Raw genomic sequence first — 72,089 nt, 5'->3', positions numbered from 1 at the left:
AACGGGCTTGGGGGGGCGGGGTGGGCGCGGTGGTGGCTACATAACCTATAACTGTTCCTGCATTGCAAATTAATTCCATAAGATATAGGAGCAGAATTGGGCCATTCAGCCCATCAAGTCTGCTCTACCATTCAATCATGGCTGATTTATTTTTCCCTCTCAACCCCATCCTCCTCCCTTCTCCCTATAACCTTGGACACCCTTCATCCTCTCCACGTTCTCTCTATCCAGGCCTTTCAATGTTCGATAGGTTTCAATGAGATTTCCCCCCCACATCATCTTTCTAAACTCCAGTGAGTACAGGTCCAGAGCTATCAAATGCTCCTCGTATGTTAACACACTCATTCTCAGGATCATTCTTGTAAACCTCCTTTGGACCATCTCCAATGCCACCAATCCTTATAGGGCCCAAAACCGCTCGCAATACTCCAAATGTGGTCTGACCAAAGCCTTATAAATCCTCAACATTGCATTCTTAATTCCAGTGTGAGAATGTCTCTCCACTGTCAAGATATGTGCACTGGTTGACATGTGCATTCTTGTGACCATTCATTTTGTATGAAAAATTGAAATCACACCTTGGGTACCTTGATTTTTCTGAAATGGGCCTGGATGTCTTGGTTGGTGAGGTGGTGAGGATCAATGTCTGTATGCGGAGGTGCAGAGAAGCTATCCATTCAATAATGGAGTGATGTTGGAAGGAGATCAACAGCAAGGATGAAGCATCAAGTAAATGGACACAAGTGCCTCAAAAAATTGAATCCCATGTGTGGTAAAGGCAGGTAAGGACACCGCTGTACCATATCGATAACCGAATCACTAGGTTCCCACACTTCTTCATGAAAGGCACCTACTGTCATGCATCTAACAATAATTTCTGTCACAAACAAGTTGCAACACAGCTACCAACACAATAGCAAAATGAAAGTGGTTTTCTTCCTTCATTGTTCCTCCTTTTATCTCCAGATCTTCTTGCTATGTAGCTGTAGAGAAGTGCTGTGACCATGTGAAATTTATGTTGTACAAAACACACATACCACATATAAGAACACCTTATCTAGAATATGCTGGATTGAAGCTCCAAATTAGTTTGGACATTGAAAGCATTGCTTCATTAACTTGATGGTGGTATCCCCAAATTTCAGGGTTGTTACAAGTCTGTCATCATAACAGCCCTGACAGCTTTGGGAAGGCAGGTGTAAAGGGGATAAACTTGTCCTCTGACATCCATCTGTTGGTTTGCATAGTGTCCAATCTACACTGGATTTTTCATTGGGAGAGATCAGACAAATTTCAAACGTATTCATCAACCAATCCTCGGTCCATATTAGTATGTTGTCCCCAATCCCATGTGCTTTAACCTCTTGTAGCAATCTGTTGTGTGGTACTTTATCAAGTGCCTCCATATAGGGGATAGTGCTCAGCTGGTTGAATGCAGCCAAAATGTGCTCAGAAATATCTTGGTTAGGTTGCAGTTTCAGCCTCTGCTAAATGTAATTTGCATAACCCCAAACATAAAAGCTTCAATAAACCAATGCAATCAAACAAAACAATGCAATATAAAAGTTTTTTTGTTCTCTTTCCATGAAACGGTAGTGGCTGCTGTATTTAACAGTGGTTACCTGATGCACTGAAATGCCCTTAAAAAGACTACGTTGAACAATTCAGTTTCTCAGTAAATTAGATTTAATTGGAAAAAGCTTTTAAAATGAGCCCTCTCGTACCTGTGTGCCAAGAAAATGAGCACAATTTGAAGAGTCTTCCTGAAACGATGGAATGGTTGGACTCACAGAGCTTCAACCACAGGGTGTGGCCAGTTTTGAGATGAAGTTCTGCTCCAATCTACTGAGTTTTTAGCCATAATAAAAAAAAACTGCAGGAAACCCAAGTATTCCTTGCATATAACTGAGTAAAATTCCCCAATCTTTTTTCCTATTTTGGTACTCATCACCGTGATGATCTGCTATATTTGGCAAAAACAAGTTGACTCCCCTCAGTTTAAGTCCCATTAGTTTTGATAACAGCTGCCAAAGATTCCCATTGATTCACACAGCTAGCACAACTCTTCTTAAAAATTTGTAGATTGGCACTGCCCGAGCATGGCATAAATGCTCGCCCTCCCACTGAACAGGCACAGTCTTATACCCAGCCTACTTCTGAAGCCTTCAAGTATTTGTCACCACCAGCCTCAACAGGTATTTCTCATCAGTGGTACATTGAATATCGGCCTTAAATGTGTTGGAGGGACCAATGGAAAATAAGCTGTGTGAGGTCACCCACCACATTTAAGTTCTAAATTTTCAGGTCCAATGCTAAATGCCACATTGCCTATTAGAGAAGCTGCTCAATCTAGATTATTGTGTAAACAGATTTAGAAAAATGAGAGGTGTCCACTTTGGAGGGGTAGTATCTCCATTTTCCATTTTGCTTTAATGTGGGGAAGAAAGAGAGTTGGAGAGAGAGAGGGAGGACAGAGTGAGAGAGAATATCAGAGAGCTGGATGGGAAAAAGGGAGGGAGAGGGGAGAAAGAGTGAGGATGGGAGAGAGCATGAGGGAGAGAAAGTGAGGGAGAACAGTTGTGCTCTTCTTCACTCTTCACCACCAAAATATACCACACCCTGAATCATTATAACCTATATCATCCACAACAACACATCATCACGTGTACAGCTTCTGCAATAATGTCCAGTCCCTAGCTGTTACAAATCAGTTCTGGCTGTACACTTGTTACTACCCAACAGAATATCCATATATGTTATTCCTGACACCAACCCCAGTCATTACAAGAATTTCTATTTCACTCAAAAATATTTTAACACACAGCTACTGTAAGATGTACAATTGCCTGACCCCCATAATTTATACCATTGTCAACATATGTCTTCTCCAACACCACAAGGCACACCTAGTTATTGTAACAAGCTATTTTCAGCAACTACAGGGCATACCAACTTCAGTCACCATGAAACACATTAGGTAATCATTATAACCCCTACCATCTCAATCCTGTACTCCCGATATCTCATTCGCAAAACCCCATGTAACCTTTACTCATCACCGTGTATACAATACTTTAACACAATCAACCAGAGGGCATAGGTTTAATTTGAGGGGTAGGGGGTTTAGAAGGGATCTGAAGAGGAATATTTTCACCCAGATTGGAATCTGGAATGTACAGACAGGTTGGTGGAAGCAGAGGTTCTCACAACATTTAAGAAGTATCTTGACAAGCACTTGAATCACTGAGGGATGGAAGTCTACAGGTCATGTGCTGGAAAATGGGATTAGTATTGATGGGTACCTGATGGTCAGCAGGGGCATGATAGGCCAAAAAGCCTGTTTCTATCTATGACTCTTTTCATTTACAACCTCCTTTATACATAACAGTAAAATGACGATAACACCTAATATCTCCTGAATAACAAATGTCATGAGATGCCAATGATAATGCACAATCGCTGTAACATGTACCATCACTAATCAGTACCATACATAAAATAAATACATGACTTGCCATCTATAGCAACTGCATTACTTGCCATGTACATGACTATTTGTGCATGCCATTATCATCACCCTAGTATTTGGCATTTCAATCACCATTACACATGACAATATACTCATCATGAGTTATGCCATCTTCAATCACCATCTTACTTTCCACCTCCAATACAGTCAGCTCACAAACATCATCCCAATGATGATAAGGCGTGTCAGCTGCATTCACTGGAACACTTGCCCCTAACGTCCACTATTGTGTATAAAATGACCATGAAATATACCATCTCCATTCATAATTGATAAATCAGCACTACACATGCCACCTTCAGCCAATACAATCTTTACAACACAAGTTATTTCCATTTACCACAGTAGTCGGCATCTCCAATCACTGTAACACTTGTCACATCCAGTTATTACTCAGCATGCAAATAACCATCTCCAATCACTGAACCATCACCTGGCTCCATTATGTATGGTAGTGCAATACACACAGCACTTATATCTCCAATCACCATCAGACATGATATCCATTTTATCAATCACTTTCTGACGTGACAATTAATTTTAAAGTCGTCTTTCAGAAAATAATTTCTAATTTTATTGAATAAATTATTCTGAACCATGCATCTAAAACTTGCATGATTCCAGAGCCGACTCATATGCCTTTCTCAACGATCTCCGACTTCTACCTGGAGTGGAATAAAATTGAAAGATATCTCCATTTAAGAGCAAAATAACCCTTGGAGTTCACGATAATTTTTGCCAAGTTGTGTGTTTGCATTATGGTGCAGTGTGTGTTGTTGTTATGCTGATAATACAAAAAAAACAGAGAAATGAATTAGCTAGCTGATCGTTTATTACTACCACATTTGTTCAAGCTGAATGGTTTCATAGATGCGGTACCAAAAAGTTCTAGCAGTGATTTATTTATAATACTTCTTCATTAAGGTCTTTACAACAACCAAAGAATGAGCAGTGCTGTTGGTAGATTATAGTTTTATTATTGTTGGAAATGTAATTATAATTAAAAACAAAAGAACCTGCCAAATTATTAACCAGCAAACCTTAAGCTGTCCTTCATAAAGTTAAAATATTTACTTTTCAAGCATAGAGTTAACAGAAAATGGATTGAATTACGGGGAGTAGCCTGTGTAGACGGGTCGATACAAAACATTAAAGAAAGAAGATTACAAATAATAATAAAATGATTATATGTAAAGTGGGGCCATTAGATAACATCCTGGGTAGCACAGGTAAAATGGCTTCACTCTGCTGAGATTTGTAACTGAAACTAACTGCAAGAGCTTTAGCAGAGGGTTAACTTAAGCATCTCTAATGTCTATTTTGAGAATAGCTTTCTTCTCGTTAGACATGGTGGCTGAAACAAATATGCCCCATTTTGTGATGTTCAGAGACGGGTTACCCTTGCCAAGCGAAGTCTTAGTGAAGGAAGACGATTCCGTTAGCTCGTTGTACATCAGGTTATACAAGTTGTTGTCAGTTGGAGTGGGTACGTCAGGGACATACAGAGCGTATTCAATGCTGTACTTGCTGTAGTCATAAGGATTGGAAACCAGCAGGGAGATCTGGGTGTTGCCGAACTTGTAGCTCAGCACCCCGACAGTGCCGCAGGCTGTGTATGGAGTCTTGATGAACACACACACTCCTTTCTGCCCCCGGTCGATGGTGGGGGGTGGTGGATTGCACACTCTGCCACTGTAATTGTAGGTTCTGTGACAGACACATCACAAGTGTATTATGGTCTTGTAGGCCACACCATTTCTAACCATTCTTTAGGTACCGTGCTATTACATCACTTACTACTTCATATGTAGAAAACCCCTCATCTTCACAAGAGTATTATCTGACATGAAGGCACACCAGACAAAATTACTTGTATTTAAATGTGGCAGTGCCTTTAATAAAGTGAAAGCATTCCAATGCAATAATCAAATGAAGTCGCACACTAGGTGGCATTAGGACAGATGTCAAAGCAGCAAAATTTAAGGAGTGAATTAGAGAAGGAGAAGAAGTTCGAAGTCTTGGGAGTTTATGGTCTGGGTAGCTGAAGGCAAGCCTGCCTGTGGTGGAACAATTCAGCCAGAATTGGTGAAACAGAGATTGGTGAAGCTGTGGAGCTGAAAGAGGTTAAAGATGCAGGGAGGAACAACGGTCATGGAAGCATCTGAAACCAAGGATTGGAAATGGAATACCAAGGCATTGTTTAACTGTGTCCTAGCCACGGAATTTTCAGTAAAGGAAGAAGACAGGAGATAAGTGGGATGAAAAAGTCTGTTTGGTGAAGAATGTGCTTTTAAAAATGAGTTTGAAAAATGGATCAAGAGCCACTGTAAGTTGGCAAGAACTTGGGGTAATTGGCAAAGCTGACCGTGGTGTGAGTTCAGATAAGCAGAGCAAAGCTGAGCTAAAGTTAACACAGAGTGGAAAATGGGAACCCAGCCAAATTGGAGCCAGAGCTTTGTCAGAATTCAGCCCGACACCTAGACCTCTAAATGTTGATCCTGCCTTTCACTTTAAAATGTAGACTGGTCTGCTGTAGTTTCTGGTCGTAACAGAAATATTCAGTTTGTGAAGTTTTATTTGTGCATTCTTTTATTTTGCTGCAACTGGGATCAAATTGGGTTGGGAGAGGCAACATGAGTCATTTTTTTGTTTTTAGTGATCAAAATTCTCTTTAATCTGCCTCGGACAAAGAACGTTAGCACTGGACTTAATCTCAGTAATGCATTAAAAGTATTTAATTAAACACTGTAAAATATTTTGAACTTTTCTACTCAGTTCCAAAGAAAGACTTGCACAGAAATGTCAGTTTACTTACACAGGTTCAGTTAAAATGTAGGACATGCTTTTGTTGGAGATTTCAATCCCCACACATCTGGAGGAGTCGACGGTTTCCATTATTTCTTCAATTGATTTTGACATCGTGTAAAATCTGGAAAAGCATAAGTAATCATTGTGAAAATTTGATTTTTTTGGAAACATATGAACACATTACTTTGATAAATCATTAAATTAACTTACTCACAGTGTTTTGCACCGACAAACAATTTTCTTTTGGATTTGTTTCTGGTTTCTGTACGTTTCACAGAATCTGCTAGCTGTTTGATTCTTGGATGGAGGCTAGTGGGAATGTGTTGTATCAAGGGAAACGCCCTTGTGGTGGTTCAAGCCTAGAAAAAAACTTCATTTTGCTCTTTTCTGCTTCCAAATGCCAAATTCCAGCTCAGCATTTCCTGAACCATATTGGAAAACACACCCATAGCTAACTGCAGAGGCACATAAAGAAAGGGACCAGAGAGAGTTTGAAGTTGATTGCTAAAAACATGAAATGATTTAATCAATAAGTCCTGATTTTGTTGTATCATTTTGCACAGAAATATCAGTAAATGGCCTCAAATTTCTTGCTTATTGTGCATTTGAGATTCCTTTCCTTAACCTTCTTATCCCTTGGTGTTCAAAAGAGTCCTCAAACCTACCTCTTTGGCCATTCCAATGCTCATAATGCTTTGATAAAGGTTTTAGATACCTTTCCTAATCTCCTATTGTGTGGTTTTTGTACTCTTTGTTTGACCGATGCATGAATTAAGGCAAACAAAGATTTGTCTGAACTTACATGTTGGAAGTTGGTAATGGAATAATAACACATGATTTAAAGATTTCAGGAAAGTGGCTGACAAAGATGATTAAACACAATCAAAGTTTGCTCTCATAAAGTGTATACAACATAACTACATTTTTAAGAACAATTTTTAAGTAAAAATAACTGAGACCTGGAGGAAAATTTCATGTGTTATCAGATAATACTCCTTATGGGGAGCAGTGCGCTACTTTGGTCCTATCAATTCAGCAACAAACCCACGAAAACTCTTCTTCATCTCCCAGGGTAGCAAAGATCCATTTCTCCAGTGGAACCCTGGAAATTGTTGTCAGCTCTCAGAGTTCTTCCCAAGGCACCGAACCAATGACAGCTCACGCTTCTACTTTCCAATATAATGGATAGTGCAGTTCTGATATTGCAGTTTATTTATTTATCAAGTCTTGCTCATGGATGGAGCAAAAGACATTTAATTTCTTGTACTTTGATTTCACTTTTGTTAAAATGCCTAAAGCAGCCATTCACAGAGCCACTACAGAATTCAAGCTCTGTAAGAGATTTATACTGTGGCTAAGTCATTTAAGTCTCATAAATGTACAGATCAAATGGATATAGACACAGTTATTCTTCCAACCCTTAGCTGGAATTCTTTAATTATCCTGAAGAAACAATGAATATTAAATGTGTTTTTGAAGCTCTCAAACAAACTATCCCCAGAAGTACAATCACTGAACACTCTGGTTGAGTACATTGTATTCTTGATTGGTGATGAGTCATAGCTGGGCAAACAAAAGTAAAATTCCTCTCTAGATCATCTAAATGCTTCAAAACCTCCAGTATGAAAGTTACTTAGGATTAAATGTGTATCTTTTAAGGCTTCCAACACAATTTTAACTGGTCAAAAGTTTGCAGAAAATTGATTTACCCTGACTACAACTTGTGCTTGTGTAGTTTTGACTAATTTCAAGCATATTAGGTAAACCCGATGGAAGGTAATGGAAGTTTTATCCCACATAGACCAAAATAATTGATCAGTTCAAAAATGGAAAGATGGAAATTAGTTGCTTCCATGTAAGCTGTTCAATAAATTCAAGTGATTTTTTCCTGAATGGGATCCACATCACTACATGCGTCATAGCTTTTCTCATCAAACACATGAAAGTTTGATGTCTTTCTGCCAATTACTACCAAAAGTGGGGAATAATCAGCAGGACATTTGAGTCAATTATTCAGTAAGAAATTTGGTGAAGTAATGGATGCATATATCTAACTATTTACATTGTAGCCAATAAAGAGATTTATGTAGTTTCTACCTTACTTAATATTTGGTCATGTTTTTAATGAGCAAAGTTCAAAAAATGTTGCATCGTTTGTCAGCAAGCGATATTATTAAGTATGAACTTGTACTAAAATCTGCATAACCAACATTAGGAGATACATGATCAATGGATACCTATTTGTCACTACATTCATTCCCCATAAGGACTGAGCAGTTGAAGCCCCCTGTAATGAGACATCGCAGTTGCTCAGATGTCACAGGAGATGGAGACCTGGTCATTGGCCGATGTTTCTGCTATGGAACATCAATTGGATTTGGGGAATTCTGGATCCTGCACAATTGAGCCATTGCAATTTATGATGGTGGTATACAGAGTGGTCTAATACAGAGTTATCTGCCTCTGGTCTTAGTATCTAGGCAAATTAGCAATGAGGAGTTGCTAGCATCATCAGCTGTGGCAAAAGCACGAGGACAAGATACAACAGAGGAGACAGGCTTTCTTCAACACCAAGAACAACCAGGGTACCCAGGCTCAGGATGGGATCATTTCATTTAATGGTTTTTAGTGGAATTAAATTAAATCAATATGTATAAATCTTGGGCACCTGCAATTCCAGAGCAAATTCAGCACTCTGTGTGCCCACAGCTGACAGATCTTACCTTGAAAGTATGGATCTGACTACGACCAGATTTACTAATCAAAAAGATAGCCTTGCATTATTGTTGGGCTTCATTTACATCCTGACAATGACCAGATGCCAATTTCTTTCCAGCACTCTGGTTGCAAGCACATAGAAGATGGCAAGCCACTTCTCCTGTTACTCCTGCTTCCTTTCAATGGCAAGGGCCTTGTCCTAGGGTTTTGAAAAGCTTTCATCTACTGAGATCCAATGACAAGTTAGCAGCTGCTTCAATTTTGGATGGAGGGCCAGCAGTTTCAATTTGTGTTCCAGGTGCTGCTTAATTTATTCAATGTAGAAATCAGGATAAAGACACAAGCTCCATTATTCAGCACCGCCACATAGGTTGAAGAGTAGCCAACAATATGCAATAAATCAAGAATTAGCACTCATCACAACATTACCCTTGAGTTGTTCCTCAAAAGATCACTGAGCTAAAATGTTAACTTTCTCTCTCCACATATGCTTCTTAACCTGCTGAGTATTTTCAACATGTTCTTGTTTCCAGCTCAGGTTTCCAGCACAGTCTTACTTTTTTTTCTGTTCAAACACTTTAAGCTGGAGGAGGGTTGAGGTGGGTCTGACATTCTACAGTCTGAAGTTTCCAGGAAAGAGCCAAGGTAAGAAATGGCAAGATGAATCTTGGCTTCAGCACAACAAACCTAAAAGTACAAGAGAGGGTGTAGTATGGCATATTTGGAGCTTTAGAAGAACTAGCAAAAAAAGAGCGGAAACAAATTATATACCGTCAGTAATAAAGACAAAAATTGCAAATGAGAGATCTCCTTAGAAGTTTGTTCAAAATCACAAAGCTATCCAGTGAAATTCTTCAAAATCAATTTGTTGATTCAATAATACTAGAGAAACAAAGGACTGCAGATGCTGGAATCTAGATGAAAAACACGATGATGCTGGAGGAACTCAGCAGGCCAGGCAGCATCTGTGGAGAAAAGCAGGCGGTCAACGTTTTGGGTCAGGACCCTTCTTCAGGACTGAAGATAGTATATAGGAGGGAAAAGCAGAGCAGTGATAGGTGGACAAAAGAGGGGAGGCGGGGTGGGCACAAGGTGGTGATGGGTAGATGCAGGTAAGAGATAGTGATAAGCAGGTGCGGGGGAGGAGGGGAGAGCAGATCCACTGGTCAAAGGTAAGGAGAGAGAGGGGAAAAGGTGGAAAAAAGAGGCTAGGAAAGGGAAGAAGAGAAAAAGCATGGTGGGGGGGGGGTGTGTGGAGGGTTGTGGGGAAGAGGGTGGAGATTACTTAAAGTGGGAGAAATCAATATTCATGCCATTAGGCTGCAAGGTTCCAAGATGGAAAATGAGGTGCTGTTCCTCCATTTTGCGCTTGGAATTCTCCTGGCAGTGGAGGAGGCTGAGGACTGACATATCAGTGATAGTGTGGGAGGGGCAGTTGAAGTGACCGGCAATGGGGAGATGCAGATCGCGGTTACGGACAGAGTGCAGGTGTTCTGTGAACTGGTCACCTAGTCTGCGTTTGGTTTCACCAATGTAGAGGAGGTCACACTTGGAGCACCGAATGCAGTAGATGATATTAAGGGTCGTGCAGGTATGCAGCGGAGGTGGAGAAATTGAGAAAAAGGGATAGCATCCTTGCAAGAGACAGGGTGGGAGACTTGGACTATCTCTGACACCTCTCTCTCCTTTCTCGATCTTTCCATCTCCAACTCAGGAGATTCCTTATCGATCAACATCTTCTACAAACCTACTGACACCCACAGCTACCTCGATTACAGCTTCTCCCACCCTGGCACTTGCAAGGATGCTATTCCTTCTTCTCAATTTCTCTACCTCCGCCTCACATCACCTCCATCCAGGGACCCCAACAGTCCTTTCAGGTGAGACAGAGATTCACCTGCATCTCCCTTAATATCATCTACTGCATTCGGTGCTCCAAGTGTGGCCTCCTCTACATTGGTAAGACAGAACGCAGACTAGGTGACCGTTTCGCAGAACACCTGTGCTCCGTCTGCAACCAAGATCTGCATCTCCCTGTTGCCAGTCACAGTATCTCTGATATGTCAGTCCTCGGCATCCTCCACTGCCAGGAGAATTCCAAGTGCAAACTGAAGGAACAGCACCTCATTGTCTGTCTTGGAACCTTGCAGCCTACGGCATGAACATTGATTTCTCCCACTTCAAGTAATCCCCACCCCCTTCCCCACAAACCACCCCCCGCCATACTTTTTCTCTTCTTCCCTTTCCTAGCCTCTTTTTTTTCTACCTTTTTTCCCCTTTCTCTCCTTACCTTTGACCCAATCCCAGTGGATCTGCTCTCCCCTCCCCCCCCACACCTGCCTATCACTATCTCTTACCTGCATCTACCTACCACCACCTTGTGCCCACCTTGCCTCCCCTCTTTTGTCCACCTATCACTGCTCTGCTTTTCCCTCCTATATATATTAGGCTTCCCCTTTTCCTGTCTTCAGTCCTGAAGAAGGGTCCTGACCTGAAACGTTGACCATCTGCTTTTCTCCACAGATGCTGCCTGGCCTGCTGAGTTCCTCCAGCATCATTGTGTTTTTCATCTTGTTGATTCGGTACTGCAGAAAAGAAATCTTTTATTTTATGAGAAGAGTGAAGCCAAAATAGACTTTATATAAATTCTAGGAGTTGTTTTATTTGTGTAACAACAGCTCATATGTTTTGCAACATATCAACAATCATCTTCCTTGAAGATAATTTCATTGTATATGAACAGTGACAAAGTGTTAAATAAATTCGATCTTCCTTTCAGTTGCCTTCACAGCCCTGTGTTTTGCTCCACCTCTTCAATCATAAACAATTCAGTCTTTCTTAACTGTATTGATGTTGGATCTAACATGCTCCAAACAGCCAGGTTTTGCCGTCTGTATTGCATTCCAAAAAAAAAGAAATTCCGGGCAATTTTCCCATTAGCAACTCAACGAAGCCATGTGTGCAAGTAGAAAAGAACGTTAAGCTGGGAAATAGTATTTGTAGTATGAATGCATGCATTCAGAAACCTTGCACAAACATGATGAAAAAATATCAGTGGAACTATCTTGAGACAGGGAGATATTGCCTGAAATCTTACTGATATTACCATGTGATATGATGAATTTTCGGATCATAGAATTGTTGCCAATTAAATGCAACACATGATAAAACACACCAGACAATGAATTTGCCTAACAACTATACTTTTTGATCAATTGTGATTAGTTCAAACAACTCAAAGATTCGCTACGTAGTTTCATACAAGACTCATTAACTCCTTAGTTTCACAATTCATTTGGTTACATAGCTCTTTAGTTTACTTCCACGACTTCCAAAACTCACTACATGTGTTCATATATTACCCACCCTTGATGAACTGGGCCAGGTTTCGATCTTGACAAGTTCTTCTCTGAGTCCCCGACTCGGGTTCTTCATCTTCAGTGGTCAGTCTCCAGAGTCACTGTTGTCAGTTATCTCACAAGGCACCCTTTTATACACTTCTTCGTAAACCTTGGAGACATTGCTTAGTTCTTTATTGACAATTATACAGCTATAAGTCCAATCCTTATCCATACAAGTACGTGCGTCTTTAACCCCTTCAAATTCCTGCAGTGTCATTCTACAATTACCTGAACTATCGGTTCTTTAATTATCAGAGTGTCTTTTTATGCTTTTGTAATTTATCAGCCTGTCCCTTTCACAAGATGTCATTTTCCAAAACATCTCCATTTGCTTGTTTTTTACTCTGGATGGCTCCCATGAGATAGCTCACCATGGGATGAAAAGCTATCCCAGCTATGTCCTCATGTTGATACTGGCCAGGTGTTGATCATGTGACCTTACTTCTCTCTGCTTCTTTGTTCTTGGTTCCCAGCATCTCTCTTTCTAGTCAGCAGAGTGTCCTCCCAGAGCCTGCTGGAATACTTGATATCTCTCTCTGGCAGCTACAGAATCACAACATAATAAATTATGGAACAGTGGATTCAGCCAATTGTGCTGAATGGGCATGAGCTTTATTTGACTGGGCAGCTCTTTGTCAGCAACCTTGCAGGTTACAGAATCTCAACTGTTCATCCAGGTTATTTTTTAAATGCAGTGAGGGTTTTCACCTCCCCTATCTATCAGGACAATGAGTCTAAAGCCTAGGTCATTTTTTGGATGAAAATATTGTAGTTCTCTGCTAAAATATTCATTCTAGACATATCACAATTCTTTACATTCCGATAAAATCTCTCTTCAGCCTCCTTTGCTTCACAGAAAATAACCCCAGCCTCCCTTATCTTCCCTCATGACTAAAATTATCCTGCCCTGGTAAATTTCACAACTGCTAAAGTTGCATTTTTCATATTGTCTAAGGAACCTCCAGTCTGGTTCTGAAGGCAGGGTAAAGCTGAAACTATAGCTGAAGTCAGACAAGGCATCACCAACATTACTTCCTCCCTGTCATTTAACCCATGCAGCACTCGCAGTTTGTGGACTGCATCAAATAATTCATGTGGTAAATCTGCTTTGAATCCTCTCTCGTGCAACAATAGCTTTCCTGCAATGCAGTCAACAGAACCTTACATAGTACACTGAGTATGATCTATTTAATCTTTTATACATTTCTCTTGCTCTTTTCTCTATGCCTCAACAAATGAAGGAAAGTATCCTGATTGATTTTTAACCATAAAATCTACTTCAGAGATTTGCAGACATTCACTCCCAGCTCCCAATGTTCCTCTGTACCTCTCAGTGTTCCACCATGTATTATGTACTCCTTTGCTTTGTTTGCAACCTCGCCCAATCCCTCCTGGACTGACAGTATGCACTCTTAATATCTTACTTGACCAGGAGCTTGGTTTCTTGCCAGTTAATCTTTCTATCACAAAGACCACCTATTTCGAAGAAAATGTTTACATGCTGTTGGAGGGATTTGTGTGTTTGGCCTGCACCCTGAATCTGGCATTCACATGAGGTCCAATCACCCTCTTGATTACAGCTCAGATCGGGACAGCACACAAAAGAATCTCCCGTACAGCAGCAGTGAGTTTCTTGAACAAGTCAGTTTATTCAGGCCCTGTTACAGTGTACACTTTGAGTGAGAGTCCACTGACCCAAAAAACTTCCAGCAATTTATAGTATTTTTGACACCATGGTTACCTGTGGATATTAAAATTTCACAATAATTCATCAGTAATCCACTTCTCTGTAGTAGTTGATCTTTGTTATACCTCTGCAGGAGTTGCTCCTATTGGCCTTACACATGGGACTCGGCCTTCCTTTGCCCCCATTCTCTCTGCAATTGGATGCTCTAATTAATGGTTTTGTCCTTTCATGACTTTGCTTATCTTATGATCATCTCTCCTGTACATAGCTTATATCCCAACCTCCATTTGTCTATCTCTGTTCCAGCTAGCTATGCCTTGCAATCTAAACACTTCCCTAACCTTCTAACTGTTCTGCTCTTTTAACATGACCTTTAAACTAGCTCCACTATTGACCTATTTTCCCATCTATCCTTTCCAGTTTGTAGGACACCTAAGTTGACCATATTACAAACTTTCCCAATTTTCTTATGATTCCAGGAGATCCCTTCATCACATATTCTTTCCTCAGCACATCTATGGCTGATCGTCTCTTCCATGGCAGGCCATCCCAATGCTCTCTTTAATGGCTCCCATTCCCGTCCATCTCTCTGCTTCTTCTAGTCTATTTCATACCATCTCTCACCACTCCATTACCCTTAGTAACCACCAAGCTACATTTCTTCTCAGTAACCTCACACCCAGCCCACACTTGCAAACTTACAATTTCTATCCTCATGTTTAAATCCCTTTATGTCTTCAAGTCTCATTCAGACCTAAAGATCCCCCCAAAACCTTAAATGTAGTATCTACAGGAAGTGCTGCCTCAAGAAGGCAACATTTATCATCAAAGATCCCCACTGTCTGAGCCATACCATCTCTTGCAGCTACCATTGGACAGGAGTACAAAAGCCTGAAGTTCCACACCACCCAGTTCAAGAACTGCCGCTTCCCTTCAACCATTAGCTGCTTGAACCAACCAGTACAGACCTAATCTCCACCTCAGTATAGCAACACTATGACCACTTTGCACTACAATGGACTCTGATTTTTTATTGTTCTAATTGTGTTCTTTCTTGTAAAAATTGTGAACAATTTATGTCTAATTTATGTTTTTCTTGTGAATGCTGCTTATACGTTGCTATGCGCCTGTGATACTGCTGCAAGTAAGTTTTTCATGTGCACACATATACTTGTGCATATGGCAATAAACTCAACTTTGAATTTACTCTGATCTTGCCTCCTGTTCTTCCTTCACCCTACCTTTGGTAGCTCTATCATTATGGAGCTCCCTCTGCCTTCCCACCTGCACCTTAAGCTCTTCTTTAATGTCTAACCCTTTGGCTACCACTCCTCTTTCTCAGCTCTTTTGAAGAACCTTGTTTCATTTCTCTGTGTTAAATGCCACCATTGTAAAACTGATTTACAGTGGGAGGAATGCGTGATTCAATACAAATTTATTGGTGTAACAAGTTTTATGCTCCAGCAAGGCAGGTTAAAGCAATGAGACAACTGACCACTTTTAGATTCTGAAGACTGGAGTTTGATGGGAGGCTTTGCCTGTCATTGTTTAGAATTGTTGTCTATCATCATTATTCAGTGAACTCTTGTTGGAAGGGTAATGATTTCTGCTGACTTTCATTTTCTAAAAAAATTCTTAATCATACTTTGTAAGTGACTGTGGGCAATAGTCATTCCATCAGCAAGGACAAGTTCATCCAAAGGGTCTGTTTTTTTGCTGTACAGCTCATTGACTCTCTAGGTTTGGTGAGAAATATTTCCTATCCATTGTCTCGTTTCTGCAGCCATGATCATATGGAAAGGGGTAGCAGGCTTGAAGGACCAAATGGCCTACTCCTGCTATTTTTCTATGTTACCATATTTCTATACTTTTAAAAAATTGAGGGAGGTACCACCTTGCTTAGTCCATATCTTGGCAGTTCCTGACTCAATACTCAGGACACCAGCATGACTCTCCCAGACATTTTGCATTCATTGGTTCAAATTTATGGACTTTTTAGGTCATCTATGACTTTCAAAGAAGCTTTGACTTTCTTTGAGATGTTGGAGATAAAGTGTGTGTGGGTGTGTGTGTGTAGCAACAGCTGCTTTCTTTAAATTCACAATTGTGGAAAGGAAACTATTTCTTGTTTAGAAATAAATAACTATTAACCTTTCTACAAATACATGTAATTATGCCAAGAGTCTATTTGCTATTGTCTGTGATTTTTCAGTCACCCTAGAATTCTATGACAAAGTGACTTCCTTACATTTGTTTGAATAAACCAGTAAAAAAAGGAACTTTTGAGTTTCACTGATTATTGTAGGGTGTGGAGAATGACTTACTCACAGTTTGTGGTATTTGATTGTTAAGTGACATTTTGGCAAACTATGAGTCATCTTTAACAAGCTGCAGATGGAATATATTAGCCACTTGTTAGTTAAAGTTGGGCAGAATATAAAACGGATTTTCTTCCTTGTAAAAAAAACATACAGTTTTCTTGAGACCTAAACCATATTACTTTTTAAAAACTGTTTCCTGACATGCTTGCTCCTCTCCTGAAGCTTCGAATTCTCACTGGAGAATATTTCATGGCTACGGACAGAACACCAGCTCCTCAATTAAAAAGCATCATTCCCAGTCTGCAAGAACGGGCAGTGTGTGTGTTGGCAAGCTATTTAATGATGGCTGAATCACCACTTTTTCCAGAAGTAATGTTGGCAGACAGTGGGCGTGGTAAATAAGTCATGAAACTTGAGAAACTGAGTGTATTCAGCCATTTGCCCTGTATTGGAAGCAAGTGGAAATGTTCCTGAGGGCAAATGATATTGTTGAAGTTCCAGGGGTGACCAAGAACAGAGAAACACGGCCAGACACAAGAAGAGGAAAGTGAGATTTTTGCTGGTGATGGGGTAAGAGAAACTCATCCCACATGAAAATGTAGTCCCTGTGATTTCATCTGCAAACAGGATGATCTTGTTAAAATGGACCCAGCATAACGTGGTTATGGATGGAGTTGGAGAGATGTGTCTTTCATGTGACAATCGGGTAGGCTGGCAGTATGCTTTTGGCTACTGTTGTCAAGTCATATAGTCATAGAGTCATACCACACAGAAATGGGCCCACTATGTCCATGCTGATATTTTTGCCTACCTGCACTAATCCCATTTGCCCTCATTAGGGCTGTATCCTTCTATGTCTTGCCAAGTTAAGTATCTGTCTAAATGCCTCTTATACACAATAAATATATCCTATTCCACACCTCCTCTGGCAGTGCATTCATCACCCACTCTTGTGTAAAAAATCCTCTTTAAAACTCCCTCTCACCTTAAACCCATGCCGGCTTGTTTGTGATACCCCTATACTAGGAAAAGGATTTTGACTACATACGCTATCTATGCCTCTCATAAACTGATAAACTTCTATCAGGTCACCCCTCAGTCACCCATGCTCCAGGGAAAACAAGTACAGCCTATCCAATCTCTCCTCATGACGACAGTCCTCCAATCCAGGCAACATCCTGGGTGAATCTCCTGATGGACAACGTGAGGAAAACAAATAAGAAAATGTTCAGAGAAATGACTTTAGAGAAATGTTTAGAGAAATGACTTTGGAGCAGGCTCTGAATTACTAGTAGGAGCCTTGCCATTGACTCCCAACAGGAAAAATGGTCAATGTGCCACACACAATTTTCCATTGATTTCTTTATAGAGGTATTGTTGGGATGTGTGTAATGTTTGAAAGATTTGTATTTAATTTGTATCCCTCATTGACCATGAGAAGGTGGTAGTTGGCTAGCTCTTGAACCACTGTTGTCCATGTGATACAGATGTTGCCACACAGAGACACAAGAAATTCTGCAGATGCTGGAATCTGGAGCAACACACACAAAATGCTGGAGGAACTCTGCAGGTCAGGCAGCATCTATGGAGGGAAATAAACAGTCGACGTTTCGGGTCAAGACCCTTCATCAGAATTCTTAACCAAGTTAGTCCCACTGCACTCCAATCTTCTCACAGCATTGCAAAATCCCACACAGCTCCCCTTTGAACACTACGATTGAATCTGCCTCCTCTGGGCAGTGCATTCCAAACTAAAAGCATTGTGTTAAAGGAAAAAATGATGTTCCCACAGAACTTTTAGTTAAGGAGTAACAGAGGTTTGACTCAATGAACCAGTGACATATACTTAGGGTGGAAAAGCATGGTTATGTCTCTCTGGTACATGCCTGCCAATGTACATATAAACTCACAAAATTACCTCCAGTGAGCCAATGATGATTTTTTTCTTTAACACAATGCTTATGGGTTGGAATGCACTGCCAGATATAGTAGAGGAGGCAGATTCAATTGTAGTGTTCAAAAGGGAGCTGAATGGGATTTTACAGTGCTGTGAGAAGATTGGAGTGCAGTGGGACTAACTTGATTGTTCTTACATAGAGCCAGTACTGACAGGATGGCAGGGCGACACAGCAGTTAGGACTGTTGCCTAGCAGCTTCAAGGACTTTGCTTTGATCCTGAAATCAGGTGCTTTCTGTGTAGAGTTTACACATTGTGCAACTATGTAGATTTCCACTGGGTGCTCTGTTTTCCCCCCACATCACAAAGAAGTGTTGATAAGTTGACTGGAAACCTTAAATTTACCATTAGTGTAGGTAAGTGAAAAAAAAACGAAAGGGAGTGGAAGGACACACGAGAGACAATACAACAGCGATTGCTCCACTGGGAACGACTGAGGACATTGCTCTGTTGGGAGCTGGAATGGACCTGGAGGGCTGAATGGCCTTCTTCTGTACTGTAAACATTTTGTGACCCTGAGTTTATATCGTATTACTCCACAAACAAGGGCGTGAGTAGCAGCAGTGACCTATTTAATCGAGGATCAAAATACTTAATGTTTTTATAAACACATTTAAAAGCAGGATCTTTTAACCATGTCAGCAAAAAGGAAACTGCCACATTCTAGATCAGTAATAATTCAGAGTTATATATGGTTTCTGAATCCACGCATGATGTAGATTAGCTAGCACATTTTAACCCACACTGTATTTTGCTTCCATAAATGTCAGTAGTAGTTACTGTCTTTAACTAAGATGTCTTACACACTGGAACTCAGCCCGAATGGGGATGTCTTAACATTCAACTTGACTTCGTTGCTTTGTCCTTGGAGGCAAAGAATTTCCTTCCGTTGGAACATTTGAAGGTGTTTGTCCTAAAAATCATTTCCTTTTGATCACTCCCATTGAATGAAGTTATTAAATACCATGATTTTCTAAATAAAGCAGGAAATGTGGGAAATATTCAACTGATTAAAGGTCATTAACTTGAAATGTTATCTGGTTGTCCATCCATCGAAGTCATCCTGACTTGCTGAGTGCTTCCAGCAATGTTCTGTTATTCTTTTAGTTTCCCACCATGGGCTCTACTTTTTATTTGTGAGGTTCATTCTGGGTCCCTGTGGGTTCCTTCCTGCAGTACCGGCCGCTGCCATGTCCTCCCTCGGAGGGGGCGCCATAGGCAAAACCCTCCTCCATACAAAACACACGTCGCCGCTGTAGTCCCGCCTCCAAGACCTACAACTGGTCGGCTTCTTCATAGCCGGCATTCAATGGCCATTTCAGGTGTCAATCAAAGAGAAGCGGAGCGCCGTCTGAATGGCAATTAATGGAAGTGTTCCCCGTGAGAATTAAGCGGCGGTTAAAAAGAGGCGGGAGAGCGGCAGAGCGGGAGGTCGTTTGTTTATGTGCTAAGGTCCGAGCAGCTGGGCGTGAATCGTGAATCGTGAATCGTGAATCGTGAATCGTGAATCGTGAATCGTGAATCGTGAATCGTGAATCGTGAATCGTGAATCGTGAATCGTGAATCGTGGAGCGTGTCTCCCGTCGTCGGGTTAAACTGAAAGTTGATTAAGAATCAGTTCCACACCTAGCGTGATGGACAGGGGCTTGTCTGACTGCACCCTTCCCAAGGGTGGGGGGGGGGGTTCATGGGTGCCGTGTCCAAGGGTGGGGGGGGGTTCATGGGTGCCAAGGGTGGGGGGGGGTTCATGGGTGCCGTGTCCAAGGGTGGGGGGGGGTTCATGGGTGCCGTGCCCAAGGGTGGGGGGGGGCTCATGGGTGCCGTGCCCAAGGGTGGGGGGGGGCTCATGGGTGCCGTGCCCAAGGGTGCGGGGGGGCTCATGGGTGCCGTGCCCAAGGGTGCGGGGGGGCTCGTGGGTGCCGTGCCCAAGGGTGCGGGGGGGCTCATGGGTGCCGTGCCCAAGGGTGCGGGGGGGCTCATGGGTGCCGTGCCCAAGGGTGCGGGGGGGCTCATGGGTGCCGTGCCCAAGGGTGGGTGGCTCATGGGTGCCGTGCCCAAGGGTTGGGGTTCATGGCTACCGTGCCCAATTGGGGGTGGGGGTTCATGGGTACCGTGCCCAATGGGGGGGGGTGGGGTTCATGGCTGCTGTGCCCAAAGGTGGGAGGTTCATGGATGCTGTGCCCATTGTGGGCAGTTCATGGGTGCTGTGGCTAAGGGTGGTCGGTTCATGGGTGCTATGCCCAATGGGGAGAGTTCATGGGTGTGCCGAGCCTAGTGGGGGGAGGTTCATGGGTGCCGTGTCCAAGAGTGGGGGGAGGGGGTTCTTGGGTGCTGTGCCCAGTGGGGGTGGCCCTGGGTGCTGTGCCCACTGGAGGGGGAGGTTCATGGGTGTATACTGCTGGGATTCAACAATATTGTGCCCACCAAATATGGGCATATTGTGCTGAGCTCGAAGTGAGCTCATGAATGCTCTGCCCACTGATGGGAGCTCATGGTTCATGTTATCATATCCAGTGCTGGGTGGTTCGTGGTGCTATGCATATTGGTGGGATGCTCATGGGTGCTTGTGCTTAAGTCATGGCAACTTGTGGGGAGGTTTGGGGCTCTTGGTGCTGTGTGCGACTGGGAGGAGCATTGGCACTGTGCCCAATGGGTGGCTCACAGGAGCTGTGCTCACTTGTTGGAGGATCTTGGGACGTGCATGCTAAATGGTGGGTGGTTTGAGTACAATGTCCCCACTGGTGGGTGACTCTTGGATACCATGCCCATGTTTGAGGTGGCTCATGGGTACTGTGTGATGACGTGAGGCGGATCATGGGTTTTGTGCCCACAACTGGGTAGCCTGGGAGCAGTGTACCTACTAGTGTGTGCACATGGGTGAGGTGGCTCATAGATATTGTGAACTCCTGGTGGGGTGTCTCTGCTGTGTGCTCACTGATGGGATTGCCTCAAGGTTAATGCCCATTGGCTTAAGGGTGAGCTGCTTGGGTGGCTCGTGGGCATTGTGTGAGAGAGTGAAACTTAATGTTTTATGGTAAAAGGCCTTTAATTAAAGCTTGTGGGTTATTCGTGTTGATTAAACAAAATGTAATGGCTGTATAAAGAGTAATTTGTTAATTCCCTTGCTTTTACAGCATTTTAGCAGTTAAATTGTCCATCCCTGTGCTGGTGGTTTAGTGGAGAGCGAAATGAATGGTACACTAATCCCAAACACACCTTTTGCTGTGGATTTCTGGCAGATTCGAAAATGCAGCCACGTCCGTTTGTTCTTCCTGTCCCACTTGCATAGTGATCATACATCAGGTCTCTCTTCTACCTGGAACAGATCCATATACTGCTCTCCCATTACTGCTAAGTTGTTGCAATGGAAGTTTCAGGTGAGGTTAAGAGATGAGGATTTTACAATATATCATCTAATTATTCTTATTTGCAAGTTCTCTGCTCTCTCACTCAAATACTACATCTGTGGACTGTTGGCTAGCTGTCCAATTACAGAGGATCCCATCCAAGCCATAGTCTAAATTATTTTTCCCTTTATAGAAACTGTGCTACAGTAGTTCTAGACTGAAGTAGACAATTCCTAGTTTCTCAATATTTTTTTAAGGAAGAGACCTCTGTCCAACTTGTGTGTAAAATGACTGAAACTCAGATTTGAGCAAAGCCATTTCTCTGCTTTATTTAAAAAGAAACTGATTTTGGGATGTACAAGTTCACATTTGTTGTCTATCCTTAATTGTCCCAAGGCCATTAAGATCAAACCATGGAATTCAGCACTTCAGCGTGGGTCCAAACTCTTGGCCTTTCTTTTTATCAATGCTTCATTGTGTGTGTGTTTTTTTTTTCCTGATGTTCCCCCTTAATCATAATTTGACCGTGAAAATTAGCACTTCATCCCCAAACCTCTCTGCTCTTGAGCATTGAGCTTTCTCAACACTTTGATCCTTAGTATCATCAACCTTTTGTTTTTATCTTCTGGCATTATCCCCTTATACAAAATATTTGCCATTTCCTCAAAGCACCTTGAATTTTCTTGTTCTACTGTCACTGTCCCAAATGATTCTGCATTACCAATGTTCTGATACGTGGTGTTGGTTTTCTTAACATTTCAAGTTGGAGATCTTAATATATGTAATCCTTTACTGACCATCACTGGTCTGAGCTGTGAAAAAGCTATATTTTTCGACTACCTTTCCTTATCTTGCTTGCTGAGTGTTGACTCTGTCAGCCATACTATTTAACAAAGTCTCTTCTTAGAATTCCACCTTTGTAGTGTTGCTCACTTATGGTTCCATTTATATTTGTCCCAGCACATACCTTGGTCCCTTCTAAGAATAATAGGATTGAGAAGAGCTAACGTGAGATTTATGAAAGAAAAGTCATGTTTGGTAATCTGCCGGAGATCTTTGAGAATGTGACTAGTAGAATAGATAAAGGGGAACTAGTGAATGTGGTGTATTTGGGCTTTTGGAAGGTGTTTGATAAGGCCCTGTGCAGGAGGTTAGTCAACAATTAATTAAGGACAATATTATTGAGAATTAGTTATTGTACAACAAGCAAAGATTGAGAATAAACAGATTATTCTCAGGTGGACAGGCCGTGACTAGTTGGGGATGGTAGGGGTTGATGCTTGGGGCCCCAGCTTTTCACAATTCATAGCAACTGAAAGGAACAAATGTCATGTTTCCAATTTGCTTATGATACTAAACTAGGTGGGATTGTGAATATAGATGATTATGTATAGAGGTTTCAAGGGGATAGGGACGAGTTGAGTGAATGGGTGAGAATGTGGCAGGTGGAATATAAAGTGGAAAAAATTAAGGTTATCTACTTTGGTGCACATAACAAAAAAAATGTGTTTATTAAATGGTGAGAGATTGGATAGTGTTGAATTTCAAAGGGACCCAAGTAATGCATGTACATAGTCACTGAGGCATACGTGCAGGTTCAGCAAGCAAGTAAGAAACCAAAGACAGGAGTAAGGAAGTCTTACTGAAATTGTACAGGGCCTTGGTGAGACTGTACATGGAGTATTTCGTAGAGTTTTGGTTTCCTTCCCTAGAGGGAATGCAGTTGCTATAGAGTGCAGTGGAGATCTACCGGACTGGCTCCAGATATGGTGGGTTTGCCGTGTGGTGCCGGATTGGGTAGACTGTGACTAGCTTAGGAGAATGAGAGGAGATCTCATTGAAACTCAGAAAAGAAGGGCTTCACAAGCTAGATGCAGGGAGGGTGCCTCTTCTGGTTGAGGCATCTAGGTGCAGGGGAACCAGTTTCAGAATAACGAGTAGACTATTTAGGAATGAGAATGAGGAGAAATTTCTTCCTTTGTAGAACAGTGAACCTTTGGCATTCTCTACCCGGCAGGGCTGTGGAGGCTCAGTCATGTTCATTCAAAACAGAGACTGATAGGTTTCTCCACACTAAGGGAAATGGACATAATGCTGGAAAATGGCACTGAGGCAGATCAGCCATGATCTTAATGAATTGTGGACCAGGTTCAAAGGAGCAGATGACCTCCTCCTTCTCCTGTTTGTTGTGTTCTTATGTTCTTCTTTTCTTGAAGCAGGAATTAAAATTCCTGGTGAAAGGCTAGTTTGTCATCATTCTCTTCCTATTGATTTTTCAGTTTGTTGTTGCCTCTTGTGCATCAACATTTTCTCCAGGAAAATTAAAGTCAAGCTTTCTGTTTCCTAATTGTTCTGACAGGACTCTGCACTTAATCAATTTGCATACTCGTACAGAACCTGGGTCTGCTGCTGGATACCAAATAGAGTTTCTTCCCTTTTCCATTTTATCATCAAGACTGCTGTCTTTGAGCTTTATGACATCCTCATCATCTATCACTGTATTCTTCCTTTTCATGCAGTATTTTAATCTGTAACTTTATTAGCTTGAAAGTCAGCATCCTGGCTTCTGCCATCAAGGAAACACTGCATCTTTTTTTCAAAGCTTTCACTTTTGCTACCTTGTCCCTTGTTTGGTTCTAGTGGTGCCCTGATAATTTTTTTTATTATCTTCATCTTACTATTGTTTTCATCCTATTGCAGCTTGCTTCTTTACCTCTTGTTCAAAGCTTTGAACTTTAGTGTTCTGTGGTCTTCTCTGTTTAGCCAGTGATGGTTGCTTTTTAAGCCACAATAATTCTGGTACACTAGAACTTCCTCCAGAACTATCTCCACCGTAGCTGTTGCCTTCAAAAACTTACTAACAACTTTTTTTAATTGAGCTCAACTTGTTTGCTATCCAGATCATTCCTTAATCTGTAAAACATTTTCATGTGAAATATTGTATCTAAAAGGAAAGTTTAGTATGTCACATCATCATTCAATGTTTTAAGATCAATTTAGTATTGTATCTATGATTTTGTAATACGGCTAAAATCAAGTATGATTAGAATTTATTGACAAGTTTCCAACAATCAGCTTATTTTATCGACAGGTGGAAGAAACATTGATCCACCCGCTCGAGGTAGGAGAGAGTCACCTCTTGTATCTTGATGAAGTTGGAAAAGAGACCATGACTGTGACATTGATTGACAGCAATCACTGTCCTGGTTCTGTCATGTTTCTGTTTGATGGCTACTTTGGCACCATTCTGTACACAGGTATGCCAGATAAGCTTACTTTTCTGCCAGTCTTAATGCAGGATTTCAACCCGAAACATCAACTTTGCAGCCACAGATACTGTTTGGCCTGCTGAGTTTTTTCAACGGTTTTCTTCCAGTTTCCAGCATCTGCAGTCTCAATGTGTCACCTGCCAGATAAGCTTACTTTCAAATAGTAATGACTATTTATTGTTTGTAAATTATTTACATATGCGTTGATTGGAATTAGTTTATTATTGTCACGTGTACTGGGATACAGTGAATGCCAGCCAATCAGACAGATCCTTCCATACATACATATATCGAGGAGATAAAAAGGAAAACAGAATGCAGAATATGGTGTTGCAGCAATGGAAAAGTGCAGTGCAGGTAGACAAATAAAGTGCAAAAGTGGTTGAAATACTTGTTGGCCTAAAAATTCATTATCTAGCATCTTTTTCCCCTACCTTTTTGTGAGTGAACATTGACTTTACTTGTTGTAAAGACTGATGACTACCATTTCTGGGTGATTTTGCATCACTTTGGAAATTCGACTGGGCATATCTGGGCATGATTCACCCTTGCATGCAGTATAGCATGTTGTTCATTGTCCACTGTTTAGGGCTTGACATCATTCCTTGGGCAAGGCTCTATTTTGAGTTTAGTGGGGGAAATTAGATCAAATTGTCTCAGGAGAGATTGTTGTTGCGCACTCTTTGGACAACCACCCCAACCCTCTGACCACGTCACCTCAATCCCTGCTCCCCCACATCCCCTAATGACTCTGATCACCTGCTGATCTCAATTTCCTGAACCCCTCCATGATGGTCCAGACCTGCAGCTACTTAACCTGATGTCCACCCATGAGCCCAGTTCTCAGGCATTTATGTGATCTTCCTCCTGACCCCATGCCCTAATCAAACAGCCAGTTATCTCTATCCTTGGTTCTCAGGCCCAGATTCTTCTGTGAAACATCTCTTTGAACCCTGATCTTTCTTTCTGACCCTTATTCCTGACCCTAATACTTCCTTTGGGCACCAGTTCCCATACCACCCCTTACCACTTTGTTGGCTCACCAGATCCAGATGCTTGGCATATAATTGCTGACCTTCTCCTCTCCAATCTCTGATACAATTATTTGCCCCAGGTCCCGTATTTTCCACAGTGAATGCCCTTTCAGTAGCAAGCTTTGGGAGCTATAGAAATTTTCAGCAGTGAAAGCATGATCCATTTGGGTACATTAGTATTTCTCCAACGTTACTCTGTTATGATTCTACAGTGGTGTACATGGTGGACCAGAAGTTGGCTGATGTATGAAAATATTTGTTAAAGTGGTGCTGTGCAGGGCCCTACATGAGGTACCCCTGGCAGTGAAACTCTATCACGTGTGAGCCCAAGGAAACTGATGCTGTATGAAAAAAGGCATTTCCTCTGTTGCCTACTCTTATTGCAGAGCTACCAGAGGAAATCAGTTGGGATGTTGTTTGAGAGTGTGAACAGAGAGAGGGATGACTGGTCCTATGGTGGACATTAATTGGATAGATTGGGTTGAGATCAGAGATCAGTTGAATGGTAGATTGTGTACAGGAGGTGGAGGTCAATTGGAGAGAGGATTATGGGTTGGGGTCAGTCACAGAGCAAATCTGGCTTGGGTCAGGGTACTAGTGGTAGACAAATTTGGGTAGGGGTTGTTCAGAGAGGAATTTGGGAGTGGAACAGCTGATCATTGATCCTGAGGATATTGACAGCAATATGTGTGTATTGGGGGAGGCAAACACCTGAGAAAACTCTGTCAGGGAGAACCTAGCTGGATGATTATGTGTATCTCAGTAACAAACTAGGCAATGTCAAGTCTCCTTTAACCAAGGCTGATGAAGGTCTTGCCCTACAGTTAAGGCCAACTTTGCAGGCTGCGTATCACAGAACAGTTTCAAGCAAGTGGTGAGGTCAAAATGTGTGTGGAATGCCATTTGACATCACCACATGGCTGGTGTATTTGCTGGAGGACCCACAACCAATTTAAGGAAGTTTGCAATTGGTGCACTAGTTATTGAGCTTGATGCACAATAACATTATGCTACACAATCTTATTTCTCCCCTCGGTGTCCTGCAATTAAATATGAAATGCCATTTGGTTTCCTCTCCCTACCATAACTTTATTCTTAAATTATGACCTAGGAGACTTCAGTTTAATCTTTAATCCACATTATTTACTTTAGTTCAGCTAAAGCTTCAAAAGCAGCACAGTTTGCTGCAGCAGGTTTTGATCAACAAAAATGCCTAATGTCACTAGTGGCTTTAATTTGATGTTGTTATCCAATAGTTCTTGCCAGAAATATAGATATTACGTGAGGTTGGAGTCAAGCTCAGCAATGATGCCCTAAATGTCAAACAACCTGCTGTCACTCAATGCCAAGATTCAGTAATGAGAAATGGTTGCTTTTTGTAGCATTTGAGGATTACCAGTACAATACTGTGTTAACCTAGTAGGAATCTGTGTTTTGAGAAGGAAAACAAAATGGATCAACTGTTCCTCTCAGTAAAATGACAATGGAGGTTCAAATCCATAACTTTGCAAAGTTGAGTGGGAGGGGATCAGTCAGAGGCTGTGACTCCTTTTCCTTTAGTCCGTGAACTGACATTTTGCCCATCTCTTGTGTGGGTTTCTGGCCAAGATGGAGAAGAGGAAAATTACCCAAAATTGTAATCATATGTACTTTAAAATGCAATTTAAATCTTTGAAATTCAAGGTTAAGAAAATAGGCTCTACTTAAATGCTGCAAAATTAAATATCCATGCTATTTTTAATTCAGCTTTGTGAAGAACTTTAGAGAAATATATAAGCAAATTATTTGAGTTACCACTTCCCTTTTGTTTGGAATTTGTTCACTTTGTCCAGAAACACAAAATAAAATGAAATTCCAATTCTTTTATACATCCCAGCGGGACTGGAAAATATTACTTTCCATGAAAGAATCTTCTTGAAGCTGTTTACTGCAGCTTCTGAATATGCCAATATCAAAATTTACTCTTTCATCCCACATAATTGCTTATTGGCAAACAAAATATGCTCTCGGCGGAGCTAAAATGATATGGTGCTGGATAGGTTTACAGAGAAGAGGCTGGAAAACACTGGTCTTCAAATAGAGAGCTAAACAGTTACATTCAAGCTACCATTTTCAGTTTACTGCATTTAGAAGATATCAGCGCTGTGTTAAGGTGGTGAATTAATTTCTCCAGGACTTTTGAGATGTTGATTACTACATCTAAGTTTAATGGTATCCAAGTATAAATTTTCTGTTGGAAACTTCATGAACAAGGTGAAAAATGTCCATACTCGATCTAAGAGGATTATAGTACTCATACTCTGGAATTTATCTAAAAGTGTAGTCTTGACACACTTCAGTGCACCCTTCTTGTTTGTTTAAAAACCATTCCAAGAGCTCCACCTAATGAATTAGTGGATTGTTGCAATACTGCTTTGATGTGTATTTAATTCCCAGTATTTGATTTTAAACATCCTGCTTTTTGAGTTTTTTAACTGGCTTTTGTCGTTCTGTTGAGTAGGAAAGAAGCTGACATTTCAATTTCTACCCTTTCCTGCCCTTCTCCCCTCATCCTGTAAGGATATTGGTTGAGAATTTGGCTATGTTGGCCTCCATGGCCCAACTGCCTACTGTTATTTTCTGCCTGAACTGAAGCAAGGAATGAATAATTGTACAAAGAGTACAATAATTGTACAAAAGTATGTATTCTCCTTGTTAAATTATATTTCATTTAAAACAACATATAGGTAGTATAATAAATAAAAAAGTAAGAGGCTGTGAAAATTGGTTTAAATAACAGAATGTTGATGACTTTTTTAGCAGATTTCCGTTACACACCCACCATGTTCTGCAATTCGCCACTGAGCACAGAAAAAAGAATAGATGTTCTCTATCTGGACAATACAAACTGTGATCCTGAGTCTGTGGTGCCTTCCCGTCAAGAAGCTACTGAACAAATCAAAGAAATAATCAACAGTCACCCAGAACACAATGTTGTAATCGGTAAGAATTGGATAAGTCTTCAGCTTGATCCACAGAACTCCATCCCGTTCCTTGAAGTCAGTGTTGTGTTCACATAATATGGTCACGGTGGCATATTGTCAGGTGCTATTTTGTTTGCATTTGTCTGCAAACAGATGCAGATACATACGTGGGACAGACCAACATAGTATTTCTCCAATATAAAACAAATTCACAGTGTCCCATCCCAATGGACCAAGTGTGAAGTTTTTACTTCCTTATTAAGTGTCACACAGTTAATTTGAGCTGCACAGCCAGGCCAGCCCAATCTGTTCATTTTAACTTCGGTCTGAGCATTTTGGCACTGTCAAGGGCCCCATCTACAGCTAAAAAAAAAGTTGCCAGGAGAGTCCAGTACTTTGGCGGCTGAGACCACTTGTAGTTCAGGTATGAACTATGCCCTTTGGTAGAGGAGAGATAATGGGAGAACTTGCATTGGGGAAAAAAAATGAGGTAGAAACTTGATGAAAAATGATTTCTGCAAAAAAGCATTAGTTTCTCTGTTGGCATTACACTGTTATTATGGGTTGCGTGGAGGATATTATTCACACTTAAAGCTTGGATCACAAAAAGTGACATTTGATCGGACTTGGATTGGGAAGTAATAAGTCATCTTAGTTTAGTATCCAGAAAGGAAAGTGGTTGCTTGTTGACTCAAGTCATCCTGTCTGAAAAGGTGCCCAGACTAAATCCCAAGAGGGAGGATGACAAATTGCCACTTTACAAAGCCATCCTCAACAGTGCTATGCTCTAATTGTCCAATAATTGTTACAGTATGCAGGGATGTGGAATTACAGTATGCAGGGATGTGGAAGGTTCTTTCTGACCTTCAGTAATTATCACAGGAAAATGCTTGTGTAGATTGCTGGGTGAGAAATGCACTGGGACTGCCCACTCTGCTGCTGTGGTGAGCAGCAGTGGACACTCAAAGAACCAGTTCACAATGAATATTGACCACTTGTGTTAGATATGGGAAATCACCTTTTCACTGTCATGCTTCCTCTCAATTTCAGTTACTGCCTTAAGAAGGTGGAAGAATATTAAAGAGATTTTGTTTTACTGACAACGTATTATGATAGATTCTAATCACCTCTCTGTGTAGGTTATATAGTTCCAGGAGTTGGGGTACTGTTGCTCACAATCATTAATTTGCTCTATAGGAGAAAACTGACAATAATTTGGGAGGAATTTATTCTAATTTTAATCGTTCCATGCTTTAGGAACAACTGGGAAAAAAAGTCACATGAGTTGTATAGGAGTCTCTTTCCCCAGATAAGACTTTGTGGAAACATTTTTTTATTGAATTCAGTGGCAGCACTTCTGCCAATGGATCAGAAGGCCATTTCAAGTCCCATGCCAAAACCTGAGCACAGATTCTAGATGTTTATAAGGCCAAGTGGAGACTATGGTACTATTTGAAGAAAATCTTGGGTATTCAAGTAGTATACTAATCAACCAATGCTGCCAGAAACATCATCTGATCATTGTCACATTGCTGCTTGCAGCTATTGTGTCCCCATCTTTCCAACAGTGATTACTCTTTGAAAATGGCATTGATTGAGCGACACTTTAGAACATCTGGAAAATACGAATAATGCTATCTTAATGCATTACTTCAATTTTGTTTTCTTTTCCCCCTTTTATTTCTTTTTTTAATTTATTTTTCAATTTCAAATGTTTGAAGAGATTATACCTGAGACATGGTTCTTCCTGTAATTACAGGTCTGTATAACTTGGGCAAAGAATCCTTATTAATAGAGCTGGCTCTGGCTTTCAAAACCTGGGTTGTGGTGAGTCCTCGCAGACTTCAGATGTTTCAACTGCTGAGACTGAGCGACGTGTTCACTTCAGAGGTGGGCGCTGGAAGAATCCATGTGGTAGATCAGAATGAAATTAATCGATTTAATATGATTAGGTGGAATCAAACATGCCCTACAATTGCCATTGTTCCTACAAGCCGCAGAATGAAAGTCACGCACAGAGACATTCATGTGGTTCCCTATTCGGATCATTCCTCCTTTCAGGAATTGCAGGAATTTGTGGCCAGACTGAAGCCCTATTCCATTATGCCTATAGTGAAAGGAAAGGCATGCCAAGCATACTTCTCCCAGTATCTTAGTTCGCGTGATGAGTTGAAGTCAATCCAAATTCCAGAAACAGTAGAAAAATGTATGAAGAAGAATTCAAAACACCATGATGCACTGCCTCATCAGTTTTTTAAACCAAGAACTCTGGATATTCCACGGGGTGTAGTGTTCGAACCACCAGAGAAAGGATTGCATGACTGCAATGGAGCTGATTATCTGTGTACAGAAGAGCTGAGTTGGTGTTATGCTAGTCTGAAATCTTTCGATGCTGTTGTTGAACAATATTTTAAGAAGAGGAATAAACTAATTGTGAGAAATACATTGGACTAGAATATGCCAACAGCTGCATTATAAAGAGAATAGATTTGAAATGTTTGTTTTACCAGCAATCACTTTATGAAAGCGTAATTATTCCTCATCTGCAATGTCCTATTAATTTCAGGGAACTTTCCAATGGTTTGTGTGGCCAGTACATTAATTATAATTGGTTAAAATTTTTGAAATGCATCAGCAATAGCAGTCCAGTATTTAAAAGCTAACAAATCGTTCAGGACACAGAAGTTTGTGCATCTTTCTACTCATTTTTGAGTATTCTTTATCAACATAACTGATTTTTCATCTTAAGTGCTCTGGTGAATGTGACCATATCGGGGTATAATTCTGCACTCTACCTTCCCACTCCATCTTATCTGCATGTATAATTTCTCATGGTAGAAATCTGTTTAAAGACATTTAGGTACAAACAGAGCAAAAAGAAGCCTACTGTGTTACGTTTGTGTTGTTATTTCCCTTGTAGAGTACCAATACAGGCTATGTACATTGGAGAAACTACATCGAGTTTTAAACTTGAGAGTTTCTCATTAATAATTGTTTGGCCAGGAGATTTGAAACGAAACATTTTTAGAAAATGCTAAACATTGCTTTTATTCCCCTTTCCATCTAATCCAACCATGTTGCAACTTTGAAGGCAAATTTGCTCCATCTGGAATTGAGCCTTCATTTAACTCTGTTCAATTTTTGATGCTTTTGTTTTTTATTTATGGAATGAAAAAATCATTAGGGTATGGTACAGAGAACTCTGTGCATCAAAATGTTAAAATATTTCTTGAAGAACCATTATCAATGCTAAGGAGGGGAGTTGGAACTGGTAATTAATACAGATTAAAACAAACAGTAATAGCAGAGTAAGATCGAGAGTGCAAGTAAACTAACCACTGTTCCAGTGGGATAGATAATGAGTATTCGGTGGCCTGCGAGTGCATTTTTTCTCAAAAGCTTGGCTTTTTGTGGCAGGAGCTGTATGCATGCCAAATTTTTCATGATGTGAGTCAGCATTTTTTCCTGCAGGTTTAAGCTTTCATCTGATCACTTGTTTAATGATTTTAGAGAGGGATGTTAATTTATAGGGCGGAGGTTTTGTTTTGCAGATTGGACTGGTGATAGTAGTAAACAGCAATTTCAACCAATGGAAACTAGGTTGATGGGAATAGGCTGGGGGGAATGGGTAGGTATCAGGGTATGGGGTGAAAGTGTAAGCAGAAATTGGAGAAAAACTAGAGAAAGATAAGAATTCTTAAAGGTAAATTAATATTACAAATGGGATGCAAAATATTAGTGATTTGTAATATTTTAATTTTTCCCATCCATAAACAATGTCAGCATTACCTTTTGTATCAGGTTTATTAACAGCTCTGGCCTGTATTACAAAGTTTTAACATGTTCCTTTGTTTTCTTTGTCGCTAACTGCCCTAGTTAATCTACTAACCAGATTGCTTGATAAACATTGGAATCCCTGGGCAATCCTGGCCTCATCCTATCAGAGATGTTCCCTTGTTCTATCAATTCCTCCCCCATCCTCCCTGCAACTTAAACCTGCCTTGTTACTCCTGTTGCCCCTATTGAGCAATTTGATTTTTCAAATGATTACCCAAAGGTGTGGAAAATCAAACTGCAGATGGTGCATATCGGAAATGAAAACAGAAAATGCTGGAAACACTCAGCAGGTCAGACAGCATCTGTGGAAGGAGAAACAATTAGTTTCAGGTTAAAGACCCTTCGTCAAAACTGGAAAAGAGAGAACAAGTTAGTTTTAAATTGCAGAGAGTGTTGGTAAATTGGTTTATTATTGTCACGTGTACTGAGGTACAGTGAAAAACTTTGTTTTGCATGGCATCCTTACAGATCATTTCACTACAAAAGTGTATTCAGGTAGTACATGGGAAAACAATAACAATGCAGAATCATACTATGGGACCATTCAATAGTCTTATAACAGCGGGATAGAAGACCTTTGTGGTTTTGTAGGGGAATAGCACAGGAGTTGAGGCTGGCCTAGATCAGCCATGATCATATTGAATGGTGGGGCAGGCCTGAGGGCCCTGGTGACCTACTCCTCCTCCTGTTTTCTTGTGTTCTTTGTTTCATCTGTCTGGTTGATTATGTTCCTCATATACTTGGCGAACCATCCCAGAACATCTTATGGTCATGTCACATTTACTATGTCTCAGTACTGAACAGATATATCCATAACATGTACACGTTGAGGAACCAATCATTGTCTATAAATACAATGGTTAGTTTCCAGGAGAACGTGCATGTTCTAACAGAGAGTAGTCTTTGTTTACAAAGCTGCATTCTGTGATTTCAATGTGGATTTCTGCTTTTAAGTATCAATAAAAAAACTGGTTTTACAATAGAGTGTAGACATTTAATGGAAGCATTTTGAAGCTGGTACTTGCTTTTTATCAACACGATTCCACCACTAGACACATTCTTTCCCCTTCCCACCCAGCATTCCAAAATGACCACTCCCTCCTCAAATCTTGGTGTATTTTTTGCTCTGCACCAGCTACTCCCCTTCTCAGGGCACTTTCTCATTAAACACATGCTCTTCCTTCTGTCCAAGGACCCAAACAGCCCTTTCAGGCGAAGCAGCAATTCATTTGCACTTTTTCCAATCTAGTGTATTGTATTTGGTGCTCATGGTGTACTCTCTTCTACCTTGGAGAAAACAAACACAGATTAGCTGACAGCTTTGAGGCGCACATTTCTTCAGTCCACAAGGGTTTACCTTGTACTTCCAGTTACCTGGCACTTTGAGTCTCCATTCCACACTCATTCTGCCCTAATTGTGATTCTCCCTTGAACATTCATCATTAATCTATCAAGCAGACAGCTTCCTAAACTCTGGAATTGCCTCACCAACCCAGGATCGCCCTATCTGAGATATTCCTTTGTCCCAGCCACCTTCTGTCAAATTAAAATGTCAGTGGTACCCCACTTAGTGTGATGCCACACAGTGCTGTTTTGTATAATGTGTTTGGGCCAAGGAAGAGGACTTAATACAGAAAAATATAAAAATGAAATAAAATCATCATAACTCATTTAACCTTGCTGAACTGGTCCCACCTGCTTGCTGAAGACAACAATCTTGTTCATGTTCATCTGTCTAATAAGAGCACACTGCACCAAAGAGAATGAGGTATGTGAATTACCACTTGGCCATTGAGAGTGGTGGACAATGTTTTTGCCCAACCAGTGAGAATTTGGTATCATTTTGTGACCTATTATTATAGACTAGGCTATTATGTGTGGATAGAAGAGAAAGGAAAAGAAATTTTACCTTTTAATCAGCTTTTGTCATAAGTTTAGGTCTATACAATAAGTCCATGTCAGGCATAGGGATTTGTATAGATAGGTACTTAATGGCCTGCATGGAATTCTGAGTTTTTTTCAAGTCTCATGAAGGCCTCATTCTGTCTTGTCTTTGACTTTTTCCAGCACTAGATGCTTTCAAGATCTCTGCTCTCCTCCAATCAGAATTTTACACACACACACACACACACACACACACACACACACACACACACACACACACACACACACACACACTTTTAATCACTTCACTATTGGTGTCGGTATTTTCACTGACCATTTCTGATTTGTCCATCTCTTTCCTCCTTTAAGGTGTTTCTTAAAATATGCCTTTCGACCAAACATTTGGTCAACTGCTCTGATACCAGCTCCTGTAGCTCAATGTGAAAATTGTTTTTGTTGATAATACTCTTGTTATGTACCTTGGTGCAGGTTGTAGTTGTTGGAAAAGCTGGAGAGTGCTGGAAAAACTGGGCAGGACAGACAGCATCTTCAGAGAGAATGGAAAAACTGAGATAATGTTACAGGTTGTTGACCTTTTGCTCCATATCTGGCCAGTTCTGATACAAACTGGAAAGGCTGGTTTTCTGAAATTCTTAAGTACAGTATTGAGCCCCTAGTGTGGTAATGTGTCTAATCAAAAGATGAGATGTTGTTCCAAGCTTGCATCTGGCTGTGCTCAAACACTAGAGGTCAGAGTCAGAGTGGAATGGAGAATTAAAGTGATGAGCAACTGGGAGCTCAGGATCACCAATATGGATTGAAACAACTGCAGAGCTGTAACCCAATCTCCATTTGATTTCTCCAGTGTAGATGTGCCAACACCCATTTGTCTTCAGACAGCACCTTTCTGTGAAATCACAACATATACAACACCTGTTCTTTTACAGCTCCCTCTCCACTATCCTGGGACCTAAGCACATTTTAGAATTGTAGCTACAGTCCACTTGAGCTTCTAATTTAGTGCATAGCATTGAGTTTGATAGGAAGTGGTTCTCTTCATAATTTTATTTGACAGATTATAGTTGGTTTAGATAAGTAGGTGATTTGAGAAGCAAAATGGTAGAGTTGTTTGAAATAATGGAGTTATTCAGCAATGGTGTGAAGTGCTGAGGCAACAGAGCAAAACCACTACAGGACAGCCTGTTTACATACTGACATATTTTCCTGTGTTGTTTTCAATGTAAAAAAAATTACGAAGGAAGCGTGTGGCTAAGACATGACAACAGGAGGTAACTTTTGAGTATAATTTGCAAAATAACCAGCTCGTCTGTTTTAGTTGAGAAAAAAGTGTTGGCAGTACTGTAGGCAAATCCACGTGCTCTTCATATAATGCTGTGGAATATTTTGCATCCATCTTGCAGGGCTCCATCTCATTCAAAGGATAGTACCTCTGATGGTTTAGCACACCCCAAGTACAATAGTCCGGTACCAAAAAACACTGAACTGAGGCTTGAACGCATAATCTCCAAACTCAGAGGTGAGATGCTACCATTTCAGCCAAACTGACATTTTTAAACTAGAATTATGATCTGAAACAACATTAGCTTTCTGCTGGTTAGTAACAGTTGTAGCAATGTGTTGCAACTCTATACAGTTGATCAAAGAATTTTGAATCAGAATCAGATTATTATCACTGACTGTATGACAGGAAATTGGTTGTTTTGCGGCAGCAGTACAGTACAAAGGCATAAAATTACTGAAGTAAATAAATAGTGCAAAAAAGGAATAATGAAACAGAAGAATGAAGAAAGGAATATGATGCTTGGAGGTGGGTAAAGTATTGGGGGAGGGGCTCGTGGGGGCTGTGAGCAGAAGGAAATGGTAGGAACCTCAATCCTATAATCCTTAAGTGAAGGAAACCAATATGTTGAATGGGAATCAGTAAACAGTTGTCAGCGGTTGCTATGTCAGTGTGAATCATAGAGAAGGAAGAGATGACCAAATAAAAAGTGTAATATCTTGAAAGTGGGTAACGGATCTACAACTCCTTTCAGCACAGAAATTGCATCAGGAACAATTTCCTCAGGGCAATAAGCTAGTTGTTTGAGGTCAATCGTCCCAGCTCCAGGAGGTCACTGCAGGACTTCCTTGGGCAGTATTCTGGGCTGAACCATATTCAGCTGCTTCATCAATGGCCTTCATTCCTTCATAAAATCCAAAGTGGGGATTGTTTGCTGATGATTGCACAAAGCTCAATTCCATTCACACCCCCTCAGTAAATGAGGCAGTCTATGTCTGCACGCAGCAGTAGCTGGACAATATTCGGGTGTGAGCCAATAAGTGGCAGCTAACATTTGCACCACAAAAGTGCCAGGTAATGACCATCCTCAACAAGAGAAAGTTCAATCACCACCCTTGACATTCAATGGCATTACCATTGACAGATACCCCACCATCAACATCCTGGGGGTCACCTGGGGCTCAACCACAGGTTTTGTCAAAGGGGTTTTGCACAGTGGATCCTGTGCAGCAATCTCAGAACGAGGGGTTTGGTGAGCGAGGCGCTGTGGTGAGGAGGGTGATCTATGACTAGCAACAGGTGGGTATTTCTATTTTCCTTTAATATTTACCTTTACTTTTCCTTCAGTAAATATATGAGTGGCAGCAGGTATTTTGTACCTTTAACTCTTTTACGTTCTTAGATTGCAGTAGTTTGTGCTTAAAGTAGAAGAAGGTCTGTAGTGCAATGGGTACTCTAAAGGAGGGTAACTAAGTGCTGAGTCCAAGGATATGGCAGGAGACCTTGGACTCATTGAATGCTCCTCCTGTAATATGTAAGAAATCAGGGAGACTTCCAGTGTCCCGGTCACCATATGTGTAGGAAGTGGGTCCAGCTGCAGCTCCTGACTGACCACATTGCACAGCTGGAGCTGCGAATGGATTCGCTGTGAGGCACCAGTGTTGTTGAGGACATCATGGATAACATGTTTACTGAGCTGGTCACACTCCAAGTAATGGCTGCACAGTGGGAAAAGCAATGGGTGACCACCAGAAAGAGCAGTAGACATAGGAAGATGGTGCGGGAATCCCCTCTGGCCACCCCCTTCTCAAACAGAGGTACAGTGTTGGGAAGGATGGCCTCTCAGTGGAAAGGAGCAACAGCCAAGTTTGTGGCATCACTGTTGGCTGTGCTTCGTTTGAGGGAGGAAAAGACTTGAGTTTCAGTAATAGGGGACTCGATTGTAACGGTAACAGACAGATCCTGATGCAGGGTTTTGACCCAAAATGTCAACAGTTCCTTTTCACTCCCACAGATGTTACTTAACTCACTGACTTCCTCCAGCAGGTTGTTTGTTGCTCCAGATTCCAGCTTCTGCAGTCTCTTGTGTCTCTCAAATGGTATGTTGCCACTCTGATGCCAGGGCCAGGGATGTCCCAGAGCAACTGTTGCATTCTGAAAGCGGAGGGTGAACAGCTGCTGGTCATGGTACATGTCCGTACCAGGGATGTGCATAGAAAGTGGGTAGGTCGTGCAACATGAATTTAGGGAGATAGGTGGCAGATTAAACAACAGGACCTCTAAAGTGTAATCTCTGGATTACTTCTGGTGTCACACTCCTAAGAGTTAGGAGTAGGAGGATAGATCAGATGAATGCATGGCTAAAGAATGGTGTAGGAGGGAGGGCTTTCTATTTTTGGATCATTGGGAATGTTTCAGGGATAGGTGGGAACTGTACAAACAGGACAGCTTGCACCTGAACAGCAATGGTTCTGATATCCTCGCTGCGAGGTTTGCTTGTGCGGGAGGGGAGTTTTCAAATAATTTGGCCGGGGGAATGGGGCACAGAGCAGATATACTGTTGGGGGTAAGGTTCAGTCAAATATAGAAGAAAAACAAGCATGATAAGGCACTCAAAAAGATAGGAATGATTAATAAGTTTGCAGATTACACGGAAATTGGTGGTGGTGGTGGTGGTGTTTGTGAGGAGGGTAGTTTTAGACTACACATTGATGTTGATCAGCTGGTAAATTGGGCAAGGCAATGGCATGTAGAATGTACTCTTGATGTGTGAAGTGATGCATTTTGGTGATGGGGGAGGGGATTGTCAAATAAGGGTAGGACATATACTATGAATGGTAGGACCTTACGGAGGAATATTGAGGAACAAATAAACCTTGTTGTACGAGTCCAAAATTCCCACAAGGTGGTAGCACAGGTAGATAAATTAGTGAAGAATGCACAGGGATGCTTGTCTTCATTAGCTGAGACATAGAACGTAAGTTCAGAAAGATCTTGGAACAACTTTATAAAACGGTGAGCCACAGCTGGAATATTGTGGACAGTTCTGGTCACTACATGGTAAGATTGCACTGGAGAAGGTGGAAATTAAATTTACCGGGATGTTGGCTGGTATGGAACATTTCAGTTATGAGGAGAGGCTGGTGGTGTTATCCTTGGTGAAGAGGAGGCTGAGGGGTAACCTGATGGAAGTGTAAGAAACTTCTCCCCATGGTAGAGGTATCCAAGACCAGAGGCTATAGGTTTAGGTGAGAAGTGAAAGGTTCAGAGGGAATCTATGGAAGAATTTTTTCACCCAGTGTAGTTGCAACCTGGAACACACTGCCTGAGAAGGTCGTGGAGGCAGAGGCTCTCGTAATGGTTAAGAAGCATCTAGACAAGCACTCAAATCACCATAGTAGGCTAATGGACCAAGTGCTGGTAAATGGGATGAGTAGAAATAGGCGCTTGATGGTTGGCATAGACATGGTGCGTTGAAGGGCCTGTTTCTGTGCTTTTGGACTCTGACCTAATACTATGGCTACAAGAGCAGATTAGAGGCTGGGCATCCTGTGGTGAGTCACTCACCACCTGACATCACAAAGCCTTATCACTATAAGGCATAAATCAGAGTGTGATGGAATACTCTTCACTTGCCTGGATGAGTGAAGCACAACAACACTCAAGGAGCTTGACTTCATGCAGGAGAAAGCAGTCCATTTGACAGGCATCCCATCAATCACCCAAACATTCATTCTTCTTGGCACACACTGGCTGGCGTGTGTACTATCTATAAAGTGCTTGCCTGGGCTACTTCAACAGCACCTCCCAAACCTATGACCTCTACTACCAAGAAGGATAAGCGGCTAAGGTACATGAACCTTCTGCAGGTTTCCCTCCAAGTTGCATACTATCCTGCCCTAGATGTGTATCACCATTCCTTTATTATTGTTCCTTTATTATTTATCCAAGTTCCAGATGATCTGATCTATTTCTTGGTAAATTGATTCCAGGATTATAATTCAAATTGTTTACATTATTAGTAAAAAATTTAATTTAAGTGATGAATGCAGAGTTTACAACAAGTGTAACATGATGAACCCATTAGGAAAGGTTTTCAGCTGTGGCTAGCAAAGGTTACAGGTTGTATTAGATAAAAGAAAAAGGTATAAAAAGGTTGCCAGAAGGAGTATTAGCCCAAGGATTGAGAAGATTTCAGAATTCAACAGAGAGCCAAGACATTAATAAAGAAACAAAAAGTAGAATTTGAGATAATCTAGAGGGAAACAGAAAATGTAAAGGCATAGATACAATGGAAAAGCTAGCAAAAGTTAATGTGGATCTCTTACAGGCTGAGACAGGAGAAGTTATATTTGGGAATAAGGAAATGGCAGGGGAATAAAATATTTTCCGTCTGTTTTTTATGGAAGAAGACAGAGCTTCCAAAAAAAATAGTGTGAGGTAACGAAGCCCTGACTAAGTAAGGAGCAGAAATAAATTAACATTAACAAAAAATAAAATGGAGAAATTAATTGGAGAAAGTTGGACAACAACATTAAAATTAGAGCTTGACTCAAAATCCTTTCACGTACAGCATGTTACTCCAGTGTAGTTGTGTTTATCCTGTCTGGAGAAAAACATTATCTTACCTTTGCTCAAAGACTTGCCAAGCCATAATGGATGAGAAGAATTTAGTAACATCTGATGTGATAGTATTCAAGTTCAAAAGTAAAACCTATTAAAACATCTTCCAGACCATGCAGTTTGTCAGTCTTTAAATCATTACACTTTTTGTATGTATATTCATTATATTTTGCACAACTGAGAAAGAAATTGGTAATCGTGCAGGCAAATTGAAGCCATGTTTTCCTCTCTCTTTATGAATTTGATTTGCAGTGTAGAAGATCTGTAAAACTATCTTTTAAATACTCAGAGGCACACCCTGAATACAGTGAGCTTAATCAAACTGCGTATAGATCACATTGGATTTACCCCTTTAGTTTACTGAACTTAGCCAAAGCAACACTACATTATTGATGAAGAAACAAGTTTCAGCTACTGTTCCCTAGCCCATTTGTTCCCTGGTTTCTGCTGATGCTTCTTTTGGACAAACTTTGTTTGTGTGTTGACCACTTCCATTGAGCACCAATTTGAGAGAAGCTTGTAGCATTGGAATCCTCAGGCTGCACCCCTTCACTAACTTGTAATAAGTTTGGACTGGTCATGTTGTGTTGGCTGCCCATCACCAAAGTTATGTTCATCGTGTCAAAACTGGAGAGGAACTATGAATGACATTCTTTGGAAGGAATTGTGGAAACTAGGAGCAGAATTAAAATAAAGTAGCTTGGGAGTTCTCTAGATTGTTGTATTAACCCCATTCAAACTGGCATTGGCACAAACTGATTAGATGATTAAACGCATGGCCTTTAAAAGAAAGGGACAGGGGCTTTGATCCATGGAGCATTGGCAGGAATTCTAGGCAAAGAAGGAGCTGTTTCAGTGAGGTGGGGCCCACAAGCTGGACATATCAGTGTCCTAGCCAATCAAGTAACTAGTGTGGCTGTTTGGGAAGAGGTAGTGAGAAGATTCAGGAAAGGATAAGTTCAAAAGCAATGGGAGAAGAATGAAGGTGGTACAACAGAGTAGTGATTTGGGTAAAAGTACACGAAAGACATTGGGAGGTTAACAGAAGTACTGGGGAATTAGTCAACAGGATGACCTGAGAGAAAATTAGGGGAAAACGAAAGTGAAGCTGAAGGAACCATGGCCTGGATTTTGTACTTGGTAACTAAAAAGCTCTAAATGCTGAGTCACCCATAAAGATCCGATGATAGCTGTGGTGTGGACCTGCCATTTTCAATCTTGATTATCTTTGGCAAATATGCTGGGATTGTTTTTAGGGTGAGATACCACTGGATGTAGGGAATTTGAATTTAAGTGAAGATTTAAGTAATGAAAGATTAGTACATAAATTAGCAATGTGCTTGAAGGATAATGATAAGAATCAGCAGACCAGTCAAGAAAATAGAGTTAAGGACATGTTCAGACATGCCATGATCTCACTGAATGGCAGGGGAGGCTCGTAGTGCCTTATGGCCCACTCCTGTTTGTCTTATTTTTCCGACATTCATTAATGAGACTTGTGGGCATCCTTTACAATTCATACATTTTATTGCATCTAAAGAATAAAACAAGATGTAAATATCCATTGATTAAATTCATTACAGAACTGCCAGCGTTAAATCAGTCGATCTTGATTTATTTAAACCCTTTCACTGAATTAAGACGTAACAAGCTGGATCATGCTTGATCCAGCTAGCTGCCCATTCTATTCCTGTAGGCATACTTACTTTTCATGTCCAATTGTACCAAAGGTATGGTTGCCATGGTTGTCTTCTGGGACAGAGTGGGCTGCAAATGATGACCAGGCCTTAACTGACTGATACTGAGGTTTCATCCCTTTGCTACCGCAGTGCCCTTTGTGATATCAAAGATCTTTGAACTGGCTCTTAGACATCAAAGATATTTAAGAACAAGGATTAAATAATTAATAGTTGTCAGAATAAAAATAATAAATTTACTTAACACCTTTGGACAAAAAATTAAAAACATGAAGATGGATGAAAATAAGGAAAAAGAAAATCATTGACCTCATCTCTCCAATCAAGGTCAGGGACCCCATTCAAGTTAGTGGGATCCTGCTACATAGTTGAAGACCAGATGTGAAGTGCGCTCAGCTCCTCAGCTCAGCTAGAGCAGGAGATCAGGAACAAGCTGATGCAAACACTACAGTTATAGGGGGTTCTCTGTGGAACTGCTGTCTAAAAAATCAGTGTGTTCTGGCCCAATGCGCATTAGGAAACCCAGTGATACTCAGATTAGAATAAAGAGATCTTTTCCGATCCTTGAAATTAATTGGGTAAATGAAACCTCCCATAAATTTTTTTGTAGAAAATAGATCAATCCAACTCTGCAAGGTTCTGTGCTTTAGTCATGTTATTCTTCAAAGTATAATCATGGGTTGATGATTAAAGCTCTGGTCACTATATAGCATCCAGCAATCAGTACCCATTACAGGAATTTGTCCAACTTTCTGTGGAATCTAATGGAAAAGAATATTTTTGAAAGTTAGCAGAACAAAAATCCAAATAGGTAAAATCAAAGAGCATCTTGAACATGGATAATGGAGTCCAATGATATGTGCACTGATGGATGCTGCTTCTTTGAACTTCACTTATGTAATGGTTGCTTGTTAAGGTTCACACCCAAGACTCTCCATCCTTCCCGCACGATGACTCTGACTGATCCCACTAGCTGATCATGACCTTTCTCACCATCATACCATCATTTGACCCAACCTGAGGTCACAATTTGTTGAGCCTCATCTCAACAGACACACTAACTTATTCCCCCTTACCCTACAACCACATCTGTGGTAGAGGAACTGGTTGGGACCAGGGAATTGGAAGTTATCGAAATAGAGAATCCTCGATTCATGTTGATACATTAACTGCTTACCCGCCCTGCAGCAAAAACCTTAGAAAGCTCTGTTTGATTTGTCCGTGTGATTTCCATTTCATTGTTTCATGTTGACACACCCCATTCATGCCATAATTTTCTAAATATCCTTTTGCTTCCCTGCTATTTGAGTCTAGCACTTTCTCTTCCCCTTATGCCAAGCTAATTATGCTATATTCCCGATTTTCTCCCTTCCTTCTTTATTGCATTCCAAGGAGTTAAAGTATTAGAAGTAGAGGGTTCAGGAGGGGAACCACTGAACAGAATCAGGGTGGATTTTGCTGATAAACAAAAACAATTGCAATTGGATTTAAATGTAGGCAAATATAAGGTAACTCGACCTAAAAAGGGGCAGAACAGAGTTTTTCTTAAATTGTGAAAAACTACAAGCAATTGATGGTCTTTAGCGATTTGGGGGATGGGAGTCATGTTCACAAAGTGCAGATACAGTAGATATAAAAAAAAGCTAATTTATTTAGGGATTTATTTCTAGCAATCAAGAATGCAAGTGAATAAATGCTACATCCAGTTAGGAAGTGTTATAGTTGGGCATCCACCCTGTAAGAATTAGCCGAGATGAGAAGCAGCATAGATTTACCAAAATGATATCTGGACCATAATGAGGAAAGATGACACAAATTTGTGGTTGTATCTCCTGGATATAGAAGGTTAAGCAATGACTTTTCAAATATTGATTGATCAGAAGGAATTTTTATTGGATTTGTAAATGACTTAAGTGATGGGAAAGCTTTGCTGTTTGGGAAGTCCGAGACTAGCAGTCATAGAGTAATACAGTATGGAAACGGGCCCTTCAGCCCAACTTGTCCATGCCGACCCAGATGTCCGTCTAAGCTAGTCCTATTTGCCAATGTTTGGCCCAATACCTCTTGGAGTTTGAGGCCTAGGTCTGAACTGCTACATAACATCCCAACTCCTATACTCAGTGCCCTGATTGATGAAGCCCAGCATGGCAAATGCCTTCTTCACCACCCTGTCCAACTGTGACATCACTTTCAGGGCACAATGTACTTGCATTCCTTGGTCCCTCTGTTCTCCAATGCTCCCCAAGGCCCTACCATTCACTGTGAAAGTCCTACCCTGTTTTGACTTCCAACAACTTTGCACTTATCTGTATGTGGTCAACATCTTAATGCTTCTGAGTGCTGCAGTGCACAAATTAGTCACTGCATTCTCTACATTACAAAACTGGATGCACTTCAACAGTACTTCCTCGGTAGCAAAGCACTTTGGACAATATCGATTGCATTTCTTACACTACCTCCAGTTTGATTCATTTGGTAGTAAGAGCTATTTCTACACCTCTATAACTGCTATTAATTTTTAAGTCAAAATTCTTCCACAAGGCTGAGGATTACATTTCAGTGGCTTGGTTTTAGATTGTGTTCTAAGATTGTGAAAGGTGCTCCATAAAGTCAAATTCATTTCTTTAAAACATTATTTGTACAGATCCATATGGTACAAATAGTAAACAGGAACTTTAGGATTTAGCTTGCCCTGAAAATACTGATAAACCCCTGAAATACTCAACATTTTCCTTGTTTCAAAATGTACTTTGACAACAGTATCTGCAAAGTATTGATTGTACTTCTATTTTGTGGGTATGCATTGCTAAAATGTAGAGTTGTGAATGTATCTTTATCTCTTGTGTTTCAGGTGATAATATATCAAGCTTTATTCTGGAGGCTATGTAATTTGCTCATTTTTCATAATGCCAAAGATCATTTTCATACTGAACAGAGTTGCAGTTAACAATCTAAAATGTGTTCGTTCATCTTACATTTGAACAGGGATGCCAAGATAATTGCATAAGATAACGAGGTTTGCTATTCAGTTTTATTTTTCTTTACTGCGGGGAATATTCCTATTTCAGCATTACTCTGTGGAAGCACAAAGAGATACCCTACAATCTTTCATAATAAAGAGAAGATCCAGTAAGAGCAGATTTCATTTGAGAAATTTCAAACCAGATCTTTTTCTGGTGATTGTGGCATGTCTGTATTTTGCAATACCAGTATTTCACTGTCTTGCAGAGTTTGATAACCAGTAAATTCCTCAGAGAGCTGATCAACATTTTCTGCAAGCCCTGATGGGGGGAAAATGCCATAAAGATTTCTAGATTCCATTCCATTCAATAATCTGACATTTTCTTCTGCAAATTTACAAGATGTGCATACGTAATCTGCAGTTTCTTGAGCCATTGTAATTCTTCCCATGTTCACTCTGGCAATATTGAAAGATAGCCCAACACAGTTTTCCCATGGAATTTCTTTATCCAGGTTAAAATTTTCCATTTAAACTGGAATCATCACTACAAGCAAGGATCTCCAGCGTTCCCCATCTAATCGCCCATGATGAAGGCTGAAAAAATAGAACAAGCAAAGCAGTCAGTTTTCTCCATTCAATTCGTCATTGTTTATGCCATCAAGGCATAATGTAAAAGTTGCCTTTTAACGTTCATTAATAGCATTAGACTATCACAGTACAAGAGCATTGTTAATTATAGCTGTACTCTTAAGATGTTCACTTGTTAGCAATATCTGAATCATTGTGGCACAGCTGGTAGAGCCACTGCCTCACAGTTCTAGCGATCAGGGTTCAAACCTGGCCTCAGGTGCTGTCTTTGTGGAGTTTGCACATCCCTCCCAGTGCTCTGGTTTCCTCCAATATCTCAATGATATGCAGGTTGGTAGGTTAATTGGCCGCCATAAATTGCCATTAGTGTGTTTGTAAGTGGTAGAATTTGGAGGGAGCTGAAGAGAATATGGGGAGAATAAAAAAAATGGGATTCATGTAGGATTAGTATAAAATAGGCAGTTGATGGTTGGTGGGGACTTGATGGGCCAAATGGTCTGTTTCCATGATGTATCTCTCTATGTCACTATTGGCTTAAACAATGGACCTGCATGTTCTTCTGCTGCTAAAGGCAAGTTGAGCTCAATTAAAACCCCAATTAAGTGTTTTAGCTTTAATTGCCTTTTGACAAAAAAAGATCATTTTGCAAGTTTCTGGACTTGTATGGGTTTTACAGTGAATGTATCCTCAGCCAGAGTACAGCAATTGCTTGTTGCTTACCTCGCTCACTTTCAATGTGAGATTTAGTACTTAGTGTAAGTATGGGTGCCATAAACTGAACAAGATGCGTTCATTTCCTTTATTCTATTTTTATCAGGACAAGACATTCTACAGTATAACTTCCCCTCCACCATCAGATTTCTTAACAGCCCATAAACACTACCTCATTGTTCCTTATAATAGTGATAATAAATCTGATTCTGAACTTTTCTCATATCTTTTTGATGACATATTTCAACAGGGAGAAAGTATTTTTAACAGAGTTCTAACATGTTGACTTTCATTTTCCCTCCCATTGCTATAAACTATCCTGCCTAGATTTTGGATCTGTGCCACTCCCTCCCTTTTCCAGGACTCCTGGTTTAACGAGCACGTATCCTATAGCAGGTTTCGCCAGGCGCATGCGCAGCCCCGGCTGGCAACATTTGCGGTACCTCCCGGATGTGTCCGCTTGTTCTTATTCAGACTGACGAGTTGCAAGTTGTTGTGGCAGTTTTTGTCTCTGATTGTCAATATTAAAACGTCCCCATAATTCTCCTTGAAGAGTTGCACTGTGAGTGTTAAATTGAACAGGAAATTCAGACCAGGTGAGCTGAAATATCTGGTGCTGACAATGTGTAAGTTATGTTTGCAAAAGTGCGTTGAGTTATTTATTGTGTGTGTTTTTACCACAGAATGGTGACTCCAATTGAAGAACTAATAAAATCGATTGATTCCACAATACTTGTGGGGATTGAAATCACCAACAACAGCAAACACTTCGATCTAACCTCAGCTGCGTGAGTATGGCTAGTTCGGTAGTGTTTCACAGAACAGGGGTTCGAGGCTAGGTCGCTCCAGTCAGTAACATGGTTATGCGGTCCATGTCATTTCTCTCGTGTCCCAGTTCGTTTGTAAAGTTTAAACCAGTAAAAATCGGGCTCACGTTGTATCAGCTGATACACGGGATTTCCTGAAACAAGAACAGAACATGTTAGAAAACCTCAGCAAGTCAGGTAGCAACAGTGGAAAGAGAAACGTTTCATTTCGGGTCAGAACTGGGAATATCCTGCGTCACTGTCGGACAGGGTTGTGGGGTGTAGACCCGACTCCTAAATCTCTGAGGAACAGTAAAACTTAAATTACTTTTTTAAATGTTTTTAAAGTGAGATGATATCACTTAATAAATCACAGCTCAAGCGTAGTTTCTCATAAAACTCTTGAACTGACCTCTTGTACGTTAAAGATTAATTTATTTTCGTGTTAACCGGAGACCTTTGATGTAGTGCAGCCAAAATGGCAGTCAGGGCAGTGGAACGCGCCTCCTGCAAGATGTGGGAAGTCAGGGAAGCTGGTGGTCTTCTGGATGACTTAGTATGTGGGAAGATCACCCAGCTGCAGCTCCTAACAGACTGGGTCAAGGAATTGGAGGTGCAGTTGGATGTACCTAAGATCATCCGGGATGCTGAAGGTATGGTAGATGAGAGCTTTACTGAGGTCACACCTCAGGTGCAGGCTACAGATAGATGGGTGACCACCAGAAGAGTAAAGGGAGTAGACAGACAGACAGCAGGGTTCCCCTGTGGCCATTCCCCTCACTACAAGTATATCCCTTTGGATACTGTTGGGAGGGGGGAATGACCTTTCAGGGGCTAGCACCAGTAGCTGGGTCAGTGGCACCGTGCCTGGCTCTTGAGGCAAAGAAGGGTGAAGTTCAATACATGGCTAAGAAGCTGGTGGAGGAGGGAGGGCTTCAGATTTATGGATCATTGGGCTCTCTTCCAGGGCAGGTGGCACCTGTACAAACAAGACAGTTTGGATCTGAACTGGAGGGGAACCGATACCCTCGCCGGGAGGTTTGCTAGTGCTACATGGGAGGGTTTAAACTAGAGTGGTAGGGGGCTGGGAACCACAGCAGAAGTGTAACAGGTGGTAGGGTTGAGGACAAGAAAGATGGTACGACAAGTGAGACTGAAAGGAGGGAGAGCAAGGGAGAGGCTAATAAACGTGGTGGGACTGATGGTCTGAAATGTGTTTATTTCAATGCTTGGAGTATTATGGGTAAAGAGGATGAATTTAGAGCCTGGATCAATACATGGAATTACCATGTTGTTGCCCTTACAAAGACCTGGTTGTGCGAGGGACAGGACCGGCAGCTCAACGTTCCTGGGTTTCATTGTTTTAGATGTGATACTGAACATACTGTGTGAGAGAACCTACTAGACCTAGGTTTGGGAAATGAGCCAAGACAGGTGACAGACCTGAAAGTGCATGAACATTTTGGGAATACTGACCACACCTCATTATGTTTTAAGATAGTTATGAATAAGGATAAAATTGGATCTTGCACGAAAGTACTAAATTGGCGGATGGCAAATTATGACAGGATAAGACAGAAGCTAAGGGGTGTTGATGGGGAGCAGTGGGAGTTGTTTAAAGACCAGCTGAGCAAGTTCAGGTATTCATGTTCCAGTAAGGATAAGGATGGTAAGGGAGGGGAACCTTGGATGACCTGAGAGATCCTAAATTTAGTCAGGATGAGAAAGGAAGCATACGTAAGGTTTAGGAAGCTAAAATAAGACTGGGCCCTTATGGAATATAAAGATGGCAAAGTGCTGAAGCAGGCAATTAGAAAGGCCAAAAGGGGCCATGAAATGTCCTTGGTGAGCAGGATCCAGGAGAATCCCAAGGCATTTTATACTTCTATTAAGAAAAAGAGGATCACTAAGGAGAGGGTAGGTCCACTCAAGGATAGAATTTGTGCTTGGAGTCAGAGCACGTGGCTGAGGTACTAAATGAGTACTTTGTGTCGGTATTTACCGAGGAGAAGGATTTGGAGGATAGTGAAAACAGTGGGGCATGCTAATGTGCTGGGACATTTTGAGATTAAGGAGGAGGTCGTGCTGGATCTTCTGAGAAGCATTAAGGTGGATAACTCCCCAGGGCCTGATGGTATATATCCCATAATATTGAAAGAAGTAAGGGAGGAGATTGCTGGGGCTTTGACAAGGATCTTTGTGTCGTGTCCCCACTAGCAACAGGTGAGGTCCTGGAGGACTGGAGAGTAGCAAATGTTGCGCCTTTGTTCAAGAAGGGAAATAGGGATAATCCAGGTAATTATAGGCCAGTGAGCCCCTCCAGTGGTAGGGAAGCAATTGGAGAGGACACTGAGGGATAGAATTTATGCTTAGGGACAGTCAGCATGGCTTTGTGCAGGGCAGGTCATGCCTTACATTACTTGATTTGAATTTTTTGAGGGGTTGACAAGGGTAAGGTAGTGGACACCATCTACATGGACTTCAGTAAGGCATTTGATAAGGTCCCTCATGGTACGTTGATTCGGAAGATAAAGTTGCATGGAGTCCAGGGTGAATTGCAAATTTGGATTTAGAACTGGCTTGCCCATAGAAGATAGAGAGTAGGTGTGAAAAGCTGTTATTCTGGCTGGAGGTCCGTGACCAGTTGTGTCCTACAAGGATTGGTGCTGGGACCTCTGTTATTTGTGATGTATATCAATGATTTGGATGAAGATGTAGATGGGTGGATTAGCAAATTTGCAGATGACACCAAGATTGGTGGAGTTGTAGACAGTGTAAAGAACTATCAGGGAATACAGCAGGATATGGATCAATTACAGATATGGGCAGAGAAGTGGCAGATGGAGTTTAATCTGGGCAAGTGTGAGGTGATGCACTTTGGGAGGTCAAATGAAAAGAGAAAGCATACAATTAACGGTAGGCCCCTTCACATCATTGAGGTACAGAGGGACCCTTGTTGTGCAAATCCAAAGATCCTTGGAGGTGATGGGATGCTGCCCTTCATTAGTTAGGTCATTGAATATGAGAGCAGGTAGATTATGTTCCAACTTTATTAAACCTTGGTCAGACCTCAGCAGGAGTACTGTGCAGTTGTGGTCACCACACTATGGGAAGAATGTGATGGCACTGGAGAGGGTGCAGAGGAGAATCCCAGGATATTGCCTGGGATGGAGTGTTTTGGTTATGAGGAGAGATTGGAATTGTTAGGTCTGTTTTCCCTGGAATAGAGGAGGTTAAGAGAGGACATGATTGAGGTATACAAAAATTGTGAGGGCTATAGATAGGGTAGACTGCAGGAATCTTCTCCTTCTCAGAAGTGAATAAAATTGGAGGACGTAGATTCAGGTTAAGAGGTAAAGGATAGAAGGGATCTGACAGGAACTCTATGCTCAGAGAGTACTGGAATCCATGGGCAGAGAGAGTGATGGAAACAAAGTTACTAGCAGCATTTATGAGGTGTCTAGACAAGTGCTTGACCTTGGCATAGAAGGCTACGGGCCAAGTGCTGGAGGATGGGATTGATATGGAAGGGTGCCCATTGGATGGTGTGGATGTGGTGGGCAGAGGGCCTGTTTCCATTCACCTCCTCCCTCACGACTTGGTCAAATTTAGCAAATGAGCTGTTTGCTATGGTGGGTGTTTATGAGATTGACCACTAACATTGAAGAATTCCCCGTTCCTCTTGAATGGCTGTGGGATCCTTTACATCTACCTGAAAAGGCACGTGGGTCTTGATTTCATTTACAAAGATGGCCTCTATAGTAATGCAGCCTTCCCTCAAAATTGCACTAGAATGTGGACCTACATTCTTGTGGGGTTTGAACCTTGATGTTGGAAGGACACTACAGCCAAACTCAGTCTGTGCAGTTTGCTCAGAATTGGTTTGTGACTAAGAACAGGATCCTGGCTTTCATTTTAACCTTTGGCTGACTTCTTTACTTTTTCAAGCTGACTGATTACCTTAATGGCTCTGTTGGATTAGATAAAGTAAATTTATTAAAATCAAAGATCTTTATGTTCATTATTACAATGAAGAGTACATTTACTTTGCATTGAGAGTACAAGGGAGCCAGAATGTGAAATATAATTAGGGAAAACGCTAGAGGCCACTTGGAGAAGTTCACAGCACGAAAGGAGTCTGTTCAGTCATTGAGTCTATGCTGGTCAAAATATGACTATTTTGGATTAATCCCACTTCCCAGCTCTTGGTCCATTGCCACGAAGCAGCTCATTCAGGTGGTACTTGAAAGTAGCAGGACTTTCTATCTCCACCAACCCTTCTTCCGCTATGTTCCAGACCATCGCCACTCAAATAATCTCTTTTTATCAATGCCAGGATAATTGTTCCACCAATTAACTTTAATCTATGTTTCTAGTTACTGACATCTCCTGTAGAGGAAAGTGTCCTTTCTGTCTACCCCATCTAGTCTTCATAATTCTATACACCTTGGTTATGTCTTCACTCAGTCTCCTTTGTTCCAAAAAAATAAATTCATCCTGGACAGTTTCTCCTCATTATAATACTCCTGAATAGAACATCCTGTAAATCTCCTCTATATTGTCCATTGCACTGTCACACCTTTCCTACAGTGTAGTCACCAGAACTGTACACATTTACACTTGCTGTGCCATAACTAACATTTTGTACATTTCCAGTAAGACCTCCCCATGCTTGTATTCTTAGACAGTAAAGGTAGGTATCTGACATGCTGTTTTAACTACCTGATCCACTTCCCCTGCTGTCTTCAAGGATGTGTTGTTGTGCACTTTATGCTTTCTCTTATACAACATTACAGAGTACCTACTTATTGTATATCCACTTGCTGTGTTTGCCTTCCCCAAATGTAGAGACTTCTGATTAAGTCCTTTGCTAATTTTGTGTCCACCCAAGCTCTCCATTAATATCATCCCATAGCCTAAAATTTTCTTGGAATTGTTGATGAAGAGCCAGCACGGATTTATTGAAGGCAAATCATGTTTGACTAAACTGATGGTGACGGATTTTTTTTTCTCCCTATTAGTCCCTATACTTTTTTCTATATTTGTGTTTCTATTTGTAACATGTCAATTTATCTCTGTATCATTTGTTCTCAAGTAATTGTTATCTTGACAGCTTTGGTCTGCAGTCAATCACAGACATTTCCCTCTTCTCCCTACTTCCCCCTACTGCAGCTTGAAACATGTCTGTCTTTTTACTTTTCCAGTTCGAATGAAGGATCCTTGCCCCAAAGTGTTGACTCTCTGTTTCTCTCCTCTGACCTGCAGAGTGCTTCCAGCATTCTCTGTTGTCCTCAAGAGGAGGTTTAGTAGAGATTGTGAATGGTTTAGATAGGGTAAATGAAAGGAGGCGATTCAGCAGATGATTCAAGGATTAGGGGACACGTTTAAAATTTTGGCCAAAAGATTCAAGGAGATGTGTGAGGAAATTTTTTTTTTTTTGGAGTAGTTATGATCTTGAACACGCTACCTGAAATAATCAATCAGGGCTTCCAAGCAGGGTAATGGTTATGGTCAAGGAGTCATACAGCACGGAAACAAGCCTTCTGGCCCAACAAGTCTGTGCCAACCATCGAGCACCCATTTACACTAATCCTACACTAGTTCCATTTCATTCTTCTCGTGTTGTATATGGACCTAAGAGCATAATTTGCAGGGCTCTGGGGAACAGCATAGAATGGGGATGACAGGATTGCTTGACCAGGATTTGTCATAGATAGAGGGGCTGAATGGCCTCTCTCTGTTCCATAAAGTGCTATGTCGTGATAAGATGAATACACAAGATCCTATTGTTCTATTTCAAACTGTAGCAAGGAAATTCTACTCTAAGCAAGGTCATCAAGTCTTTATCACGTTACTGTTTCTGACATCAATGTGTCAGCAAATTGGTTGCTGTGTTTCTTTGCATTATAATATGATTCTTATATAGCTATCAAGCGCTTTTGTATCTTGCGAGATAGTAAATGCTTTCTGAATGCTAATTGCCCTTTCTATTTGCTTTCAGAGAAGTAATTCTATCAGATTGATTTTTACAAAGCTGTAATACTAATGTGGATATGATAAGCATAACATCCTGTTTTGCAGAACATATGCGGATTGTGGTGTGGTACAAAGTCCTCCGCCGCCAACCATACAGAAAAACACGAAAGGAACATGTGTTTTCATCAAAACTCCCTTCTCATTGTATGGCACTGCTGGTGTCCTCAGCTACGCCTTTGGCAGTCAGCAGATCTCCCTTCTGTTTTCCAACCCCCTTGATTGTATTAAATATGACACTGAATTTGCTCTGTACATTCCTGAAAATAAAACTACAACCCACAAAGATTTGTATACAATGATGTACACACAGCTACATGAATCTGATTCCTTCACAAAAGCTGCTATCGGCAGAGGAAATACAGCACTGCAGCTGGCCAAAGGGGGAATGGAAGCTTCAGCTACCATGTCAAATGTGAATTACAAAGCTGTACTCAAGCTGGAGGTTCGAGATCATTCTTCTTCTCCATACAAGCCTAATTAAAGTTTTGGATCAAAAGTAATCTCAAAATTCAGTCAACAAACATTCTGCTGGAGGAACTCAGTGGGTCGAGCAGCACCTGTGGGGGTAAGGAATTGTCAACGGTTTGGGCTGAAACCTTGCGTCAGGATTTCGACCCGAAATACCAACAATCCCTTTCCTCTCACAGATGCTGCTCGATCCACTGAGTTCCTCCAGCAATTTGTTGCTCCAAATTCCAGCATCTGCAGTCTTTTGCATCTCAAAATTTAGTCACTTGGATTAACTTAACATCTAATGCTAAACACGCATTAATGCTGATCAGTTATTTTAAAAAAAACACTATATCCTACTGTAACCCACTCTTTGTATTTTTTTAAAAAAAAGACAACTGTGAAGTGTGTGTAGCTGCCATCTAATTTGTTGTAAAGTGCTTTAACATGCTCCTTTACTGTAAAGCTTTTGGGATGTTTTTAATCATGAGGGAATTTGTGCAGTGCTTTTAAATAACATATGAACCAATGGACTGTCATTTGTTTATTTTAAAACTAATTCTATTGAAGAAAAGAACTTAAACCAAATCAAAACCTTATTCTGGGGTCAATAATGCACCTCAGCCCCTCTGGTGCCTGTTGGTCATAGAGTGCCTCGAGCGTGCTGTGGACACCACATAGTGCCTTTTTAGAGCCTTTGGTTCTGATTCCTTTATGTTCTCTCATTATTACCTAGACAAACATTGAAAATGTTGTTATAGTTGACCAGATCCTTTGGATATATTAAGAGAATTTTTGAATGCAAGTTGTACAAAGGAAGTTTCTAATACCATCTTGTATGTATCTCTTGTATGGATGGGAAGCAATTTATGCTTGCATTAATGTGAAAGCAACAATATAACTTGAGAGTTAGATTTTGATTTAACTCCAGGCTGCACTGAAGCTGGTGGTGTAGGGATCCCTTTGTTATCCTTGATGTCTCCTGAGTTGGTAGTGTGTGCAGATGAACTTTGACTCTGTGTGAAATCACATATTGGCTGCATCTTTTAGAGAAGTTCACAAAACTTTTTTCTGTTTGGAGTAAGTCAGTAGTTTGTTGACATTAAAAATGACCTAACTGGGCTGTGGGCTCGGAAACTGCATGCTCGGCAATCTTTCCAAGACACCGTCTGTGAGAAATAGGCACCATATTAACTGCAATTTACATGAACCACAAGGGCCATACTTGTGTAAAATAATAGGCTGAGGATAGAACATGGACTCATTTTATGACTTTATATTTCAAAAAAGAACTGTTCACTGGGAGCATGTATTAAAAATTGGTAGATCAGTTGCAGGTCAGGTGAATTTTTATTGATTGGTTGTTAGAATATGAATGGGAAGAGCAATACGATGTGGAATTGAAAGTATATGCTGTCAGAGGCATTTGCTATGCTTAGTAATATGACATCCTATTTGTTGCTTTCAATTAAAGGCCTTTAAATTGTATAGATAAAATTCTTTGCCTTTCTTTTATCTATTTGTTTCAACTTGGAAGACAGGAAGAAAAAAAGTCAGATCAGCAATACCACAATACGAAACCAATCACTGTATTTCTAAAGGAATATTGTTGTGTATATATCAGGAAAAGTCACTTGGTGAATGTTAGGTGAGTGACTTCAAATACACGTTTTGTTAGATTCACACGCAAGGATGAATATTTAGTTTTGCATATTGTGTCAGATATATTCAGCACATGTATTCAGCTTGGGAACGGGAGAAAATAACCCCATTTACCCAGCAGCTGCTAACTCGGACTTCAATCTTGTTAAGGGATATTCAGTGGGTGTTGTGAATTTTCCCCCTTGTTATGCAGCTAAGAATGAGTAATAAACTTTAATCTGTACTGTGGAAACATGTTGAATTCCAATTGATCTGTTCTTTGTACAGTGCATTGCCTGGATCTAGTTCAATACAAGTTGAATGAGATTGAAGGAAAAAGAGTGAGTGGTGACGTGACCAAATCGTTTTTATGACCCTATGTGCTGATTAATCAAAACATATGAATATCTTTGGTGTTATTCTGATTTCTTCTGTGTAGTTTATGTATGCTTGTACCAAGCACACAGGCTGACGCAGGTGGCTGTCATTAGATAGTTGGGATGCAGCCAATTAAAGAGAAAAATTAACTTTTATTTTTGCCCATCAATCTGTCTCAATGAAAGTAAAAGAACAGTTTTCAACAGAGTACCCCAGTTTGGAGCATAACATTGCCAAACTCATGTATACTGATAGAATGAGGGCCAGCTGGCTGATTGTTTTACATAACATCAGCAGATGCCCTAAAAATGTGGTATACAGTGAATGGGTATTTGGAGAGAAGCACAGAAAGAAGACTGATTGTCTACATCAAAGCTTGTTTGAATGTAATGTTCTTCTGACTACAGATACCTGCTGAGCCTTTCTTTCATGATGGTAACATGTCTATGATCTTGATATATATTACTGCTTCAACAAATTTTAATGACTTGTGCTATCAAATTTAATGCAATAAAAGTGGTTATACCTGGATTAGTGTCTTGTCAAAATCATTGATTTGCCCTGACAAGGATAACATTTTATGACATGTCCTGCCTTTGTAGGTAAATGGCAAATGAAAGTCCTACAGTTTTAAGAATCAGTCAGAACTAGATTCAGAAGTCAAGGGTGTAGTTGCAAATTGTAGTATAAAATAAACTCTTTGATCATTTATCTGTGAATTTTTACAAATGTAAGGCAATGATAGGAAGCTTGGCTAACAAAGGTGAGTAGGACCAAACTGGTCATTAAATTGGCTGAAAGAAGAGGATATGAACAATTGTTTGAGTTAGGAGGTCTACAGGAAGAATTGGATAGAAACATGCTGTGAAGGTAACACTGGAAAAGCAGAAACAATCCAATAGAGCCTTGGGATTACATTTCAAAGTAATTATCAACTCTCACAGAAATTCCACATGAAGTCAGCAGTTTGGTAACTGAGGAGGATTTAAAACAAATGGAATTGTGGCATCAAACTTGACTGAACAGGCAGACTGTGGCAGAGAGAGCCAATGTTGCAGAAGAGTTTGGGAGCACAAACACCAGCAATGAATTTTGCTAATAATCCAGTGCCATTAGTAAGTAGTTTCTTCACATGCCTCATGAGCTTAATTCAGTTTAAAGTGAACTTGAGTTTTTACCTGTAAAGCCTAAGTCAACAAGAACCCACATGCTTATGGTATAAGATATAGGGTTAAGTCATTTTAAATACTATGCCAATGTTCAATTAAAAATAGAATGCATTTATGATTGACAGTTTATGATTCATCCTTTTGAGCATTTTAAAATAAAGATGCCTTTAGAGACGACATGTACAAAATTATGTTGCAAAATATGTTCTGTGTTGGGAGTCCAATGGTACTACGACGGAAGCACATTTCTCTTCAGTAGAACAACTTCTCCATATGTCTCTGGGCCTCTGTTAAAGCTGGTGGTTGTGTGCAAGTACACATTTTTGCATAACATTGATTATCATTTGTTGTGTTAGAGACTCCATTATAGAAAAAAAAATCCCATAAACTAGAGAGCAACTAGAGAACAGAGTGTCCAGGATAATACTGAATGAGAGGTGTGAGGAAAGATTTGATTTACCAACATGGAAGATTGAGGAGATTTTGGTCCCCTTACCTAAAACAGAATATAGTGGCATAGGTGGCAGTCTAAAGAAAATTCACCAGGCTAATTCCTGGAACGAGGGGATTGTCCTTTCAAGAGAGGCTGAACAGTTTGGGTTTGTATTACATGGAGTTTAGAAGAACGAGGGGTGTCCTTATTCAGAGATCTATGATCCTAATAGGGCTTGACAGGATAGGTGCTGAGATATTTTCTCTAGTGGGAGAGTCATGGCTACAAAATTGGGGGCTGGTCATTTAAAACTAAGGTGCACAGAAATTTCTTTTCTCAGAAGGTAGTGAGTCTCTGGAATTCTGTGCTCTCAATGGTAGTGGAGACCAGATGAGATGGGTAAATATTTGAAAGACTGAGGAATTGAGAGTTATGGGGAACTGGTACAGAAGAAGAGTTGAGGGCAGCATACTTCAGCATGATCATATCGAATGGCAGGACAGGCTTGAAGGGCCGAGTGGCCTACTCCTGATCTTATTTTCTTGTGTGTTCTTGTCTTGGGTAAAAAAAAGGTTTTGTCAGGGAAAGAATGGTTGAGAGAGTGAGTAGAGGTTAGGAGACTATTATTAATTCAGTGTTGTTCGAAGATGGAACATTATTTAAAGAAATAGTTGAGGCAGAGACCATTGCACATTAAAGCAAAAACTAGACAATTACGTTAGACAGGTAGCAATATAGGGCCAAAGAGGCAGAGGAGGAGTGGCATTAGCTCTGTATAGTTCTAGCACAAAGCGATGGGCTAAATGGTATTCTGTGCTAAAATTCTGTAAATTGAAGTGGATAGCCCCACCCAGAAACTGCATCACCAGCAGGATGACAATCTCACTGAGTGCACTTGAGGTTAGAAACTATAACATATCAAAAATCTTATCAGGAAGTTTGTAGGTATGCTTAAAAATTAATAAGTAATAAGCATCTACCTTTTCAATCAAAGATCTTAGGCAATTACTGAACAATTCTCATGTAATAGAATTCAGGCCCTCATGCATTTGAAAGTTCTTTTAACTTTCTAGAGAAAATTATTTTTAAACTAATTCATTAAACAAATATGAAGCAATATCTTGTCAAAATGAACAACGCAGAAAGTGCTGATTTATTCAGAAGTTACACTTGCTGATTAGCATTCCTGTCCAATGAACGTCTTTCTTGAAAATATCTTTGCTGGTCTTGATATCCTGGCAAGTTCACATTGGTAGAGGTGTAGCAACCAGAGCAATGTCAAGTATCGCATTATGTTTTGGGAAGATATTCTGCTGCCGAGGAAGAGATGTTGGAAACCACAGAACAAGGGGGCACAGTGAAGGAAAGTCATGTAATCGGCACCTGGTCAGTCTCGATTGAGAACATGGCCGGGACAGCTTTACAGCCCTGTAGATTATCCCATCATAAACATCCCATTGTGAGCTCTCTAGAAGACAGGGCAAGCACATGGAGGTGTTTGGGACCTAACATCTTGTGGAAAAGTACTATCTGATCGATTACAAATCTCAAATAAACAGCCTGGTAACTTAGGATGTGTAAAGGCAAAAAAGAACCAAGAAATGTTTGGGAGGTATGTGAAGAAATGTACAAAAAGTTGCCTTACAGGATGACCAGCAGCAGTGACTCTAGAGACCAACCACTGAGTCAGGGACTCAGAGGAGAACTCGCCAAGATCGAATCCCGGCCAGGTTCATCAAGAGTGGATGATATCGGAATACAGATTGTGAGTTTTGGAAGTTGTGAAACTAAACTAAAGAGTTGTGCAAATAACTAAGAGAGTTGTGAAACTAAAGAGTAAGTGATTGAAACTACATGGTGAACCTTTGAGTTGTTCGAATCAATCATGATTAATAAAGAAGTATAGTTGTTGGGCAAAATCATTGTCGTGTTTTTATTGTGTGCTGTATTATTTATTGGCAACAGAGGCAAAGAGAACAAACTTAAAATGTTTATATTAATTGCTTGAGCTGCTGAATCAATGCTGTGATCCCACTGAAGTTTTCTTCAGTGAGTGTGAGCCTGAGGACCCACACTCAACGATTTAGGAACAGCTTTATCCCCCTCTGCCATCAGATTTCTAAATGGTCCATGAACCTATGAACACTACTTAGTTATTCCTTTTTTTGATCTATTTATTTATTTTGTAATTTATAGTAATTTTATGTCTTTGCGCTGTACTGCTGCCGCAAAACAACAAATTTCACAATATATACTGTCAGTCAGTGATAATAAACCTGATTCTGATTGTTAATTGATGATATGATGTAATTAATGTAAAACTATTGCTAATGTTGGGTTTGTTACTTTTTTAGGGAAAGGTACTGTATATATTGTGTGCATATGTGCCTTTAAGAATTAGGCATACTGTGTGGTTTGACTCTTGTTACATTGCTGTATCAGTTAGTTGAATGTTGTTTGCCTTCAGTTAATAATGTCTGGTTAGAATCCCCAACTTGGTTATCCGCATTACTCAATAGTAATATAAACGAACCTATGGATGCTATACAACTCCTTGGCTAGGATATTTAAGCCAATGTTCACACGTTCATCAAGGAGACAGCCTCGTCCTGGATCATGTCCCAATACTGGAGTGTTGTCGGAGTTGCAGCAGCCTCGCTTCATTGCTCCCAACGTGCCCTGGAAGTGGAAGAGAGACTGCAAGAAGTCAGGAGGTGGGTCATTCCATACATCAATGATCAAAGTTCTGCTTTTCTGTATTGGTAACAAGTGACCCAGAAATAAAGAACAATAAAGCAATTCGCCTTCAATGTTATAAAAAGACTGGAAAAGAGGGAACAGTCTGAAGGCAACACTAGGAAAGGAGGCAATGGGGAGGAGGTGAAAGGTCACTGCATTTTCTACCTCTTCCCTCACCCCCCACAAATCATTAAATTTCCCTGTTTTCCCACAATCTCTTGTACCTGATATAAATTTTGCAGATATTTGGCATTTCACGGAGTGGTTTTCCATGATTTATACGTTGTGTTCTTTACAAAGGAAAATATACCTCATTAGTTTTAATTTAAAAAAGCATTACTGAGACCTACTTTTTGGAAGGGGCTTTAGTCCATCTCTAAAACACTACGGGTACGTTTAGTCTACGATATACACCGAGTGCTATTTCACCTTCGGAACCAGCTTGGAGTCAGATGTAAATACAGATGTTCCACTAACAGTGATGCCAGGGGGACTGGTGGTATTCGTATCAAATGAAACAGGAAGGTCACAGAACCCGGAGTGAACTGGGAAGATAAAACCTTAGAGGTTTAATACACTAACCAAAATATATTTTCTAGTGGAGCCCACGGTTTGTGTGCGGCGGAAAACGAGAAATCACCAGCCCGCGGTGAGCTGCACCGAACCACGCTGAGAAGCGGGGCACTAGGACCGTGGAGAGTCTCTCCCTCTGCAGCGCCGTCGATCCAGGGCCTTGCCCGCCCGGCGGATTTCACTTCCCAGTCTCCCGGATACTGGCGAGTGCAGGTGATGTGAGGGGGGCCGGGGAAAGGTGTGTGACTGAGGTGGGGGTTAGGGTCCGGGTCCGGGGACACGTCGTAACGCCAGGGCTGAGTGAGGGGGGGAGCCCGGGGTCGGAGGGTGGGGTCGGGAGAGGAGAGGAGAGGCTGGGGTCAGGGGAAGGGGACTGGGGTCAGGGGAGAAGCTGGGATGTGGGGAGAGGGACTGAGGTCGGGAGGGGAGGGGGGACTGAGGTCGGGAGGGGAGGGGGGACTGGGGTCAGGGGAGGGGTTTGGTGTCAGGGGAAGGGGGGCTGGGGTTAGGGGAGAAGCTGGGGTGTGGGGAGAGGGACTGAGGTCGGGAGGGGAGGGGGACTGGGGTCAGGGGAGGGGTTTGGTGTCAGGGGAAGGGGGGCTGGGGTTAGGGGAGAAGCTGGGGTGTGGGGAGAGGGACTGAGGTCGGGAGGGGAGGGGGGACTGGGGTCAGGGGAGGGGTTTGGTGTCAGGGGAAGGGGGGCTGGGGTTAGGGGAGAAGCTGGGGTGTGGGGAGAGGGACTGAGGTCGGGAGGGGAGGGGGACTGGGGTCAGGGGAAGGGGGTTGGTGTCAGGGGAGAAGCTGGGTTGGGAGAGGGAAGGGGCTGGGGAGAGGGACTGAGGTCGGGAGGGGAGGGGGACTGAGGTCGGGAGGGGAGGGGGACTGGGGTCAGGGGAGGGGGCTGGGGTCAGGGGAGAAGCTGGAGTGTGGGGAGAGGGACTGAGGTCGGGAGGGGAGGGGGAACGGGTCAGGGGAAGGGGGCTGGGGTCAGGGGAAGGGGGCTGGGGTTAGGGGAGAAGCTGGGGTGTGGGGAGAGGGACTGAGGTCAGGAGGGGAGGGGAGGGGGACGGGTCGGGAGGGGGTTGGTGTCAGGGGAAGGGGGCTGGGGTTAGGGGAGAAGCTGGGATGTCAGAAGAGGGAAGGGGCTGGGGAGAGGGACTGAGGTCAGGAGGGGAGAGCCTGGGGTCAGGGGAGAGGAGTAGATGGGATTAGGGGAGAAGATGGGATGTGGAGAGGGGCTGGGGTCGGGGGAGAGAGGGTGGGGTCAGGGGAGAGGAGCTGAGGTGAGGCTGGGGTCAGGGGAGTGGAGGGGTGGGATCAGGGGAGAAGATGGGATGTGGAGAGAGTGGGTTGAGGGGATGGGGATATGTGGGGTGGGGATATGTGGGGTGGGGAACTGTGGAAAGGAGTGGGGATGTGCCGGGGTGGGGGCATCTGGGGAGAAGGGTGGAGATGGGCATCTGCAGAAAAGCCGAGGATGAGAAGCTGGGTTGTTTCGGTTTGATGCCATAAAGGTTGTTTCCTTTATAAAACCTCAGGGAATTTCCCATTTGGAAATCCACTTGTTTATCAGACCCAAATACTGGGCCTGTGCAATGCCCAAGAGCTTTCCCCACAAATGGGTCGAGGTGTGTTTGCTTCAGCTGCAGGGGCCTTGGTTGTTCCAAAATGAAACATCATTTAGGCATGGGCTGGAAATACTGAAAGTATTATTTTTGTTACAAAGTAAATGTCCGTGCAGCAATTGAAACTTGCACTGAATGTCAGGCTTCTTGACCACTGCAGAGGACTAGTTTGAATGAGGTTGAGGGATTTGGCCAATGACTTGTGAAAATGATAATTATTACACATGAAAATGTAGTGAAACGTAGAATTCATACTCCTTTCTAACTAACTGTGTAGACTTGGTAGAGTACAACATACAATTATCTCCAGAATTATTGTTCTTCTTAAATCTCAGAGTGTGAATGTTATCAGGATTCTCAACCATTTAGTGAATAACAGCTAGCCTCATCATAATGTTTACAAACATGAATTTTTGAACCTTATTTTTTCTTCCCAGATTAAGTCGTTGAGTTCCAGCGATAATGAGCAGAATTTTTTGTTTAATGTTCCTTTAATTACTTGCAAGTTTTGGATTGCTGTCTTTTGGGGCTTGTTTTTCTTCTCACAGCTCACAAGGGCAGGGATGAAAACAATACTGCTTCAATTGATGAGCAGTTCCATAGTTCTGTTGGACATTTTGAATGGAAAGAAAGTGAGTGCAGCTTGTGGCTCATTGCCAGAAACCTGTTGCCAGTCTCAGTGGCACCTGGGAAGTTATTTGAGGGTGTGTTGCTTCTTTTGAATGGCAGCATTGCTTATCCTTCTCACAAGACATGGAAACGCAGTTGTGGCAGCTTGTTGAGATCAGATGTCTCAGCACAAGTGTGGAATCAGACCTGGGCCATCTCCGGCAGTGTATTTACACATTGAACTATTTGTGTAGGTGTGAATGGGCTGACAGTTGGCGGGTTGTTCTGGAGAAAACAGCTGGTTGACTGAAGTGTGGGCACCAGCATGGCCCCTATACTTAAACGCCTGTGCCTGCCCGTGACAAAGTGCGGAACATGCTGGAGAACAGATGTGGGTGTTTGAGTGGGGCTGCCAACCTTAATAATAGCTAAACTTACCTTTTTAGTTATTTCTTTCTGTTTCTAATTAATTGAGAGCAATATGTTTTAAATTTATTATCTTTTAATTTGCTATTTTTTAAAATTTAAATCAGTTTCAATGTTAATTCCTCACCTGCTGGCTGCCACATTATCTCCTGGGAGATGCAAAGACCAGGGGGAAATAAAATAATTTCTCTCATTCCTCCCAAGATACACGCATACCATTCTCTGTTCTATTCTTCTCACCCACGTTGTGTGAAATCAAGTGTCATTGCATTTTCTCTCCTTGTACTTATCTATGAATCCAAAAAACACCTTGCCTTCATCACTTATGCAGCCTTCTGCAGTCTTAAGAGTCATCATGATTTAAAATGTATAAATTATTTTTGTCATCATAATTTTGATAATGTCTTGCATTTTTGTGTAGAAATGGGAGTGAAAAAACAATTATCTGTTTTATTTAGAGTTTGGAATTTCATGATGCCTTTAAGACACCTGACACTCTCCTTGAGCAATCGATCAGAAGTGTTTGATCTGAAATATTGCAAGTAAGTACAGTAGTGTAGTGCATTGAGGAAAGAGCTTGCAATTTTATAATGCCTTTCACTTCCTCGGAACATTCCAAAACAGTTTGCAACGAAGGAAGAACTTTCAAACTGTGGTCACTGTTGTAATGTGGCAGCCAGTCTGTGTTCAAAAACTGCTATGAGATAAACATCCAGATAGCCTGTTGTTTTAGTTCATTTATGAGTAGTACCAAGGGTTACTTTTACATCAGTTTGAGAGAGAAAATGGTTGAATGGCTTATCTGGGAGATGGAACCTCTGATGACACTCGCTCAGCACAGGACTGAAGTGGCAACTTTGATAATCCATTCGCCTCTGGAATGGAATTGAACCCATAGCTTCCTTATTTGGACAACCATTTGTCTAAAGCCAACAATTAATGGTCACTGGTGGGACATTCATTTGGGAAAGTAACTTGCCCATTGCCTGATTCTTTACTCAACTATCACTGCACGGCTAATTTACCCTTATCGTCAGTAAGACCAGTCTAGTGACCCAATTGCTCATAACTAGTTTGAGCTAACTTAGCATCACCAGAGATTGAGTCTGATCCCTTCATGGATAGACTGCTCAGTGACATACTGGGAAAATATATATTATATTTCCCGACTCAAAGGATAGGATGTATGAGCTGGCACTTTATAGAAAATCATTTTTGGATGGGAAATGGTGCCACTTGTTGAAGTCTTTTTATTCTCTTTTGCAGTTTGTATATGAAGGAGGGTGCACCGGAAAATCCATTAATAAAACCACAGGATTTACCACGGGGAAAAGATGCGACATTGGAGTTCTGCAATTCCCCAAACCCTAACATTGGCATCACCGGGATCTTGACGTACCACTATGGGGAAACAGACACTGGCTTTGCCATCTCTTTTCTAGTTCCCGTCTATCAGCAGGACATTCCGGAAATCTCCATCTTCTGTTTGCGATACCTGCCCACCCTCCAGAAACCGGATTTGAATCTGGATTCTTTTAAGCATCCTGATGCTGACCTGTATGCCGATATGATCAGACATCCAACCAGTTCTGCCACTGGCAATGGTGTCTGTGTCACTGGTGGTACAATGACACCCATTCCCAACAGCAGACTTACAGTAACCATCACAGATATCTAAGAGCTAGGCCGGACTTCCACCCCTAACCTTCCCCGCTGTACTGTGGTCATTTGTCAAATAGTTGGCATGTGGTACCATTCCCCAGCTTCACTGTACATGCATAGTCCAACACAGCTGGGGTAAAGTTGTGATACGAGGAAGATCAAGCCTTGAATTTGATAGTTGCTTTATTATTGATGAGATTCATTGAAACCATGTAATTAATTCACAATTCCAGGAACAGGTTAAGTTGGTAACAGTGGAATTCTTTTTGTTAAAAATACACACATATTTGATCTTCAATTTATATTTAAACAGCAATCCCTAAAAGCAGTCTGTGTGAGATGGTCTAATTACTGGGAATGAGCTACACACTTAAACACTGCATGTCTTAATGTGGTTTCCTTTGTAGTGTGAGATTTCACCAGAGATGGATGTAGGGTTTGTCATCTTTTACTGCTAAACCCTGGGTTACTTGCTTTTTCTACTGTGCTCTTAACTGCAGTCAATTGTGCATTCGTAATCCTAGCAGACCTGGAGTAAAACACTAAAAGGTTGTTTTACTACATTGGGTGTGGGGATATAAAACTTTTCCAAACTTGACCCACCCCAAATGACTCACTTGTAGTATTGAGACATTCATAAAAAACTGCTAAATGTCCTTGCTCTGTTTAGAATGATTCACTGCTTTCCTTAAAAGAGTTAACAAACAAGTAATACTTTATTTAATTGAAGTGGGCACAGATTAGTGTTAATGGAGATATTACGTATGGCTTTTGGAAATGCCTTGTTGAGTTGTCTTTCTTTATCCTGTGAGTAGGTAGTGGATAGACTTCAATCCAAAAGTCTTATCTGGCTTTGTTGAAGCTACCAATCTAGATGTTTGATTTCCCTGTCTTCCTACACAGGGCCAGTCTGAAGTTTCAGAGGCAAGGTTATACCTAGAATTAGACCCCAGGCTTAAAGTGTGTCCTTTCAGCTTGGATAGACTCTGCTGTAGACATCTGAGTCAGGTTCTGGAAATAGTCATTGCGTTACATGAGATAGCAATGATCCAATGAGGAATGACCAGTATCTTGAATGAGCTGTTGAAAATAATTATATTGTGCGAGGTAGATTATTATTTAATATTCCAGTAAGGAGATGTGTGGATCGAGATTGCCAGGATAATGAAGACTCTTGAACTTCAGATTCAATTGATTTGGCTGTTCATGAAAATTAATTGCTACTTTTAAAACATTTGTGTTACTGTTATTGTGTGATTATTTATGTGAAGATTAATTATTTTTACTTCTAAATTATTTTTTGTCTGGTTTGGATCAGAAGCATTTTTGGGAAACCTGTACCAAACTGGACAATCTAGGGATGAAGTGCAGTTTACACTTCTAAATAAGAACATTGATTCCATTTAACAGGAAATTTGTGATGATGACAGTGTAAGAATTTTTTTATTGACACAAAATTTTTGTAATTCATATGGCTTGAACTGTGAACCCACCTCCCACACAAGCAGCTTTGGCTTTTTTCGTCTTTCTAATTTTGTGCTGATTATGGAGATCACCTTTTGAGCTGCACAATATTAGGTTGAATTATTGTGGGTACTAACTTGATATTACTAGGCGTGATCCTTGTAGAAGCAAATTAAAATGAACTGGATGGTATCATGTAAAGAGCTTGTTTTAGTGTGATGTACTTTATGGCTGCTATAATGTGTCTGATATTAAGTGGTTAATTTATATGAAGTTTTGTCATGTACAAGAGGGGAATAGGGACCAGCAAAGTCATAATCTGTGCCTTCAGAGGAGGGAAAGGGAGGTCATAGGTGGAAGTGAATAAAATTAAAGGAGCTCAGCACAATTCAAATCTAAGTAAATTTCAAAAGTGAATATTTTACAATGTGAATGTAAAGTGTAAATGAGCCTGATCAGGTTGAGAAACAAGTTCCAGGATTTTTTGATCTGTGATTGGAACTGATTTAGATCAGGCATGATCTTAATAAATGATAGAGCTAGCTAAATGGACCAGATGCTGTCCATGTTTTCTATTTAACATTTGTAAGGAAGTTGTGTGTGGTGTGCTGGATGGATTCATTGAATAAAGAAAAGTTTTTTGACTTTTTCTTGTCATACAGTTATATAGCATAGAAATAGACCCTTTAGCCCAACTTATCCAAAGTGCCTATCTAAGCTAATCCCATTTTCCCACATTTGACCCATATCCCTCTAAAGCTTTCCTGTCCAATCATCTTTTAAATATCGTTATTGTATCTGCTTCAACCACCTCTGGCAGCTCGTTCCTTATACATATCACCCTTTGTGTGGGGGGAGAAAGTTGCCCCTCAGGTTCCTATTAAATCTTACCCCTCGTGCTTTAAACCTATGCCCTTTAGTTCTTGAATTCCCAACCCTGGTTTGACTTACCAAAATGCAACACCTTGCACTTATCTGAATTAAACTCCATTTGCCATTCCTTGGCCAACTTTCCCAGCTAATCAAGATCTCACTGTAATTCCTGATAACCTTCACTATTATACCAAGACACAAGTGATTCTGTAGGTGCTGGAATCTGGAGCAATATACAAAATATGCTGGAGGAACTCAGCAGGTCAGGCAGCATCTATGGAGGGAAATAAACAGTCAACATTTCAGGCTGAGACCCTTCATCAGGACTGGAAAGGAAGAGGGCAGAAGCCAGAATGAGGGGGGGGAAGATGAGCACATGCAGGCAGGGGGTAGGCGAGTTCAGGTGATGGGCGAGTCCAGGTGAGAGCAGGAAGGTGGGGGAGGGGGGGGGGGAGATGTAATAAGCTGAAAGGTGATGGGTAGAAGAGGCAAAGGGCTGAAGGAGGAGGAATCTGATAGGAGAGGGTAGTGGACTATGGAATAAAGGATGGGGGAGGAGACATCAGCACGTCGTCAAGGTGGGGGAAAGGGAGCCACAGGAATAAGGGAGGACAAAGGAGTTGGGGGGGGGGGGGGAAGAAGGGGTGGGGTTACCGGAAGTTAGAGAAACCGATGTTGAGGCCATCAGGTTGGAGACTCCAAAGGTGGAATACGAGGTGGTGTTCCTCCAACCTGGTGTTGAGGTGTCTGGCATCAACATGGCAGTAGAGAAGGCCATGGATAGACATGTCAGTATGGGAGTGGGAGGTCTTGGCTGTTGTGGTGGACGGAGTGAAGGTGCTCAATGAAGCGGTCACCCAATGTGCATCAGGCCTCACTGTTGTAAAGGAGGCAACACCCAATGCAATAAATGACACCCTGACTTGCAGGTGAAGCACTGCCTCACTTGGAAGGATTGTCTGGGACCCTGAATGGTGGTGAGGGAGGTGTAGGGGCAGGCTTGGTGCAGTTGCAGGCATATGTGCCATGAGGGTTATCAGTGGGGAACGACAAGCGGACAAGGGAGTTGCGGAGAGAGCAGTACCTACGGAAAGCAGAGAGGGGGTGAGCGGAAGATGTGTCTGGTGGTAGGATCCCGTTGGAGGTGGTGGAAATTGCATTGGATGCAGAGGCCTGTAGGGTGGTAGGTGAGGACAAGGGGAACTCTGTTCCTGTTATGTCAGAGGGGGTGAGGGTAGACGTGCAGGAAGTGGAGGAGATACGGGTAAGGGCAGCTGTCTATTATGCCACCTATTTTAGTGTCATTTGTAAAATTACTAACTATTCATAAATTTACAGATGTCACTAAAATAGTGTCATCTATAAACTTGTACATTCTCATCCAAATCATTGATATAGATGACCAGTACTGACCCGAGGCACACCACTAGGCACGGGCATCTGGTCTGGAAAAAACCTTCCACCATTATCCTTTGCTTCCTACCATCAAGCCAATTCTGTGTCAAGTTAGCTAGCTCTCCCTGGATCCCATAGCAGCTTACAATGGCCTTGAAGTCCATGTAGACTACTTCTACTACACTGCCCTCCTCGACCTTCTTGGTTACTTCTTCAAAAAACTCAAATTTGAGAGATGTGATCTCCCACACACAAAGCCATGCTGACTATATCTTAGAACACACAGTACTACCTTAAAGTCAGCCACATTATTGATTTGCTCCTATGCAAAATATTGAAAGAAGTTACAGTCAGAATTTGATCAGCAATATTTGATATGCTTCCTTGGAAGTACTTGATTACTTAACCCACTGTAACAGTACAGGGAAAACTTTATTACTTGATTATTAACTCATGCAAAATATATACAGCAGGCAATTTTAATTATAATTATTTAATTCTCATTCTATTCTCTTTCTGACCGTGCATATTTTTATTTGTAATAATATTTCATTAAACTTTTAGAAATTTTTTTTTATATATTATATACTTTCTTGCCTTTTGCATCCCTGTTCAGTTTGCCAAGAAAGTGCAGATGGAGTGGTGGGGGTCAGAAGTTTGAGCTCCAAACAACTTGAGTTTTTAGTTAATTAAATTGATCATAATTTCAGTCAAATTTCTAATTATTACATTGAGTTGGCACAGCATTTAAATTTTGCACTGAGAGGAGTTGGGGTGAGTAGACTGATCTAGTGAGTTCAGTAGGCATGTTAGGAATCACAGATCATGCATTTCCTCCTGCCATTCATTTTTAAACAATTTCTCTAACTGAATTGAGAAGGAAGTTGCATTGTGCTGCATTCTGCTCCAGTGGGTTTAAAGCCCACCAAACCAACCATGGGACCTCAGCAGGCTGAACTTGTGTCAGTCATAGTCCAGTGGCTAGCACTCCTGCTTCTAATTCAGAATATTGCATGTCCAGTTTCAGTCTAGGGACTTGAGCACTTAGTCCAGCCTGGCATGGATCTTGAGCAACAATCAATCTGCTGGAGTTCCTTCAGCAGAACTGCCCAGTCTGTACTCCATCTGCAGCTTCTTTTGTCAGGCATGGATCTTGCTGCATTGCAAAGTACTGCAGCTTCTTGATGAGATGTAACCAGATTTTGTCTGCCTTTTTGGGTGGTTATAAAAGGTCCCTTGGATATATTTCAAACATGTGCAAGAAAGTTATCCCAGGTTTCCTGGCCAATATTAATCCTTCACCCAATGGCAAAGTACAGATTATCTGATAATTTATTTCATTGTTTGTAGGATATTTGTACAATTGAGTGCTGTTTTTCCTACATAACATCAGTCACAGTATTCAGGAAGAACCTAATTTGTGGTAAAGGTCATCCTTCAGGTTACAAAATGTGCTTTCAAAATGCCTTTTTTCCCCCCATTCAGTAAATTGAGAACTAATGTCAGAAAATGGAAGCTGTGAGATTGTTATAAAGTACCAACAGGACCACTGTTGACCTGCAGGGAAGGTCCCTGGCACCATCACCAGATCTGGTCCACGCACCGCTCCACCTTGTGCTACCTGGTTGACTCTTGAAGCTTTCAGGACAACTGGCAATAGACAAAATAAAAGAAAAACCCACACCTTAAGATGTTGACTTGAGCTCATCTAAGCCAGGAAGCTTCACCTGGAACTTTGAGTCCTGTTATTATTGGAATGGGGAGCCTGCACCAGATGTCTCAGCCTAGGGTGTTGGCCTAGTTTCAAGTTGTCCTCCTCAGTATTGGATTCTCAGTCTTAGAGCATCCACAGTATGTGGAGAACTGTTAACTACTGCAAATCAGGGAATCTTTGACCAGATATCCCTCTTGCCTCCATTTATAAAAGCTGGATACTAACTGTACCACAAAATGATTGTTACTGTGATTATGCTTGACATGAAAAGTGGTATTTAAGAGCATCACAGCTAAACCTGACCTTGTCTCACTAAATCCACTTGGTTTCACCTAGTAACCGTTAGGTTTAGGAAACCTGGATGACTACTTAGACCATACCTCATCCTTGGCAATGAGGTTAGGCCTAGAAGTTTTATTGTGTAGCACAATGTTTTCATGCACTACCTGAATTCTAATAAAGCATATTAGATGCAATGGGCACTTCCATCCATGTGGTTGTAGACTGGTTCTTCATGTGTTACGTTCTGGTCGCCTCATTATAGAACATTACAGCACAGTACAATCTTACCCTTCCCTCCTATGTAGCCCTCCATTTCCCTATCATTCATATGTCTAAGAGTCTTTTAAATGTCGTTCATGTATCTGCCCCCACAACCTCTGCTGGCAGTGCGTTCCACATACCCACCACACCATGTAACAAAAAAACTTACCTCTGACATTCCCCCCTATACCTTCCTCCAATCACCTTAAAATTATCCTTCCCACATAGGCATATGAATGATGGAAAAATGGAGGGCTATCTAAGAGTCTTTTAAACGTCCCTAATGTATCTGCCTCCACACCTCTGCTGGCAGTGCATTCCATGCACCCACCACTCCATTTTAAAAAAAACTTACTTCTGACATTCCCCCATACCTTCCTCCAATCACTTTAAGATTATGCCCCCTCATGTGAGCCATTTTCACCCCGAGAAGAAGTCTCTGACTCTCCACTTGATCTATGCTTCATCATCTTGCACACCTCTATCAAGTCACCTCTCAACCTCCTTCACTCCAAAGAGAAAAGCCCTAGCTCGCTCAAGCTATCCTCATAAGACGTACTCTCCAATCCAGGCAGCATCCTGGTAAGTCTCCTCTGCACCCTCTCTAAAGCTTCCACATCTTTCCCATAATGAGGCAACCAGAACTAACAATACTCCAAGTGTGGTGTAACCAGAGTTTTATAGAGCTGCAACATTACCTGGTGGTTCTCAAACTCAATACCCTGACTAATGAAGGCCAACACACCATATGCCTTCTTAACAACCCTATCAACCTGCATGGCAACCTTGAGGGATCTATGGACATGGACCCCAAGATCCCTCTGTTCCTCCACACTGCAGAGAGTCCTGCCATTAACCTTGTATTCTGCCTTCAAATTCAATCTTCCAAAGTGTATCACTTCATACATTTCCGTGTT

General features: G+C 41.3%; 1 protein-coding gene and 3 long non-coding RNA genes across 6 annotated transcripts; 3 read left to right on the top strand and 1 right to left on the bottom strand.

The window, feature by feature from the left end:
- The first annotated feature begins 19,733 nt into the window (after window positions 1–19,733).
- Window positions 19,734–34,978, top strand: dclre1b (DNA cross-link repair 1B). 3 transcript variants are annotated; one of them, XM_052035002.1, is made up of 5 exons: window positions 19,734–19,873; window positions 21,556–21,798; window positions 24,860–25,025; window positions 28,874–29,053; window positions 30,794–34,978. In XM_052035002.1, the coding sequence occupies exons 2-5, from the start codon at window positions 21,610–21,612 to the stop codon at window positions 31,486–31,488; spliced, it is 1,230 nt and encodes a 409-aa protein (XP_051890962.1). In that variant the 5' UTR covers window positions 19,734–19,873; window positions 21,556–21,609; the 3' UTR covers window positions 31,489–34,978. The 3 variants fall into 3 exon arrangements, with proteins under 3 accessions (XP_051890962.1, XP_051890960.1, XP_051890963.1); XM_052035000.1 differs by having other exon boundaries at window positions 28,871–29,053; XM_052035003.1 differs by lacking the exon at window positions 19,734–19,873 and having other exon boundaries at window positions 21,648–21,798; window positions 24,860–24,889; window positions 28,871–29,053.
- A 12,036-nt stretch (window positions 34,979–47,014) lies between these two features.
- On the top strand, window positions 47,015–56,478 carry LOC127580895 (uncharacterized). Its single transcript, XR_007957897.1, has 3 exons — window positions 47,015–47,232; window positions 47,320–47,424; window positions 53,524–56,478. It is a non-coding gene; the product is annotated as an uncharacterized LOC127580895 (long non-coding RNA).
- On the bottom strand, window positions 47,444–60,980 carry LOC127580897 (uncharacterized). Its single transcript, XR_007957899.1, has 3 exons — window positions 60,871–60,980; window positions 60,083–60,228; window positions 47,444–47,597 (listed from the first exon to the last, which is right to left on the bottom strand). It is a non-coding gene; the product is annotated as an uncharacterized LOC127580897 (long non-coding RNA).
- Window positions 60,177–66,848, top strand: LOC127580896 (uncharacterized). The gene is made up of 4 exons (XR_007957898.1): window positions 60,177–60,263; window positions 60,888–61,074; window positions 63,980–64,063; window positions 64,788–66,848. It is a non-coding gene; the product is annotated as an uncharacterized LOC127580896 (long non-coding RNA).
- Window positions 66,849–72,089: the final 5,241 nt, after the last annotated feature.

The sequence above is a fragment of the Pristis pectinata genome, chromosome 20, assembly GCF_009764475.1.
Source record: "Pristis pectinata isolate sPriPec2 chromosome 20, sPriPec2.1.pri, whole genome shotgun sequence".
NCBI classification, from domain to species: Eukaryota; Metazoa; Chordata; class Chondrichthyes; order Rhinopristiformes; family Pristidae; genus Pristis; species Pristis pectinata.
Note: the sequence above shows the minus strand (reverse complement) of the source record. Positions and strands in the feature narration are given on the sequence as shown.

Bases quoted from the DNA above. Each gene is read 5' to 3' on its own strand.
- dclre1b (XM_052035000.1), top strand. From the start codon at position 21,610: ATGAATGGTACACTAATCCCAAACACACCTTTTGCTGTGGATTTCTGG. The intron at 21,799-24,859 runs GTGAGGTTAAGA...TTTTATCGACAG, and splicing joins TGTTGCAATGGAAGTTTCAG to GTGGAAGAAACATTGATCCA. The intron at 25,026-28,870 runs GTATGCCAGATA...TGACTTTTTTAG, and splicing joins TGGCACCATTCTGTACACAG to CAGATTTCCGTTACACACCC.